The sequence below is a fragment of the Muntiacus reevesi genome, chromosome 5 (genome assembly GCF_963930625.1).
Source record: "Muntiacus reevesi chromosome 5, mMunRee1.1, whole genome shotgun sequence".
Classification (NCBI taxonomy): domain Eukaryota; kingdom Metazoa; phylum Chordata; class Mammalia; order Artiodactyla; family Cervidae; genus Muntiacus; species Muntiacus reevesi.
The window spans coordinates 102,754,243-102,826,331 of NC_089253.1; the positions used below are offsets into that span (position 1 = coordinate 102,754,243).

Consider the following 72,089-nt stretch of genomic DNA (forward strand, 5'->3'; position numbering starts at 1 on the left):
AATTTAAAAATTAAATATAGGCTGCTGAACTAAGGCTAAAAGTTAAATGAAAAATATAATTCAAATTAAATAATGAGCGAGCTAGCAGCTCAAAAAGAGCAAAATAATTTTTAATAGAAGGAAGGAGTTAATAAAGATAATTGAAAAATAATGAATTATTTAAAATAGACCTAATAAATTCTGGTTCCTTAAAAAAAGAAAACTTTTGACATAATGGTCAAGAAAGAAAAGAAAACTTAAATAAGGTTAAGTATATGACTGCAGCTATTTAGGAAATTTTGAAGATTACAACAGTTTATTATGTACAGTAAATTTGAAAGCCTAGGTCAAAATATTATTTGCTAAGAAAATATATAAACTACTAAAAAAACTTTTTTAAAGAGTGTAAACCCAGATTAGATCAATAGTCATGGAAGAAACAGAAAAATATTGTTGAAAAAAATCTCCCTTCTGAGAAAATCAATACAATCAGATCAATTTAAAGATGAATTCTACAAAATCTGAAGACAGTTTCTTTAATATTTGAATGCTTTAAGGGCTGTAAAAAGATATGATGCCATCCAGTTCACTTCATAAAGCAAGTATAGTTATGATACTAAAGGTGGACATGGTAGCCAAAAAAGGGAAATCTTAAACTATAAATAAATATGACTTTTAATAGAATTTTAATGAAATAAAGTAATAAAATATTTAACCCATTATATTCATACACAGTGCCAACTATGATTATGTTGGCTTTATTTGAAATCACAGCAATGGCTGAAACTGGAAATTTAGTAATGCAAATTATTGCATTAATAAAGAGTAGCACATGTCATTCTGATGGTAAAAGGCATAAATAATATTCCACACTCATTTTTTAACATAAATATTCTTTGAAAAGTGGAAATGTAAGTAAACTTCTTTGTTATATGAAGTATATCTACCAGAAATCTACACAAACATCAAACTTACTGGTAAATCTTTGTAGATTTCCCACTCAAGTCAAAAACAATATGAGTCTCATTAGTAATGTTCTTATTCAATACTTGATTGATAAAAATAACTTCCATTCTTACATCCTTGCCAGTGCAGTAAGAAAAAGATTTGAGTATAAACGCTGACTAACCTGACACTAAATTTTAATTACCCAAGGGTAATATGATTCTTTATCTAAAAAATCCAGAGGAATTAACTGAAAAGCTTTTATAGCTAGTAAAAAAGAAATTCAGTAAATTGGCCAGATAAAACTTATATCAAAAACTAAGGAGTATTAATCAGAACTCTTTCAACTTCCAGTTCCTACCACATCTACAAACTTCTTAAAACTTCCCTACCACACCTTCATTCTTCTAATAGCTCCTGTGTCTCTTCAGTCAGTTCAGTTCAGTCGCTCAGTTGTGTCCAACTCTTTGCAACCCCATGAATTGCAGCACGCCAGGCCTCCCTGTCCATCACCAGCTCCCGGAGTTGACTCAAACTCATGCCCATCGACTCGGTGATGCCATCCGGCCACCTCATCCTCTGTCGTCCCCTCCTCCTCCTGCCCCCAATCCCTCCCAGCATCAGGGTCTTTTCCAATGAGTCAACTGTTGGTATGAGGTGGCCAAAGTACTGGAGTTTCAGCTTCAGCATCAGTCCTTCCAATGAACACCCAGGACTGATCTCCTTTAGGATGGACTGGTTGGATCTCCTTGCAGTCCAAGGGACTCTCAAGAGTCTTATCCAACACCACTCCTGTGTCTCCTATATTTACTTAATTGCCTCAGAAACTTTGAAATCTCCTTAAATTACTTCTTCCAGTTTACTAGTCACCAGGCTCTGATTACTTGACTTACTAAGCACCTTTCTGAACCATCTCCTCCACTCCAACCCCACTACTACACCCCTGTTTCAAGCCTTCCCTGTATCTCCTATGGTTTTGTGATAGCATTTTGTCTGATCTCCCTGTATTTGATCTAACATAGTCAGTTTCTGGACAGAAATCTCTCAGTTGGTAATTATCATTTCCTTCTTCTTCCTATAACCAGAGATTGGTTCTCCCAAGTAAGTAGCACCAGTAATTGCTATTGTTAATCATTCAGTCATGTCCAACTCTTTGTGATCCCATGGACCACAGCCTGCCAGATTCCTCTGTTCACGGTATTCTCCAGGCAAGAATACTGAAGTGGGTTGCCATGCCCTCTTCCAGAGGATCTTTCTGACCCAGGGATTGAACCAAGGTCTCCCTTATTGCAGGCATATTCTTTACCGTCTCAGCCACCACAGAAGCCCAAGTAGCTCCAGCTCCACATTCAAAGTCACCATAAAAGAAAATAGCCACATGACAACTATGTACCCCAGGCAGTGCAATGTAATGAGAGTCTGGAAACAGAAACAAGAAGACTTAAAGCACTGCTGGTGCCAAAGAAGGTTGAAGCGTTACTTCTAGGCCAGAAAATGCACTTGGGAAAGTTCCCCGGACTGATATCTCTTTATTCTAGTTATCTTTTGCACTGGCAAACAATAATGGTAGCCATTCCCAATTAAATTCTTATTTCCCATGGACACTTTGGGATTCAATGACACTAATTCAGTAGATCCTTGATATCCAAGAAGCTAACATTATCACCAACCATTTGCCAGCAGACCCAAGGATTTTGACATGTGGAAATGTGTGATTTTGCAGAGGCATGAATCTCAACCTCACAGGCTATGAGGCTGCTGTTTGTGAGTGAATCATTTAGTAGTGACAGAGTCAGCCATCCCAGGGTTTGTTGAGTCATACAGTCAAGAATGGAAACCAAGGGCCAAAGCTCTGGATTTGTAGGAAATGGTTTGGGGCAAAGGGGACCTGGATATTTGTCATTCTGGAGGCAAAAAGGAGGGAGAAAGCTGAGATGCGCTTCACAACGAACCTCAGCAGGGGAAGAACCCCAGGAACAGAGTGGCTAATGGTAGAAAGCTGAGTTCCTGGGAGCTTTGACAAAGAGAAAAGTATGAGACAAGTTGGTCTGAGCCTAAGATGGAGACCCAGAGCTGGACTGAGTCCAACAAGGGGCGTATGCAGCTTACAACAAGAACCAACCTAAAGAGACAAGCTAACATTCTTTCTTCCCCATCAGCATGAAGAGTCATCACTTTTATTATCGTAAGTAGAAATGACTTAGAGCACAGCGTGTCAGCCAGGATGTGATAGCTGGAAGGGGCTGGTATGTAAGACACAAGTAGGAGTGACACAGAATCCTCAGCTACCTTGCCCAGAAGGGCAATCCTTCAAAAAAATGAGTCTTACTTGGGCAAAGATGTCAGACTCCAGTACCCATTTATATGACTTGTTTCTGCTCCATCTTGCACTCAGAGATGTCTGGATAACTCTACCCAGTGATTAATAAGACCATCTTATCTCCTTAGGGGATTCTGTACCTTTGGGGGATACATCATCCTGGAAATCAAATTAAATGCCCTTTCGTATTGAGCTCATCTTGCTTGTCTCTGAGGGTCAGGTACATCAGCCCAGGGAAACAATGTTGCCAGGACCCGTCCTTGGAAGGAAATGGGTTTAAGCATCTAGTTTAGTTTGGAAATCGTCCATCTTGATGAGGAAATGAAATCAGATGATCTTTTCCTTTGCTTCTTTGAAGGCAACGAGACATTTCTCTACATCAGACAATGGGCTTGTAACCCTGAAGGACACTTGTTCTCTTTACTTTGCCTTGGCAGCTGTAAGCTCTGAGCAGCAGACGTGAGCATGAAGGAAAGGGGCTTCCTTAAGGTGCACAGTCAAAGATAGATAGTCTGAGCCAAGAGTGAGGTCAGGGATACAGGGAACCCCAAATGACAGCTAATTTTAATTTTAATTGGTCTTGGCATACCATAAATGACTTCCTGCACAATATATCCATCTTTTTAATTATTATCTTAATTAACCTGATTATTGGTTGAGCTAATATTTAAGCTAGTTGGTATTCTCAAAGTCATTCACAGTGCACAAGGGTGCATAACCATGCAGAACCAGGAGGACTGGGTTGAGACAGCACTGTTGGGTAATTGGAAATTGACAGGCACTCCCACTGGGGATATCAGGCACACTGTTGACCCAGTGTAAATCAGTTATACAGTGTTCTGGGTCAGCCAGGCTCCCCAGACTTTCTAGTCATCCTTCAGGGTTATTTCTCACAATGGTGTTGACATTACGTAGGGTGCTGAGAAGGGAAAAGTGGCCCCAAATCCCCATGCGGTGCTCACCTCCACGCCTTGATGCACCCCACCAGTAGTACCCTAACCTTAAATTTCCCTGGACTGACTCCTCCTCAAACTTTACAATCGAGCTCAACGACACTGCCTCCTGGCAGTCTTCTCAATGGGCTTCCTAATCACTGTTCCTGTATCAATAGCATCTAGCACATCGCCTTGTGGGGAAAGGCACTCAATAAATGTTTGATGAAGAAAGGAATCAATTACCCTGTGCTTACACTTTTTACACTCTACAGCTATTGCCTGTTTTCTTATTTATAGCTCCAAGTACTATGAACCCCTTGAGGACAAGAAACTTAACTTTATTCATTTGTATGTCCCCACTCCTAATAATTTATGGCACCAAAAAGGCACTTAACAAACAGGAAAAGAGCCCATCTTGGGAAGCTGACTTTTCTGTTTAGAGAGTATACTTCAATAAGCTAACTTTCACATAAACTTTCTGAATTATAAAATGTTTTCAATGTCTTATTAATGCTTGCCCTCATTAAGAATGGGGGCAGGGCAAACTATGAATTAAATACTTGTATCATTCCCACTGGACAGATGGGAAAACTAAGGCCATGAGGTCACATAGCTTGCCTGTGACCACACAGCTTGTTTATGAAGCAAGAACTCAAGCAGTTTGTCTGACTTGAGTCTATAGTCAGTTATTTTCTAATCAACAGCAAAAGTTTGTTCCCATCTCTTACCCACAAGTCCTGTCTCCCTGGAGCACCTTCCTCTCAAACTACAAATTAATCTTCATTCAGAGGTTAGCTTAATGCAGTTTAAGGGTTAAGATAAAAACATGTTCAGAGGTGTTTGCCTTTTAAGATGACACTCCTGAAAATTGATGTCCAGAAGAGAATGACTTTCAAGTGCAAGAATTTCAGACACGACACCAGACAAGTAGAAGGTGGTGAATAACTGTAGGCAGTAACCTGTGTGACCCAATAGTCATTTATTATGTGTGGTATGTAAAGTGATGATATTAGTCATTTATTGCTGCATAACAAATTGCTCCCAAACTTGGCAACTTGCAACAACAGTAAATATTTACTTTCACATACAATTTTTTAATGTCAGGAACCTGGAAGTGGCTTTACTCGATGGTTTTCGCTCAGGAGGCCCTGCAAGGTTGCTGTAAAGCTGTTAGGTGGAGCTACAGTCAATCGAAGGCTTGACTAGAGCTGGAGGATCCCCTTCCAAGTTGGTGTGCTCACATCATGCTCGTACTGGTAGGAGGCCTCAGATCATCCCCCACTGAGCTTCCATTTCCATGGGCTGCTTGGGTGTTCTTGGAATACAGGGGCTGGCTTCAATCAGAGTGAGGACTCCAAGAGCAAGCAAGACAGAAGTCACGATGTCTTCACCACCCAGCTTTGGCAGTCAGGCTTCCTCCTCTGCGTAGTGCCCACTGTTAGCACGGTCTGTCCTACTCAAAGTAGGAGGGTCAGTAGGGGGTGAGGATCACTGGACCATCTTGGAGGTGACTGTCACCAACCAGTAGGTTGCTGTGGCCAGGATCTTTACTCTGGCCCCTAGGTTTGCTTCACTGATGGCTCCAGCATGAAATAAAAGGTTTTTAAAATTTTTATGTGTTTTAAACAGGCAGACCTTTAGTAATATATTTAATGAAAGAAAGCCAAAACCACAGAGTTGAGTCTCCTAACCTGATGAAGATGAGGTAGTCAAGATCAGCCAGGTAGTTTCCGGAAGAACTCAGAAGAGACAAGAGGGCAGGAGAGCTAGCTGGCCTCTACATTGACCATGCCCTAATATTAGACTTTTGACCTTCTCTCAAAGTTATGCACACAGTCCTAAAGATACACTGATGGAACTGAAGGAAGAAGATGTTCACCATTCAACCTTAGACTTGCTTTTGTGACCATATAACACTGCTTGTGGTGCAGGATTGACTGTGAATTCATATTTTTCTAGGTTTTTTGATTATTAAATTATATTGCATTAATTTTTTCTATAAAGAGCTATAACTTATAAAATATAATAAGCAGTTGAGATAGTCTACAATTTTTACAACTTTTACTTTTGTTTCTTTTACGTTAATATAAAAGGAGCCTCGAAAAATTGAAGTGCCCTAGGTCTTTCTTAACATCTGAGAGGCTCCGCTCTCAATACCCTCCATTCTTGTTCCATTTGAGAAAGCACAGGGGTCGAATAAATGATCACTAAGTTCCTTCTAGGTCTCGAAGTCCTTTAGGCCACTAGACCCACAGTTGTCAAAGTGTATCTGTCAGTGTCCCTGGATGATCATTTAGTAAAAAGGAGGAAGCAGGAAAGGAAATGCAAAGGATAAATTCTGGCCATCATACTGGTACTCTCTTCACAACGCAGTGAGCGAGGAGAGAAGTAAGCCTCTGAAGCGGGAGAAAAACATAGGGACCATTTTACAGGGTTTTTCCCTGATTCATAAAGTCACATTGAGATTGGGCTGTTGGTTTGAAATAAACTGGAGTCCAGGATATTCCACTGAGAGTTCATCTCTCCTCTGTGGTCTGGATTGGCCAGGGCCTCCGACTGCTCCTGCAGCAAACCTGGTCTGGAAGAGCAAAATCCGAGGAGGATACAAGCGTCTCCCCCTAACTTCCCATCATGCCTGATGCCAGGCAGAGCTATAGAGTCCAGTCCCCCAAGAACTTGCCATATCTCTGAACAGTTAAGGTGCAGACTGTAAATTCAGCTCTTCTTTTAAATCCCATTGCAGCTGAAGTCTTTTGCCCTGGGATGACTTCCCTCAAACTCTACGACAATTCTCTTCTGGCCCCTGCTTTTCCTTCCGTCTTTCCTTTTGGAAAAAGATACTTTGGAGGAGTATCTGCTTAAGAAAGAAAACCACCTGGTTTTCAGGAATGGAGATGTTTTCTTGTGGATTATCTATTGACACTGTGATGCCACCAGAAACCAGCTGGAGGTATGGGACTCAGTGGAGCTATTTAATGTTACTGTATGATTGGGGGGGAAAAAACCAGAACATCGCTGTAGAAACATGCAAAGATCTGCCACAAAGAAGAGGGGATTAGGCTCTTCATTAATTTCACAGGAAGGGCTAAGACCTTGGGAGAGGTGAGCGGGAGGCAGATTTTAGCCCCAAGTAGCCTATCCTGCCTCAAGACATGGCGAGCTCCATCACTGGGGGTGTTCAAGAAACAAACTTTCTAAAATATCAGACAAATTTCAAAATGAAAAATAAATTCGAGGTGACTCCAAATCCAATTGAGATTTTTTTTTTTAATGGAGTTGAAGGAATGGATGGATACGTGTGGAAATGGAGGGAGACTTGAGCACAGGGATTTCTTGTTATTTTTTCAGAGTTCCAAGTCTCTGTCTTCTGGTTCTTCCCAACTTTCAGAAAGCATGGGGCTCCAGAAGGAATAAGACAGTGTGCTCATGACAGGGCCCTGAAGGAAGATGAACTGAGGAAAGATTGGGGCCTCTTAAGCATCTGTGAATCTGTCAAGAAAAAAAAAGTCACCCAAGAGATAAAGAAAATACTCCAAATCATTCCCAGACTGAATATTTAACAAAATTGGGTTTTGATTTTTTTTAATAAGGCATCAGTGGCTCTTCTTAAGCAACAAAGAGACTGTTTTATGCAAATTTCCCCTCAGGGCTTTCATTAAGATGTTAACATCTTTCTTGTCACAATATCTACTTTATTACAATGAGTCATAGTGCCTCTCTATTCTTTTGCTGAGACATCCTTGTAAGATAAACTCTCTGGACTGTGAGCAAGGGTTTTTTGTTTTGTTTTTTTTTTCTTTTAAGTGACAAAGTTGAGAGTTCTAAGGAAAGGGTTGGGAGACAGGAGATTAAATTTAAGAAAAAAAATGCCCTCTAGTGTGGGCTACTGGGCACAAAAGCCGTTTTGTCCTCCATATATTATAGGCAAGACTCCAGCATCCATGACCTCCCCTGACTTCCAAAGGGCAGATTTGAATAGTTTCTAGTCAAGGAAGGAGCAGTCAAGAAACCCCAAGATTTAAAGGGACCAGAGCAGATCATCAAGATCAGGAAAGGAGATTGAGTGTGCTCTGCACACATCCTAATTTGTCAGCAACCCCACCCTTGAACTATTGCTATAAAAATAAACTTAGTGAAAGTGTCAGTCACTCAATCATGTAAGGCTCTTTGTGACCCCATGGACTGTAGCCCACCAGGCTCCTGTGTCCCTGGAATCAGAAAAGAATACTGGAGTGGGTAGCCATTCCCTTCTCCAGGGGATCCTCCCCACCCAGGGATTGAACTCAGGTCTCGTGCACTGCAGGCAGATTCTTAATCATCTCAGCCACCAGGGAGGCCCTCATCAAATCCTTCCAAGTGAGGACACAGAGTTTTTGAGGGTGGAAGTCAGCTGTGTCCCCCTTCACCTGGCAAAGCTATAATGTTTTTCTTTTATATTTCACCCAAAACTCTGTCTCTGAGATTCAATTCAGCACCAGTGCACAGAGGTGAAGCTTTTGACATCAAGACCAGTGGGGAAATCTGGACACACCAATCTGATGAAGAAAACAGGCTGGCTTGCACCGATGGTTATGGTTCAACTCCCACTGTACACCAAGCTCATGTCTCTTGGACTAGGAACATTTGAATCATTCTGCTTCTACCAGCAAGGCAACATCTAAGCTCTTTGAGGACAGCCTTCACCTCTCCACCCAAGTTCCCTCTCTGGGCCATGGGTAAGTGGCTGTTTGGTCACAGATATTATTTTTCCTCTTCAGGGACTCATTCCACGGCCCTGGAATTTAAAAAAAAAAAAAAAAAAACAGAGGTCACAGGAAAAAAAAAAAAGTCATATAGAGGATTTTCCTGGTTAAGATTCTGACTTCCAATGCAGGGGGTAGATATGGGTTCGATCCCTGGCCAGGATCTGAAATCCACCATGCCGTGGAGCAACTAAGCCCATGTACCACAACTAGAGAAGCCCCATATGCCACAACGAAGACCCAAGGCAGCCAAATAAATAAATAAATAAATAAATAAATAAATATTAAATATAAAAGCAATAAAGGGCTGTCCTGTATTATAAAAGTAAAAAAAAGAAAAAAGAAAAAAAAATAAATGCCATATATAACTCCATGGCTATGTGGATGGGAAGGCTTTTGAATCATAAGGTCCCAAAGAAGGAGAATGGGAGTGCTTTCCACTGAGACTTAGACAGGAGAGCCGAGACCAGGGGCACAAGCTCTCGGGCTCCTTCTGCCCTACAAAGGCAGAAGCTGAGCGGGCAGGTTAGGGTGTGGGGCGGCCTTCAAGAAGAACACACATTCCTATAGACTGGGAGCTGGCAAAAGTCTGAATGGACAGGGAGTAAACATCCTAAGATTTGAGGGCCATGTAGATCACATGGGCCCAGAGAGAGTGTGGCCATGTTCACAATTAGGCTTTATTTATGGATACTGAATTTGAATTTCATATTAGTTTCAGGTCACACACAAAAATATACTCATTTTACTTTTTTCCCCCAACTATTTAAAAACATGAACTTTGCTGGTAGCTCAGCTGGTAAAGAATCTGCCTGCAATGCAGGAAACCTGGGTTCAGTCCCTGGGGTGGGATGATCCCCTGGAGAAGGGAACAGCTACCTACTCCAGTATTCTGGCCTGGAGAATTCCATGGACTGAATAATTCATGGAGTCGCAAAGAGTAGGACACAACGGAGCAACTTTCACTTTCATTTAGAAACATAAAAGCTGTCTTAGCTCGCAGATTGTATAAAAACAGGAGGAAGGCCTTTATTTTTCAACCCCTAATGTCATCTGAACCCTTTCATGATGGAGCCTTCCCTGCACTTGCATGTGAGGCCCAGATGTGCTTCACAGCAGGACGGGAGCTCCCCAAACCATGGAGTGGGACAGCTGCCTCCCAGTTCATGCTTCCTTTGCCATCTGACCTCAAACATGATATTCCTGTGAGGAAACCTTGTCTATGGGTTCAAAAACACATCTATTCTGCCTGTTGGAATGTGATTAAAGCATGCAAGACGCAAGCAGGGAAGCCAAGGACCTTCCAGGAGACGTTTGGTTCAGACAGAGAGCCTGATTATAAAGAGTTCTTTTAGAATCATTTTAAAGAAGGTTGGTGCTAAATATCAGGAAAGAGGAGGTTGTGTGAAAGTGAGTTAGAAGAGAAGGCCATGGAGCCCAATCTTTTGGAAATAGCTTTGCTGGAAAATTGGGTTACAGGAAAGTAAAGCAACAGACAGTTCTAGGGAAAGGAGGCTGGGGACTTGTATATATGAAAGGAGGAGGGCAGGGCTGATATTCTATGTGGTCTAAGCCATATATATAAACCATAGGGCTGAGGGGGAGTTAGAAGAGCAGGTTCCCTGTGATGATTCTCCAGGCCTTTAGCTGAGGAAACCCCCACACCCACCCCACCCCCTTGGGCAAGTTACTTAACCTTGCACGGTGGATCCGGAAGGCATACCCACTGCAGATGAAGCATGGCCAGAATAAAGGGTCAATGAAAGCTGGTCCTTATTATCATCACAACCATCACCACTTCTTGGCGTCTCTCCCGTAGATTTCAGTAAATATATCTAATTTCAAATTTGTTATGCTCAGTGGATCTTATGTTCTGTACTTTGCCATTAAAATTTTTGTATATGCTTTTCCCATGTATCTCAATAACTTTCAATTTGTGGCCAATGGTTTCATAATATTTCTTTGAATTGATAAGTTTCCAGTCACTTAGCCTCTTGCCAGTTTGTAAGGATTTTGGTCTTCACTATTACAAGCAGTGAAAAAAAAGTGAAAGCGTTAGTCACTGAGCTGTCTCTGACTTTTTGTGACCCCATGGACTGTAGCCCACCAGGCTTCCCTGTCCATGGGATTCTCCAGGTAAGAGTACTGGAGTGGGTTGCCATGCCCTCCTCCAGGGGCAACTCTCCCAACTCAGAGGCTGAGCCACCAAGGAGGCAACGGTCCCATAAATAACAAGCTTGACTTTCTCAGAAGGTGAAACACAGCCTGAAGATGGACTCATACATGGGTTACTTATGGTCTGTCCTCCAGAATATTAAAATGACTCTGGTAATAGGAGAGAACCGCTGTCTTCAGAGAGCTGCACCAGCCTTGGGTTTTATTATTTTAGTTTATTTTTGCTAATAAAGTGGGAGCTCGCAATTGCTCACAATTGCTTTATCGTTCTTTTTAAAAAATGATTTACATATGAGATGAGTCACCTCCCTTGCTAACTTTATTAACTGCAATTGATATTTGTTTACATTCTCCAGCTACAGGGTCAATAGACATGTGGTTTTATCCCTTGTAGATGGGTGTAGGCTCTTTGTTTACGTTGAATGTAAAACTTTTTCACAGATTTTTTTTCCTACATTGTTATCTGTTACCCATTTCCTATTCCTTTCCTTCATATATAGTTTTTTATTGTTTTTCATGAAGCTTTAAATCTATATGGATCTTAACCTGTCATCCTTATTAATGAAAATGTTATGAGTCAAGCAAAGAAGAAATCAGCTGCCCTTCACAGTAAGAAAGGGTAAGATTCTCTTTTATTCTCTTTTTTTTTTTTTTGCAACATTGTGTCTCTAATCCACTCAGACATAAAAAGCTATACAGTATGAGTTATGGACTTGGATTTTTCTCCATGTTGCTTTTAGTGATCCCAACAAAATATACAATTATGTGTTTCCCCATGGTTCCTTATACTTCCCTTGTCACATATTTTTAAAATATTTCCGCTTTAGAGTCTATTTCTAGAATCTGTTATCGTCCAATGAAGTGACCTATATTCTGTTCTTAAGTCAGTGCTATAGCATCTTTATAATTGTCGCCGTGAAATAAAAAATACCTGTAAGAGCAAGTTTCTAGCAAACAGCATGACATACAGTAAAGCTCATTAAATGTTTATGGAAGACATGAACAAAGTTTTCCAAATTATTTTTATTGTTAAGCATCATAATTTGCAGTAGTTTCCATTTATTTCTATGAAGTATTTTCACTATTTAATAGGATCAAACCTGTAAGTTAACTTGGAGAATATTGTCATACTGTGCTTGTCTTGTCATTCAAGAGTAGCTTTGAGTGACGCTATATGAGATTGTAATTAAGAATCTCATCAGTTCAGTTCAGTCACTCAGTCATGTCCGACTTTGCGACCCCACGAATCACAGCACGCCAGGCCTCCCTGTCCATCACAAACTCCCGGAGTTTACTCAAACTCATGTCCCTTGACTCTGTGAGGCCATCCAGCCATCTCATCCTCTGTCATCCCCTTCTCCTCCTGCTCCTAATCCCTCCCAGCATCAGGGTTTTTTCCAATGAGTCAACTCTTCGCATGAGGTGGCCAAAGTATTGGAGTTTCAGCTTCAGTATCAGTCTTTCCAATGAACACCCAGGACTGATCTGGCTGGATCTCCTTGCAGTCCAAGGGACTCTCAAGAGTCTTCTCCAACACTACAGTTCAAAAGCACCAATTTTTCAGTGCTCAGCTTTCTTCACAGTCCAACTCTCACATCCATAAATGAACGCTGGATAAACCATAGCCTTGACTAGACAGACCTTTGTTGGCAAAGTAATATCTCTGCTTTTTAATGTGCTATCTAGGTTGGTCATAACTTTCCTTCCAAGGAGTAAGCATATTTTAATTTTATGGCTGCAATCACCATCTGCAGTGATTTTGGAGCCCAAAAAATAAGTCTGACACTGTTTCCACTGTTTCCCCATCCATTTCCCACGAAGTGATGGGACTGGATGCCATGATCTTAGTTTTCTGAATGTTAAGCTTTAAGCCAACTTTTTCACTCTCTTCTTTCACTTTCATCAAGAGGCTTTTTAGTTCCTCTTCACTTTCTGCCATAAGGGTGGTGTCATCTGCATATCTGAGGTTATTGATATTTCTTCTGGCAATCTTGATTCCAGCTTGTGCATCTTCCAGCCCAGCGTTTCTCATGATGTACTCTGCATATAAGTTAAATAAGCAGGGTGACAATATACAGTCTTGACGTACTCCTTTTCCTATTTGGAACCAGTCTGTTGTTCCATGTCCAGTTCTAACTGTTGCTTCCTGACCTGCACACAGGTTTCTCAGGAGGCAGGTCAGGCAGTCTGGTATTCCCATCTCTTTCAGAATTTTCCACAGTTTATTGTGATCCACACAGTCAAAAGCTTTGGCATAGTCAATAAAGCAGAAATAGATGTTTTTCTGGAACTCTCTTGCTTTTTCGATTGCCTTCCTATTTTCTATTGATGGGTGGAGCTGTGTTCCCTCCCTGCTATTTACCTGGGGCCAAATTGTGGTGGAGATAATGAAGATAATGGTGACCTCCTTCAAAAGATCCCAGGCATGTCCTGCTACACTCAGTGTCCCCAACCCAGCAGCAGGCCACCACTGACCCACGCCTCTGCTGGAGACTTCTGGACACTCACAGGCAAGTATGGGTCAGTCTCTTGTGGGGTCACTGCTCTTTTCTCCTGACTGATGCACAAGGTTCTGTTTGTGCCCTCCAAGAGTCTATTTCCCAGGCCTGTGCAAGTTCTGGCAGCTCTATAGTGGAGTTACTGGTGACCTCCTCCAAGAGGGCTTATGCCACACCCAGGTCTGCTGCACCCAGAGCCCCTGTCCCTGCGGCAGTCCACTGCTGACCCGTACCTCCACAGGAGACGCTGAAACACAGTCCTGCCTCTGTCTCCGTGAGGTCCCTGGGGCCTGGTGTGCACAAAGTTTGTTTGAGCCCTCTGAGCTTCTCTGGCGGGAATGGGGTTTGATTCTAAAGGCGAATTCACCCCTCATGTCATTTTGCTTCCCTGGTGGCTCAGACGGTAAAGCGTCTGTCTGCAACGCGGGAGACCCGGGTTCGGTCCCTGGGCTGGGAAGATCCCCTGGAGAAGGCAATGGCAACCCACTCCAGTACTCTTGCCTGGAAAATCCCATGGACTGAGGAGCCTGGTGGGCTACAGTCCATGGGGTCGCAAACAGTAGGACACGACTGAGCGACTTCACCTTCACCATTTTGCTGGGGTTTCTCCTTTGCGCTTGGACGTGGGGTATCTCCTCACAGCTGCTCCAGCACCTACGGTCTTACTGGGATTTCTCTGACCTTGCTCCTGACCTTGGACACACCCATCAAAGAAAAATTGGATTAAAGATTTACTGAGCACAGCCCCACCCATCAGAAAAAGACCAGGTTTCCCCCTCAGTCAGTCTCTCCCATCAGGAAGCTTCCATAAGCCTCTTATCTTTCTCCATCAGAGGACAGACAGACAGAAAACCACAATCACAGATAACTAACCAATCTAATCACACAGACCACAGCCTTGTCTAACTCAATAAAACTATGAGCCATGCCATGTAGGGCCACCCAAGACAAGGTCATGGTGGAGAGTTCTGATAAAATGTGGTCCACTGGAGAAGGAAATGGCATACCACTTCGGTAATCTTACTTTGAGAACCCCATGAACAGTAAGAAAAGGCAAAAAGAGATGACACTGAAGGATGAACTCCCCAGATCAGTAGGTGCCCAATATACTACTAGAGATCAGTGGGAAAATAACTCCAGAAAGAATGAAGGGATGGCACCAAAGCAAAAACCACACCCAGCTGTGGATGTGACTGGTGATGGACGCAAGGTCCGATGCTGTAAGAACAATATTGCGCTGGAACCTGGAATGTCAGGTCCATGAATCAAGGCAAATTGGAAATGGTCAAACAGGAGATGGCAAGAGTGAACATCGACATTCTAGGAATCAGCGAATTAAAATGGACTGGAATGGGTGAATTTAACTCAGATGACCATTATATCTACTACTGTGGGCAGGAATCCCTTAGAAGAAATGGAGTAGCTCTCATAGTCAACAAAAGAGTCCAAAATGCAGTACTTGGATGCAATCTCAAAAATGACAGAATGATCTCTGTTCATTTCCAAGGCAAACCATTCAATATCGTAGTAATCCAAGTCTATGCCCTGATCAGTGATGCTGAAGAACCTCAGGTTGAACAGTTCTATGAAGACCTACAAGACCTTTTAGAACTAACACCCAAAAAGGATGCCCTTTTAATTATAGGGGACTGGCATGCAAAAGTAGGAAGTCAAGAAATATCTGGAGTAACAGGAAAATTTGGCCTTGGAGTACAGAATGAAGCAGGTCAAAGCCTAGTAGAGTTTTTCCAAGAGAACACACTGATCATAGCAAACACCCTCTTCCAACAACACAAGAGAAGACTCTACACATGGACATCACCAGATGGTCAACACTGAAATCAGATTGATTATATTATTTGCAGCCAAAGGTGGAGAAGCTCTATACAGTCAGCAAAAACAAGACCAGGAACTGACTGTGGCTCAGATCATGAACTCCAATAAGGAGCCAAATTCAGACTTAAATTGAAGAAAGTTGGGAAAACCACTAGACCATTCAGGTACAAACTTAATCAAATCTCTTATGATTATACAGTGGAAGTGGGAAATAGATTTAAGGAACTAGATCTGATACACAGAGTTCCTGATGAACTATGAATGGAGGTTCATGACATTGTACACAAGACAGGGATCAAGACCACCCCCAAGAAAAAGAAATGGAAAAAAGCAAAATGGCTGTCTGAGGAGGCCTTACAAATAGCTGTGAAAAGAAGAGAAGTGAAAAGCAAAGGAGAAAAGTAAAGATATACCCATTTGATTGCAGAGTTTCAAAGAATAGCTAGGAGAGATAAGAAAGCCTTCCTTAATGATCAATGCAAAGAAATAGAGGAAAACAATAGAATGGGAAATACTAGATATCTCTTCAAGAAAGTCAGAGATACCAAGGAACATTTCATACAAAGATGGGCTCAATAAAGGACAGAAATGGTATGGACCTAACAAAAGCAGAAGATATTAAGAAGAGGTGGCAAGAATACACAGAAGAACTGTACAAAAAAGATCTTTGACCCAGATAATCACGATGGTGTGATCACTCACCTAGAGCCAGACATCCTAGAATGTGAAGTCAAGTGGACCTTAGAAAGCATCACTACAAACAAAGCTAGGGGTGGAGATGGAATTCCAGTTGAGCTATTTCAAATCTTAAAAGATGATGCTGTGAAAGTGCTGCACTCAATATGCCAGCAAATTTGGAAAACTCAGCAGTGGCCACAGGACTGGAAAAGGTCAGTTTTCATTCCAATCCCTAAGAAAGGCAATGTCAAAGAATGCTCAAACTACCCAACAATTACATTCATCTCACATGCTAAGTAAAGTAGCGCTCAATATTCTCCAAGCCAGGCTTCAGCAATATGTGAACCATGAGCTTCCAGATGCTCAAGCTGATTTTAGAAAAGGCAGAGGAACCAGAGATCAAATTGCCAACATGCGCTGGATCATCTAAAAAGCAAGACAGAAAAACATCTATTTCTGCTTTATTGACTATGCCAAAGCCTTTGACTGTGTGGATCACAATAAACTGGAAAATTCTGAAAGAGATGGGAATACTAGACCACCTGACCTGCCTCTTGAGAAACCTGTATGCAGGTCAGGAAGCAATAGTTAGGACTGGACATGGAACAGACTGGTTCCAAATAGGAAAAGGAGTAAGTCAAGGCTGTATATTGTCACCCTGCTTATTTAACTTATTTGCAGAGTACATCATGAGAAACTCTGGGCTGGAAGAAGCACAAGCTGGAATCAAGATTGCTGGAAGAAATATCAATAACCTCAGATATGCAGATGACACCACCCTTATGGCAGAAAGTGAAGAAGAACGAGAGAGCCTCTTGATGAAAGTGAAAGAGGAGAGTGAAAAAGTTGGCTTAAAGCTCAACATTCAGAAAACTAAAATCATGGCATCTGGTCCCACCACTTCATGGGAAATAGATGGGGAAACAATGGAAACAGTGTCAGACTTTATTTTTTGGGCTCCAAAATCACTGCAGATGGTGATTGCAGCCATGAAATTAAAATATGCTTACTCCTTGAAAGGAAAGTTATGACCAAACTAGATAGCATATTAAAAAGCAGAGACATTACTTTGCCAACAAAGGTCTGTCTAGTCAAGGCTATGGTTTTTCCAGTGGTCATGTATGGATGTGAGAGATGGACTATAAGGAAAGCTGAGTGCCAAAGGATTGATGCTTTTGAACTGTGGTGTTGGAGAAGACTCTTGAGAGTCACTTGGACTGCAAGGAGATCCAAACAGTCCATCCTAAAGGAGATCAGTCCTGGGTGTTCATTGGAAGGACTGATGCTGAAACTGGAACTCCAATACTTTGGCCACCTGATGCAAAGAGCTGACTCCTTTGAAAAGACCCTGATGCTGGGAAAGATTGAAGGTGGGAGGAGAAGGGGACAGCAGAGGACAAGATATTTGGATGTTTGGATGGCCTCACTGAGTCAAGGGACATGAGTGTGAGTAACCTCCGGGAGTTTGTGATGGACAGGGAGTCCTGGTGTGCTGCAGTCCATGGGGTGGCAAAGAGTCGGACACGACTGAGTGACTGAACTGAACTGCTGCCTTCCTAATTGCCTTATCTTCTATCATTTAGGTTGCAAGTTCCCAGAGATTTTCTATTCTGTTTCTCTCCTTTTTCTGTACTTGATGTATCCTTTATCTTTGAAGCTTTACAATGATATTTTCTGATCATCTTTTCTGGTAATTAATCCTCAAAGGGGCTCTGTACAGGCTAATTCCTTACTAAAACACTCTGGGAAACTCTCTACTATTATGTCTTTATTTACTGTTTCCTCATTTGTTAAACTTCCTTAATTCCTATCTTCTATAGAGTGGCTCTTCCTATACAGTTAGCCCTATTTTTTTTTTTTTATGTACTATAATTATTTATTTAATCATTCTATTTTTTGGTTTAATTTTCCAACTTATCCTGTATCTCACATTTTTGTCATCCAGAGTCAATTCTAGTATTTTTTTCATTTCTAAGAACATTCAATTTTTTGATATCTATTATGAAACTATAGTCTCCTCCTCCACACAAGGTGGAGACTATATTATTTATTTATTATAATTATTTATAATTATTATATTAAGCCTTAAATTTTCTTTTATTTATACTTTTTTCTAGGCATATTTTCCCCATTTCCTGATCCCTGGCTTGGGGGCATGTTAGTTTCATTAATGTTTTTTCCTGAGCTTTTACAGCTTTATTTATTTCTGCTGCAAAACTTGTATTAATAAGTTTGGTTGGGACTTCCCTGGTGGTCCAGTGGTTAGACTAGGTACCACAACTAGAGAGTCCATGCACCACAGTGAAAGATCCCCCATGCTGAAACTAGGGCCTAACACAGTCACATAAATAAATAAATATTTTTTAACATTATTCAAAAAAAAATAAGTTTGGGTTACTTTAGGAGGGAGTAGGACACAAGATCCTTTGAATAAGGTTGAAATACATCATTGCCCAGCTGAGGGAAGGTCCAAGCAATGAGAGTCGTAGGAGGAGAAAGGTTCTTTGACCGAGAGATGCTTGAAGAGGAGGAAACCAGTGGAATGATTCCAGCAGTAAATTGATGGGGCACCGGGGAGAGGGAGCATCTCCAGGTTGGGCAAGAGGAAGAGAGAAGAGCAGACTCACATGCTCTGTGCTTGTAGTTCAGGAAGTCAGGCTTCAAATAGACCTGCCAGACAAACAGGAAAATAATTGGTTCCAGAGAAAGGGGCAGAAATTGGAAAAGTTTCTGGAAGACTGATGAGCTGAATTTATGGTGCTATGTAAACATGAAAGCTTAATGGGGAGAGTTTAGTAGGAGGTCATGATCTCACACTACTGTACAGCCAATTAAAAGTTAGAATTGGAGCCTAACTGCTGCTTGTATCTGAGCCAATAAATCAGATAATTAGATTGGTTGCAGAATTTTAATGCAGAGAACAGCACTGCAGCTCTCAGATCTCATGGGCTCACCCCTCACCCGCCAATAGGAGGGAGCAGTTCACAGGAACAACCAAAGTCCTGGTGGATTGTTTTGTCCATCACAGAGAGCAAAGGATGGGAGACACTGGGTGTGGAATCCAGAAATCCAGGAGTTTAGAGTGTGCGATGTTTCATTAAAGTGTTTCCTTCACTCCCCAGATGACAAGTGCCCACACCCAGCAATAGGGGTGGCTCAGTCAAGTGACTGCTGTTAGAAAGTGACCCATCCACCCTCCCAACGTCTGTTATTTGATGCTTGACACATGGTTGCATGCATATTCTTCTCCCAAGTAGATCTGGTTCTGGGAGGAGAACTCACTGTCCATTAGGAGCTTTCCAATCTGCTGTGCGTTGTGTTTTACTTGTTTTTTGTGACCTCCAAACTGGAACTAACAATAATTGGGCAGAATCTGTTTGGAGACTGATTTGGGTATAGTTTTAGAAAGAAGCTCTCGAAGGATAGAGTGGGCAGCCAAGGAGGTGGTGAGAAGACTGCAGATGGGGTTGGAATTATGTATACTGTTGCAGGAGACCACCTTTAAGACCACCTTCCAGTCCTGAGTTTCTGTGAGGTTTAAGTACCATGAGGCAATCTCCAAGTCTTCTTCTGCAAGGAGAGACAAACCTCTTCTAAGTGGTGAGAAGAATCCTCAGAGGAAAGTCAAGGAGTGAAGTTGTATCTTGATCTGCCAACTCTAACAGGTTGCAGGACCTGACATAGATCCTCGAACTTTCACTTAAGACAAGGGTCTTAAACTTGTTTTATCCCCAGCCTTTAAGTCCTACTGACTGTGCCTTCAGAACAGACCTCGTGTACCCTCTGCATGCCTCGTGTACCCTCTGCATACTTCATGTACTCTCTGCATACCTAGTGCCTCGGCCTCTGCTGGACCCTATTCCTCTCTCAGCCAGACTCTTAACAGCGTTTTCTAATGAAGTCTCTGGGGTCCTCTGGTATCCCACTCCCAGTGTCTCCTCCTCTCGGCCTCCAGTGTGATCTTTCTAAAATGCAAATTGGATCACATCACTCCCCTACTTAAAACTGTTCAGAAGCTCCCTGGTGCCTTCATAATAAAGGTCAGCTTCCTTAGTATGGCTCCCCCAGGCTTCCCAGTCAGCCAGCTGTAGGGACCACATGCAGCTCATTCCAGCATCCCCAGGATCTAGATCCATGTCTGGCACATGAAAGAGCTCCACAAACATTAGTATATTATATGCATGCTCGGTCGTGTCCAACACTTTGTGACCCTATGGACTATAGCCCATCAGGCTCCTCTGTCCGTGGGATTATCCAGGCAAAAATGCTGGAGTGAGTTGCCATGCCTTCTCCAGCGCATCTTCCCAACCCAAGGATTGAAATCGGGTCTCCTGCATTGCAGGCAGATTCTTTACCATCTGAGCCACCAGGGAAGCCCAATCTTAGTAGAGTGAATGAATAAACAAATGTCCTGCCAACCCTGTTATTAATCCCCTACATCAGCCCCAACTGACAACGTCTCTAAAGTTCAAGCCTAGCACATCTCTGTGTTCTGAAGTTTTCACCACCACCTCCCCAGCCCCAGTCATTCCCCTATTTATCCCTCAATATCCCACCCTGCTTTTTCTAGAACCCTGCCTTTTCCGCTTTGCAACACAGCAGTAACCAGAATGAAGCTTGGCTTTTGAAAGTGCACGCTTTGACTGCGTGTGCAAAAAAGCCTCAGGATACCCCCAAGGAGACAAAGGTCACTACACCGATAGGAAGCAATTAACAGCCTACCCCTGCCCTGTAGTCTCAGAGCCCTAGGTCTTTGAGAAACAGTGGGAGGCCAGCCTCTCTTAGTGGGGAGGAATCAAACCTACCCAAGCCTCACTCTCCCCCTCCTCCACCCATCAGAAAGGAATACGTAGGGTGAAAAGGCTGAAAAGGGGGAAAGGGTGGGGCGGGCACATTATAAGCCAAGGTCAGGCCGAGGGGTTGGCTCTGCTCTTAATGAGCCAGGAAAGCCCCACCAGGGAGGCGGCGGGGAGAGGAAGCAGCATGAAGCTGGTAATTTTCAGCAGTCAGGGAAACCGCTGAATTTGACTCTGGCGAAGGGGAGATGTCAGCTGGACATCCGTTTCCCACACCTCAGCAACTAATTATTTCTCTGTGTTGCGGTCGGTCGGAGTGGAAGAGACCAGAGGCTGGCTGAGTCCTGTCAATAGACTGGAGTTTGACTGGCAAAATAAATCACTAAATAAATAAACACAACCCATGGCCACCAGAAACAATAACACGCAAGCAGCCTTCCTTGCCTGTAGGAGCAATTGACCCTTGTGCCTGGCGGGGCAGGCATGGGAAAGACTGAGGGCATCACATCCCCATCTCCCCACCATCATCTGGTGTTCTCGGGCTCTCTCTCCCTACATGGCCTCAAGGAGCTCTGGCCCCCATTTCTGAGCCTCTTATTCCATAGCTGCTGAAAATTTCATCCTCCGTCCGCCCACATCTTCCTTGTTATCACAATCTGGGTTACCAGAAGGACCAAGAACATTTTTTAAGAGGATTTTCCTATGCACTGTCTCCTATTGGATTAGACTTTGGCCAGGTTGGAAGTTTCTTTTTATTTCATTTACTTTTCTTTATTTTTTGGCCTTGCAGTGTAGTATGCGGGATCTTAGTTCCCTGACTAGGGATCAAACCCACATCCTCTACAAGGAAACAAGGATTCTTAACCACTGGACCACAGGGTTGCAAGCTTTTTTGGGAAGCTCTTCCTGCATCCTTTCCCTCTTTTGGCCCAATCTTGCCTCTCTCCACAGCTCTTACCTTCCCTTGGGTCTCTGACAAGAGAAATACCTGGCCAACTTATTCACACACCATTAACAATTTAACCTGTGTCACCTGGTTTTCATATCTTTTTCTCCAACCTGGACAAGAATTATTTCTGTAAACCTGATGCCCGGTGCATAGAGTCCAGTAAAAGTTTGAGGGAGAGAGGAAGGGAAAGCGAGACAGATGATGTTAGCAGGAATGAATGAATATTAGTAACAGTATGTTACCCCTGCTGGACTCCGTGAAAAGAAAAGAAAAAAAAAAACCTTCATTCCAAAATGCAAATTGGGGCAGGAAAATGAAGACCACACCTGCATCCTTGGAATTTTCCAGTACAGCGAAAGAAGTCAAAGCCCTGAAAAGACAGAAAGGGAGAGAGTGATGCCCAGTCTGAGAAGGAACAGGCAGAAATAACCATAATTGTCACTACTGAGTGCTTGGACCAAGGGTGGGGGTGATGATGTGGAGGGGTGGGGAAGGGGAGTAAAGGCAAATGCGTACAACAGGCTGAGGTTCTGGACCCCTGAGTCAACCATCTTGTTGTGGGCCCCAACAAGTGCCATCAGCTCTCTGAGACTCAGTTTTCTTATCTGTAAAATGGATATAGGAGAACCTCCATCAGGGGATGAATGTCGGTAAGAAAATTGAGCTTCTTTCACCCTACAACTGGAAACTTTTCCAAGACACACATTTGACGAGGCTGCTTCTGCTGAAATTCCTTCCATTCTACAACCCTTAGAAAAAAGACCAAGGTCCTGCAAAAGGCTCTCAGAGTCCCATGAGGTCTGTTCTGCCCATCTTTCCAGCCTCTCCTCCCTTCTCATTTTTGCCTAGGCAGCCAGATCTTCTTTCAGTGCCTCAACCTTGACTTTCTCCCCCACAGGGTATGCATATTTATGTCCTGGAATATTCTGTCCTTTTATCTTCACTTGAGGAAATGGCAACCCACTCCAGTATTCTTGCCTGGAGAATCCCGCAGACAGAGGAGCCTGGCGGGCTGCCATCTATAGTGTGGCAAAGAGTTGGACATGACTGAAGTGGCTTAGCATAGCACAGCACAGCTACGTCTACGCAGCACAAATGTTGCTTCTTCACCTCCCGAACCAGTTGGAACCCCTTTATGATAGAGGAAATTCCTAAACCCACAGCATCTTGCCTCCTCCCCGCCCACCACCAATCCAGCCCAAGCACCATCATTTCCCTCCGGGCTCCTGCAGCAGCCTCCTGCTGACCACCTCCCCACCACTGTTGCCTGCCTACGGTCTGTTTCCACTTGCAGCCAATGTCCTTCCAGCCTCTCTACCTGGAGCACTCTTCCTGCAGATCTCCGTGGGAGTCTTTGTCAGCTCTTCTGTTTCCCTGCTCGAGTCATCCTTTCAGAGGGGCTCCTCAGTACCATCCTGCCTAAAGCCACACTCTGACCTCTTCCTCTGCTTTGCTTATATTATGGCATTTACACGTCATCACACTAAACTTCCATTATAAGTTTATTTTTACATTTTATGTTCGGTAGTCTCCTGTTGCTATTGTTATTTAGTCGCTCAATCGTGTCCGACTCTTTGCGACCCCATGGACTGCAGGGCTCCAGGCTTCCCCGACCTTCACTGTCTCCCAGAGTTTGCTCAAGTTCATGTCACTGAGTCGGTGATGCTGTCCCAACCATCTCATCCCCCACTGCCCTCTTCTCCTTTTGCCTTCAATCTTTCCCAGCATCAAGGTCTTTTCCTAGGAGTCCACTCTTATCTTGTCTCATCCTCCACTGCCCTCTTCTCCTTTTGCCTTCAATCTTTCCCAGCATCAAGGTCTTTTCCAAGGAGTCCACTCTTGTGTCGTCTCCTGTACTAGGACATAAAATTAAAGAGGGCAGGATTTTACCCTGTTTATTGCCATTTTCTCAGCTCTTAGAACAGCTCCCGACACATAGAAAAGACCTCCACATACCATGAACTCTCGGTAGTGATCTCACAGTGGCTTTTGACTGCTTTAACGGCTGCCTCGTCCACTGATTTATAAGCTGCGTTAGGGCGGGGACAGCATCAGCGTTCCCTTGCCACAGACTCCAAAGTCTCAGTAGCCTGTCTGATACATAGTAGGCACTCAATAAACACTTACTGAATAAATGCATGCATAAGAGGAGGAGTGCAGGGAAATGGAAAATTATAAACACAAACATCAGGTCCTGTGATTAGCTTCAGTCATATCTCCTATTCATACTTGCTAATACTGGGAAGCAGTGAGGCAGAGAATTTAAGTCTGTACTCTCTTGGCTCAATTTCCTCTATTGCTTTTCTCAAGGGTTTTTGGAAGGAGGGGCAGGCTCCTGGGAACACATTCTCTGCCTCTCTGATTTCTCCTATATTTGAAAAAAGTTCAGGCCCACAAACTTAGTTACAAGATTTTCCAACTTGCTTCCATCACATTTTATGCCTTTCTCCAGTTCAGTACTCAGAGTAACCTCACATATATATCATCTTCTGCATCAATAACAATTGTGAAATCTCCATCTTCCTTGTGGGCAGTCTGCAAACTCAACTTATAGCAAATACTCTCTCTGTCTTATGCCCTCTGTTCTATGGGAGAGGCTGAGAAGGCAACAGAAAAGAGCTGTGGTTGCATATAGGTTGGTGGTGTGTGATGGCATGAACTTCATTGCTGCATATTTGTGGAGACAGAAATAAGTTGCTGTATCTCTGCCACTCAGATGAAACATAGTTATTCCCAACTCAGGAATATAAACTTTATAGCACCCAGCTCTCTCAGAGAATGATAACTCACATTCCAAGGGAATTCATCAAAATCAAGTTTATTTCAGTGCACATTTCATTGACCTGTTTTTTCTCGTATAAGTGAGCAGTGTTAATCTTATGTGTTATACAAATAATTGAAGGTCAATTAGCAGTAAAACTAAATAGAAATGCTGCCAGTCTCCTTCAGACAAATAAAAAATCCACTTTATTTCACAACAGCATTTAGTGTGGTGATTCAAATTACTATAAGCTCTGCAGAAATAGTCTAGCTATGATATAGCTCATGGAAATCAGGGATAGACATCAAGACAGACTAACAAAAATGTCAACAGTCATAGTTTCGAACTCTTTTCCTATTCTAAGACCTTGGTCAATATCTTTTGATCCATCTAAGGTCTGTCCCTTGGAAAGTACAGGAAAAGACTGATGGAAAATGTTGCAGTGTAAGCCTCTTAGAGTAAGATTGCTGTGATGTTTTTATAAATTCGCATTTTGTTTTAAAATGTTACCTGTGTTATTTGACCTCCCTCCTCAACATTTCCCAGCACTAACTAACCAGCACTGGTCTATGGTTTAATGAAAGGAGTGTGGAATTAGAAGACTATTGATTAACCCTGTGATATAGGGCAAGACATCTAATAATTCTGAGCCTCAATTTCCTCCTCTGTCATTCCTCCAAATCAAGATGACAAGTCCTGCCTCATAAAACTGTAATGAGAATTAAGTGAGGTCATCAAGGGGTCTTATGATGGATGCCCAGTAAATACTGGTTTCTCGTGAGGAACACCATCTCAATCCACTTTCCCCAGTATCAGACTCAGCCGAGTTGGTCAGCCCTGACTCTTGCTTCTGCTTTGAAAATTCCCTCCTATTTTTTTTTCCTTGTATTTGCTCTGACTTCAAACTAGATTATAAACTCTTTGGGGATAGGAACAGCCTCTTCTCTTGCCTTTGTAAATCACAGTTTCACAACATCTAACTGTCTTGACCTGTGTACAAGACAATGTTCTATTGACTGGGTGGATTTACAGGTGATGAGCAAGATAACATCAGAGAGAAGGAGGAGAGCTGAGAAAGGGCTGAGCCTTGAGCACTGGTCTTTTACACGTTGTAAGCAGCAGGAAGTTCCCATCAGAGAAGAGCAAATTCTCATTTCTCTCTCTGTGGTCCTGAAAAGGCAGCTGTTTTGTTTTGTTTTATTTATTAATTTGTTTTTTGATGACCTAATTATCATATGGAGGGGTGGCCAAAATCCCCATAGTAAAATCTGGTTCTGGATAGGGGTATAGAATGTCAGGAATAAGGTTGCCAGGTTTAGCAGCATAGAGACTTTCCTGATGGTCTGTGGCTAAGACTCCGCAATCCCAATGCAGAGGGCCTGGGTTGAATCCCTGGTCAGGGAACTAGATCCCACATGCTGCACTAAGACCCAGTGCAGCCAAATAAATAAATTTTTTTTTAATGCAGCATACCCAATTAGATTTAAATTTCAGCTAAGCAAAAAATTTTATAAGTACTTTTGATTCAATATTTGAGACATCCTTACCTTAAAAAACTATCTGTTATTTAGCTGAAATTCAAATTTAATGGGACATCCTGTATTTCACCTGACAACTCTAGTCAGGTAAAGGCAATCATAAAACATCTGGGTAGAGAAGGCTAAGAGGGAGAGAGGAAAAACAAAAAACCAAAAACTTCCCACTCAAAGTGAGCCTTCAAATCAAAATTCCAATATACATTTAGAAAGTAAAAGCTTATACATGTACAGCAACTATACTTTAATTTAAAAAGAAAAAAAGTTAATGCGGACAGCCAGATAAGCAGCACAAATCCACTGTAGATGAAATTATCATTTTTTAAATAAATAGCATTGGGGAGAACTGTAATATCAATATTTTATTCATTTCTATGTTTACTTCAAGCATACTAAAGATTAAAATAATTTGTATCTTTCTTCCTTTTTAAAACATAATGTATATGAAGTAAAATTTTCAAAATCCAGACCCAAAAATATTAATAGAAAGGAAATATAAATAAATTGTATCAAATTCTACCATGTGGAGATAATCACTGCTCTCACTTTGGCGTCTTTTTAATTAAAACATAAAGGATGAAAAAAGCCAGTCTTGTCAAGCACTGGGCAGAAAGAAAGGTACATGCAAAGGCCCTGAGGTAGGCAAGTCTTGTGTTTATGTAACTAAATATGGGTCTGTATGGCCAGAGTGAAGAGGATATCGCTGAGATATGCGGTTGTTTAGTAACCACTGGCCAGTTCATGCAAACCTTGCTTACGTGTATAATTTTTCATATGTGCAGCATAAAGTCATAGTTTTAAGCAAAAGTAGATGTTTATATTTAGTAATTATCCTTCTATTTGTATTTTTCCAATAGTATTTATTAGCTATGGTTTTTCTTTCCCTGGTACAGCTTTTTAAAAATTGAGATATAACTGACATATAGCATTGTACTAGTTTTAAGTGTACAATATGTTGATTTGATATATGTAGATATTTTGAAGTTATTATGACAGTAAGTCTTGTTAACATCCATCACCACACATGGTTACAATTTTTTATATTTTTACAAATAAGTTTATTGTACAAAATTAAGGCCTTCACAGTTCATAATTCATTAAGGCAGCTCAACTGGTAAAGAATCCACCTGCAATGCTGGAGACGTGGGTTCAGTCCCTGGGTTGTGAAGATCCCCTGGAGAAGGGAATGGCTACCCACTCCAGTATTCTGGCCTGGAAAACTCCATGAACTGTGTAGTTCATGGTGTCGCAAAGAATCAGACGTGACTGAGCAGCTTTCACTTTCACAAACACAGACTAGGTAATTTTTTAAAATCCTTCATGAAAATTTCACAAACACTTCTCCTCTCCTCCCAACTATTAAAGTGGCCTGACCAAACATTATTAAAGTGAAACTATAAATAACACCAAGTCTTTTAAAGACAGTTATCCTAGGGACTTTAGCTGGTGGTCCAGTGGTTAAGAATCTGCCTGCCAACGGAGCGAATGGGGATTCAATCCCTGGTCAGGGAACTATGATCCCACATGCAACAGGCAAATAAGACCCAACACAGCCAAATAAATAAATTTTTTAAAAAGACAGCTATCCTAAATATTACTTCTTTGCATAGGTGATCTTCATGAATAGGACAGTGTGATCTTAAGTCCCTATAAAGCATCCCCGGTAGCTTCAGCCTGTCCATCATTTTCAAATTCAACAAAAGCAATGTCATGCCTTCCAGGTACCAAACATACTTCTTTGAAACCTGGAAACTGATTAAACAACATAGTCAACATCATTTCACTAATCTCTTCCAGTAAATTATTAAGGAATAAAATATAGTTTGGAGGGTGATCAAGGACCTGTGGACTTGGTATTACATTTCCTTGGTATTAGCTTAATTTGGTGTTCCCTGACCAGGCTTTTGTTCATGATTATTGCCGTTTGTTCCACAGTTCTATCTTCTTTTCTTTTCTTTGTCAGCAAAAAGTGCCATGCATTTTAGATATTATATCACAATCTGTTCTTACATACTGAATTTTCTTCTTTTTTAACGCCATTCATATGGTTGATATAAATTGTATGATTTGGTCTGATATCCGTGTTCTGGGTTAAATTTTGTTCAGATAGATGGAGGCATCTGCCACATCTCCAACTTTTTGTGCTTTGAGTGTTTTAGATGAAATTAGTTTTGTATAATTGGACAAAGACTTTTAATTACAGTATCTTTAGTATGTTCTTAGAGAAAAGTGAAACTGTAACTTCCATACTGAAAAGAGTAAGATATCATTAAACAAAATCAGGCAGCAATAAAGTGAGGATAGTAAAATAAGAGAGAACTCATTAGAAATACTTGAAATTAAAGAAAAATGTCAGTAAATTTTACAAGTTTAATAGATGATAAAAATTTCATAGTCTAAATGATGGAACTGAGGAATTCACCCAGAAACACACACACACACACACACCATATAATGCAGTGAAGCAACAAGAAGGAACAACTGAGAGAGAACTCTTAACATTCATCTAATTCCAGAAAAAAGAGAGAATGAAAGGAATAACAGGGACGCAATATTTTAAGAGATTATTATTAACCATCTTTCCAAAACTGGATAAAGGCATGAGTCATTAAGCAGAAAGCACACTCTAAGAATCTAGTGAGATAAATACAAATAAATCCAGTCACAAATGCATTTAAAAAAATAATAAGGGCCATGGGGAAATCTTTAAAATGATCAGAAAAGAAGATAGAATAATTAGACTAACAGCAGATCTCTGATCCGAGGTAATAGATTGCTAAGTACAATAAAATATCACTCTCAAAGGTTGAGAGGAAAACAAACATCACCCTAAAATTGAATTTTGCTGTTAGCGTCAGAGACCTAAAAAGAGGCTTACACAAATTAAATGAAGGCTTCATTGTTTCCTATCAAAGGAACATGGAAGTGGTAGCCCAGGAGTGGCTGGAGCATCACAAAACCCAAATCCATTCCTGTGCTTCTCCTCTACTTTCCTAAGCTTGTGGCTTCTCTCTTCATTGTCCAAGGAAGGCTCCTGTGTTCCACAAAAAAAGGACAAGGATAAAAGTGTGCTCCTCTTGGCTAAGTCAGCTCTCTTTGGGAAACTCACCCCCAACTCAATGTTTTCTGCTTACATCTAATTAGCCTTTCATGGCTATGAGCGTCTAGAAAATATGGGCTTTCTGCTGAGCACACAGCAGCCCTAAATAAAATGTGCCCCAATTCTGTTTCCAAGGAAGGAGGAAGACAAGTTGTGGGCTGGGCAGCTAGCAGTCACTACCCCAGCTACTATTTAGGAGTTCAGGCAGGATAAAGATGCTTTACTAACCATAAAAAGTACTAAAGGAACTTAACACCCACAGCCTCTCACTAAAAGCACTATCAAAGCTGTACTTCATTTAGAAATAAAGGAAACCCAGAGGGAAGATCTGGATCACAAGAAGCAATGAGGAGCACAGAAATTTATAAAATATGTCAGTAAATGCAATTGCAATTTATTGGAAAAATAAATACTTTTTTTTGCTTTTTTAAAAAGGATAAAACTGCAAATGAAATTACAAGATGCTGGGGATATTTAAATGCTGTTGTTTCATCATTAAGTCATGGCCGATGCTTTGCAACTCCATGGACTGCAGCTTGCCAGGCTTCCCTGCCCTTCACTCAGTTCAGTTCAGTTCAGTCACTCAGTCATGTCCGACTCTTTGCGACCCCATGAATTGCAACACGCCAGACCTCTCCGTCCATCACCAACTCCTGGAGTTCACTCAAACTCATGTCCATCGAGTCGGTGATGCCATCCAGTCATCTCATCCTCTGTCATCCCCTTCTCCCCCTGCTCCCAATCCCTCCCAGCATCAGGGTCTTCTCCAATGAGTCAATTCTTCAAATGAGCTGGCCAAAGTATTGGGAGTTTCAGCTTCAACATCAGTCCTTCCAATGAACACCCAGGACTGATCTCCTTTAGGATGGACTGGTTGGATCTCCTTGCAGTCCAAGGGACTCTCAAGAGTCTTTTCCAACACCATAGTTCAAAAGCATCAATTCTTCAGCACTCAGCTTTCTTCACAGTCCAACTCTCACATCCATACATGACCACTGGAAAAACCATAGCCTTGACTAGACAGACCTTTGTTGGCAAAGTAATATCTCTGCTTTTTAATATGCTATCTAGGTTGGTCATAACTTTCCTTCCAAGGAGTAAGCGTCTTTTAATTTTATGGCTGCAATCACCATCTACAGCGATTTTGGAGCCCCCCAAAATAAAGTCTGACACTGTTTCCATTGTTTCCCCATCTATTTCCCATGAGGTGATGGGACCAGATGCCATGATCTTAGTTTTCTGAATGTTAAGCTTTAAGCCAACTTTTTCACTCTCCTCTTTCACTTTCATCGAGAGGCTTTTTAGTTCCTCTTCACTTTCTGCCATAAGGATGGTGCCATCTGCATATCTGAGGTTATTGATATTTCTTCCAGCAATCTTGATTCCAGCTTGTGCTTCTTCCAGCCTAGCATTTCTCGTGATGTACTCTGCATATAAATTAAATAAGCAGGGTGACAATATACAGCCTTGACGTACTCATTTTCCTATTTGGAACCAGTCTGTTGTTCCATGTCCAGTACTAACTGTTGCTTCCTGACCTGCATGCAGGTTTCTCAAGAGGCAAGTCAGGCGGTCTGGTATTCCCATCTCTTTCAGAATTTTCCACAGTTTATTGTGATCCACACAGTCAAAGGCTTTGGTATAGTCAATCAAGCAGAAACAGATGTTTTTCTGGAACCCTCTTCCTTTTTCAATGATCCAGCGGATGTTGGCAATTTGATCTCTGGTTCCTCTGCCTTTTCTAAAACCAGTTTGAACTTCACTATCTCCTCAATTTTGCTCATAATCATGTCCACTGGGTCAGTGATGCTATCTAACCACCTCATCCTCTGCCACACCCTTATCCTTTTGTCTTCAATCTTTTCCCAGCTTTGGGGTCTTTTCCAATGAGTCAGCTCTTCGCATCAGGTGGCCAAAGCATTGGAGCTTCAGCTTTAGCATCAGTCCTTCCAATGAACATTCAGAACTGATTTCCTTTAGGATGGACTGGTTTGATCTCCTTTGCTGTCTTGAGGAACTCTCAAGAGTCTTCACCAACACCACAGTTCAAAAGCATCAATCTTCAATGCTCAGCTTTCTTTATAGTCCAACTCTCATGTCCATACATGACTACTGGAAAAACCATAGCCTTGACTAGACGAACCTTTGTTGGCAAAGTAATGTCTCTGCTTTTTAATATGCTGTCTAGTTTGGCCATAACTTTCCTTCCAAGGACTAAGCATCTTTTAATATCATGGCTACAGTCACCATCTACAGTGATTTTGGAGCCCCCAAAAATTAAGTCTCTTACTGTTTCCACTGTTTCCCCATCTATTTGCCATAAAGTGATGGGACCAGATGCCATGATCTTCATTTTTTGAATGTTGAGTTTTTCACTCTCCTCTTTCACTATCATCAAGAGGTTCTTTAGTTCTTCTCTGCTTTCCTCCGTAACAGTGATATCATCTGAGTATATGAGGTTATTGATGTTTCTCCTGGCAATCTTGATTCCAGCTTGTGCTTCATCCAGCCCAGCATTTCACATGATGTACACTGTATATAAGTTAAATAAGCAGGGTGACAATATACAGCCTTGTTGTACTCCTTTCCCAATTTGAAACCTGTCCGCTGTTCCATGTCTGGTTCTAATTGTTGCTTCTTGACCTGAATACAGGTTTCTCAGGTGGCAGTTCAGGTGGTCTGGTTTTCCCATCTCTTTAAGAATTTTCCACAGGCCACCAGGATCCTCGATCCATAGGGATTTTCCAGGCAAGAATACTTGGTTGGGTCGCCATGTCCTCCTCCAGGGGATTTTCCCAACCCAGGGATCAAACCCAGGTGTCCCGCATTGCAGGTGGATTCTTTACAGTCTGTGCCACCAGGGAAGCCCAGGAATACTAGAATGGATAGCCTATCCCTTCTCCAGCGGATCTTCCGGACACAGGAATTGAACTGGTTCTCCTGCATTGCAGGTGGATTCTTTACCAGCTGAGCCACCAGGGAAGCCCACAACTGCTATATCAGTTGCCTAAGATATCAACAGCACTGTGGAAGCCTGAGAAATGATCATGCTGTTTTAAAGTTGCCCCATATGATAGCACATATCAACCCTTAGTTAAACTTTAAAAAACATAACAGGTTGAAAAACAGCTTAAAGGAGGCAAACACAGCATCTGCTGTATCAACTCAGAATAGTCCTAGCCTCACTCTCACACTTGCTAATTCCACAACTGCTTTTTTTTAACCTTAACATTTTTATCTAGCTGCAACCAGAGAGTGTGTACCTCTTTATAATTCTGCCGTTTTCATAAAGTACCATTTTCTCACATGTCTGCAGTCTCCCTAATTATCACTACAATGACCAACCACACAGCACAGCATGTTTTAGGCTGAGTTCAGATCCCCGCCTTAGCCAGCCTGCTGCGGGCGCTTGCAGGCCACCGCTCCTCTCCTGTCCCCTGACCACGTCTCCAAGTGCCCAGTCCTTATATCTGGTCCTTGTACTGGCCTGCAGCTCCTGCGCTCTTAGCCGTGCTGCATCCCTGCCACTTGGGGCAGAAATAGGATGTGACACCCTTTATGACACTGTCCATGGGGGACCCCAAGAAGCGCTACTTGAGTGTTACCTTTGCCAGTAACCACCATGGCTTATGGAGCCAGGCTACCAGGGGCCAGCCAGGGGCTGGGCACCTGGTTTACATTATTGCAGGCAATTCTCAAGGCAACCATGAGATAGCCACGCATAGCTCTACTTTACAGATGAGAAAAGTGGGGCTCAGGGAGGCTTAGCAGTGATTTTGGAACCCAAGAAAATAAACTCTGTCACTGTTTCCACTTTTCCCCTTCTATTTGCCATGAAGTGATGGGACTGAATGCCATGATCTTAGTTTTTTGAATGTTGAGTTTTAAATCAGCTTTTTCACTCTCCTCTTTCATTCTTATCAAGATGATCTTTAGTTCCTCTTCTCTTTCTGCCATTAGAGTGATATCATCTGCATATCTGAAGTTATTGATATTGCTCCCGGCAATGTTGATTCCAACTTGTGATTCATCCAGCCTGGCATTTCACATGATGTACTCTCATATAAGTTAAATAAACAGGTAACAACATACAGCCTTCAAGTACTCCTTTCCCAATTTTGAACAAGTCCACTTGTTCCATGTCTGGTTCTAACTGATGCTTCTTGAACCACACATAAGGTTTCTCAGGAGGGTGGTAAGGTGGTCTGATATTTCCATCTTTTTAAGAATTTCCCTCAGTTTGGCATAGTCAGTGAAGCAGAGGTAGATGTTCTTCTGAAATTCCCTTGCTTTCTCTATGATCCAAGGAGGCTTGGCAATTTGATCTCTGGTTCCTCTGTCTTTTCCAGCTTCCAGATGGAAGTTCTCAGTTCATGTATTACTGAAGCTGACTTAAAGGATTTTCAGCATAACCTTGCTATTGTGTGAAATGAGCACAATTGTATGGTTGTTTGAACACTTTTTGGCATTGCCCTTCTTTGGGATTGGAATTTAAATGTACCAAGATGTTAAGTACAAAACTGATGTTGAGTTATATAGATTGTACATTATCCTTTATATTTGTCTATGAGCTTGGAACATCTCATAATTTGAAAACTTGAGAGGCAATACATACATAGAATTTTAAAATATCTTTGCATCAAAAGACATCACAAAGTTAAAAGACAAGCCAGAGATGCTGGAGGGAAAATGCTTGCAATATATGCAACAACAACAAAAAAATCAATGTCTAGAAGATAAAGCATTACTTTGCATGGAGAAAAGCCAAAATCCAGTGGAAGAAGAGAGAGAGAACACAAAGGAGATTTTATAGAAGAAGAAATACAAATGGCTAATAAGTATATTAAAAGGATATTCAAACTTGTAATCAGGGAAATTCAATTTAAAACAATAGGGTATTCTTTTTCACCCACTAGAGAAATAAAAACTTAAAAAATTGAAAATACTCAGCTTTGATGAAAATATTAAGAATGACTACTCTAGGACCTTGTATGAACATGTCATTTGGCAAAACTCATTTGATTTAATTATTTGGTAGAACTTACATTTTTTAAATATTCATACCACTAGACCCAGAGTTACACCTCTAGAAATTCATTTTACAAAAACCACATGGTATAGTCAAGCTGCCTTCTCAGAGGTCCTGTATGTTCAGTGTTAAGTGATTTTAAAAATCACTGTTTCTAGATGGACCTGAAGTCTCTCATACTTCCCTGGGGGCTCAGCAGTAAAGAGTCCACTTGCCAGTGCAGGAGACCCAGGTTCGATCCCTGGGAAAGGAAGATCCCCTGGAGAAGGAGAGGGCAACCCACTCGAGTATTCTTTCCTGGAAAATTCCATACATAGAGGAGCCTGGTGCGCAACAGTCCATGGGCCACAAAAGAGTCAGACACGACTAAACAACAATAACAAGAGTCTGTCTTACAGAGTGCAGTCAGAAAGAGAAGAACAAATATCATATATTAATTCATGTATGTGGAATTTAGAAAAACGGTACAGATGAACCCATTTGCAGGGCAGGAATAAAGACGTAGATTAAAGAGTAGACTTGTGAACACTGGGAAAGAGGAGGGTGGGATAAACTGGGAGATTAGGATTGACATGCCTACACTACCACGTGTAAAACAGCTGCTGCTGCTGCTAAGTCACTTCAGTTGTGTCCGACTCTGTGCGACCCCACAGGCGGCAGCCCACCAGGCGCCCCCGCCCCTGGGATTCTCCAGGCAAGAAAAAGAGCTAGCTAGTGGGAACCTATTTTACAGCACAGGGAGCTCGGCTGGCTGCTCTGTGATGACCTATATGGGTGGGATGGGAGGAAGGTTCAAGATGGAGCGGGGATATATACATAGCTGATTCACTTCATTCTACAGCAGAAACACGACATTGCAAAGCAATTACACTCCAATATAAAATTAAAATAACCTGTTTTTGTACTAGCTTAAAGATGGATTTGAAAATGGTTTTGGATGCAGTTAAGTTATGCTACTTAGACTATAAACTCATCTTGACCTAAAAAAACAAACAAATGAAAAAACACATGAACACCAAAATGTATGAGTAAGAACAATCATTACAGCATTTACTATAATCATAAAAATTGGGACTAACCTAAATGACCAATTTAGGTTAGGACAGTAGGAGAGGGGATAAATAAGCGATAATACATCTATGCTATAGAATATCATGGAGCCATTTTAAAAATGGAGCAGAACTCTGGTCAATGATATATTTTGTGAGGTGTACAAGCCAAGAAATGACTACAGCATGATCATATGTGCACTCCTTAAAAATCATTCATGAGTATGCTCTGCACTTAGAAAAAAGGCTGAAATGATACTAAAATACCAATAGACATGAATTCCAAGGAAGAGTATGGGTAAGTTGATCAACTCAATTCTGTACTGTTTAAATCATTTAAAAGATTTGATGTTTAAAAGGCAAGACAGAGACATAGGAGAATGTTCTCAAAGTGGTTCAGGAAATATGATAGGCTTCATTTCTCTCACATATAAAGTGAGGATAATTGCATCTGAGCTTGCTCTTTCACTGGAGATTGTGAGGGTCAAACGAAGGGGCAATGAACACCTGCTTGGAAAAGAAAAGCAAGACCATATTCAAAAGTAATGAATTATCATTGAATAAGTGGGGTCAGGCATTTTACATAAGAAACAGATTTCAACATTTTAATTATCTTAATGATAAAACCAGTCTAGTGAGGGGCAAAGTGAGGGACTGAACCAAAGTGATTCTGCCTCCTTGCTTTCCCAGAACCCCAAAGTTCAGCATCTTTTGAGAAGCAGTGCCGGTCAAGGGTACGAACACAAACTGTTCTCCTCCCTGTGATTTTGGGCAAATTACTAAACTTCTCTGTTTCTCACTGTTGTCTTTTATTAAATAAGTATACAGAACCTACTACAGACAGTTATTAAATGAGTTAACACATGGTAACTGACACAGCAGATGGTCTGTAAGGGATGGCTATTGTTACTACTGGCTTGAATTGCCTGGTTAATCACTGGGAAAAAGAAGCATTTTCCCCTGTTTCTCTGGTTTGGGGTTGAAAGAAGAGTGAAAACTCAATAGGAACCTCCTTTCTACATTCAGAAATCTTTGTATGCAAGTAAAGAAAAATCTTTATTATATTCAAAGTCCCCCATTCTTGAGGACATCTCCACTCCTCTCTCCCTGCCACATGGCAACTCAAACCCTGACCAGGTCCAAGAATGGGACTTGCTCCTAGCGTGTTGTAGACTCCAGCTCCTCTCCTGGGGGCTCTTTTAGGTTGCCCCTGTCTGACTTAGCACTCTTGAATCCATCCTGCCCAAGCAAAGACCAACATGCAAAGTTTTTTTAAATCCATGGATGCATCAGAGATGTCAAAAACCACATATCCACTTCAAAGCCTCATTTTTAAAATTATTTTTAAACTTTTATTTTGTACTGGGTTTGCCGTGGAAATGAACAGAGATCATTCTGTCATTTTTGAGATTCCTTCCAAGTACTGCATTTTGGACTCTTTTGTTGACCATAATGTCTACTCCATTTCTTCTAAGGGATTCCTGCCCACAGTAGTAGATATAATGGTCATTTGAGTTAAATTCACCCATTCCAGTCCATTTTAGTTCGCTGATTCCTAGAATGTCAACATTCACTCTTGCCATCTCCTGTTTGAGCACTTCCAATTTGCCTTGATTCATGGACTTAACATTCCAGGTTCCTATGCAATATTGCTCTTTACAGCATTGGACCTTGCTTCTATCATCAGTAACAAAAAAGATCTTCACGACCCAGATAATCACGATGGTGTGATCACTCACCTAGAGCCAGACATCCTAGAATGTGAAGTCAAGTGGGCCTTAGAAAGCATCACTACGAACAAAGCTAGTGGAGGTGATGGAATTCCAGATGAGCTATTTCAAATCCTGAAAGATGATGCTGTGAAAGTGCTGCACTCAATATGCCACCAAATTTGGAAAACTCAGCAGTGGCCACAGGACTGGAAAAGGTCAGTTTTCATTCCAATCCCTAAGAAAGGCAATGCCAAAGAATGCTCAAACTACTGCACAATTGCACTCATGTCACACACTAGTAAAGTAATGCTCAAAATTCTCCAAGCCAGGCTTCAGCAATACATGAATGGTGAACTTCCAGATGTTCAAGCTGGTTTTAAAAAAGGCAGAGGAACCAGAGATCAAATTGCCAACATCCGCTGGATCATCGAAAAAGCAAGAGAGTTCAAAAAAAACATCTATTTCTGCTTTATTGACTATGCCAAAGCCTTCAACTGTGTGGATCACAATAAACTGTGGAAAATTCTGAAAGAGATGGGAATACCAGGGCACCTGACCTCCCTCTTGAGAAACCTGTATGCAGGTCAGGGAGCAACAGTTAGGACTGGACAGGGAACAACAGATTGGTTCCAAATAGGAAGAGGAGTACGTCAAGGCTGTATACTGTCACTCTGCTTATTTAACTTATATGCAGAGTACATCATGGGAAACACTGGGCTGGAAGAAGCACAAGTTGGAATCAAGATTGCCGGGAGAAATATCAATAACCTCAGATATGCAGATGACACCACCCTTACGGCAGAAAGTGAAGAACTAAAGATTCTCTTGATGAAAATGAAAGAAGAGAATGAAAAAGTGGACTTAAAGCTCAACATTCAGATCATGGCATCTGGTCCCATCATTTCATGGGAAATAGATGGAGAAACAGTGGAAACAGTGTCAGACTTTATTTTGGGGGGCTCCAAAATCACTGCAGATGGTGACTGAAGCCATGAAATTAAAAGACGCTTACTCCTTGGAAGGAAAGTTATGACCAACCTAGATAACATATTAAAAAGCAGAGACATTACTTTGCCAACAAAGGTCCATCTAGTCAAGGCTATAGTTTTTCCATTGGTCATGTATGGATGTAAGAGTTGGACTGTGAAGAAAGCTGAGCACTGAAAAACTGGTGCTTTTGAACTGTGGTGTTGGAGAAGACTCTTGAGAGTCCCTTGGACTGCAAGGAGATCCAACCAGTCCATCCTAAAGGAGATCAGTCCTGGGTGTTCATTGGAAGGACTGATGCTGAAGCTGAAACTCCAATATTTTGGCCAGCTCATTTGAAGAATTGACTCATTGGAAATAGACCCTGATGCTGGGGAGGGATTGGGAGCAGGAGGAGAAGGGGATGACAGAGGATGAGATGGCTGGATGGCATCACTGACTCGATGGACATGAGTTTGAGTAAACTCCAGAAGTTTGTGATGGACAGGGAGGCCTGCCATGCTGCGATTCATGGGATCGCAAAGAGGCAGACATGACTGAGCAACTGAACTGAACTGATACCTGATTATTAAACAATGCTGTGATAGTTTCAGGAGAACAGCGAAGGACTCAGCCATCCTGGACATGTACACACACACTGCCATATTTATTTATTTATTTATTTATTTATTTATTTATTTTTTTGTGTGTAATAAAGTTTTATTAAAGTATAAAGGAGATAGAGAAAGCTTCTGACATAGACATCAGAAGGGGGCAGAAACAGTACCCCACTGCCATATTTAAAATGGATAAGCAACAAGGATCTACTGTATAGCACAGGGAACTCTGTTCATAACTTCATTTTGAGAGAGATTAGAGAAATCTGGCATTTCCATCTTAAATCGTTCATATTTCCCGGAAAGTTTGCTCCTCTTTCTGCCACAAAGGACCAGGGTCCTGACTGATTCCAGCTTATCTTCCTGTGTCAGGCTACCTGCCATCCTACTGCCAACTTCTCATGGACTTCCAAGAAGTTCATACCTCTATTTCGACTCCTACATACACGTAGATGGGAGAAGTTGATTGAAGACAGGAAGCCAAGTCCTCTACTGTTGCCCGCAACGCTGGGGAATGAGGGCTGTGAAGCCCCAGAAGGAGCTCCAAGGAGGCGCTGGCTCTGCCCCCCTTCTACAAGGGACACATGGAGGCAGCGACTCTCACTGCCCTCTACTGCACATGCTCAGTCCAGGGCCCAGGGTTGCCAAGCAGTAGTCTCCCACTGGTAGGTAAAAGACTTTGGGAAGTGTTGAACGGCAGAAGGACTAAGGGCAAAGAGGAAGGAGAAGTAAAAAGGAAAGCGAGGGAGATGAAAAGAGCCCTCAGGAAATGGCAACTCCAAAAACAGCAAGATGTTTCAATCTTCAGGCCAAAGAAGAACATCATCTGATTCTTTACTTTTGTTTGTGAATCTTTGCCAACTGAAAATCATTTGGGAGCGTTCTCTTTCAGGATATGTGACTGTAGCCCATTCAACTTAAAGAGGTGGCTTTGAGCAAGTCTCTTAACTTTGCTCAGCAGCAGTCTCCCCCTTTGAAAGACAAGATAAGCATATCTACCAGGAGTAGATGGATTGCATTGATTTAAACAAGACAGAGGTTTATAATCCTCTCGTGTGACAAAAACCTAGAGGAGGACATTCCATGTTCTAATGGCAGTTTCATAGTCATTGGAGGCTCTGGGCTCTTTCTGTCTTCCTTTATCACCATCTATAGTTGGCATATGTCTTCCAACTCCAAGTTCACGTCATAGTCCAAGAAGGCTATCAGGGCACCATACATCATGTCTGAAATCTAGGTACAAATTAGAGGGAAGAAGGGATGGACACACTCCCAGCTGAGTCAGTCTCCTAAAGCAGGGGTCCCCAACCTCTGGGATGTAATACCTGATGATCTGAGGTGGAGCTGCTGCAACATTAACAGAAATACAGTGCACAATACATGTATAGCACTTGAATCATCCTGAAACCATCTCCCCACCCATCCCATTCATGGAAAAACTGTCTTCCCCAAAACTGGTCCCTTGGTGCCAAAAAGGATGGGGACCACTGTCCTAAAGAATTTTCCCAGGACCCTCACCCCCTGCAACAACTTTTGCTTACATTTCATTGTAAGCATCCGCAGCTATAAGGAAAGCTGGGGCATGTCTTTAACTGCGCACATGGCCCCCAGGAGTAAAAGGAGGGGAAGTAGATGAGCAGAGATACCGGGCAGGCAGTCTCTGCTGTAAAACCTCAGAGAGGTCTTAAAGAGCTGCAGGAAATAATGCACACAAGTAAGCACTTTGTAAGCTCAGATTAAGGGCTTGGCAGCTGTTCTCAATCATCTTCACTGCAACACTGTAAAGTGGAAACTGAGGTGCAGAGAGATCGCCAAGGTCAATAGCCATTAAACGATAGACCTGGGATTCCGAGGGAGGCCTGGCTGTGTCTTTCCTGTATCTCCCCTTCCCATAGGAGAGGGTTTATCTTAGAAGTCTGTTGTGAGTCTGTGGAGGGGGCTTGGCAGCCATGTGTACATGACTGAACTCCCATTCTGCTGAGTCTAGGTACTGAGGGTGGGGAGCAGTTCTCTTGCAAGCTGAGAGCCTGGGCTGCTGTCCATTAAGTGTGGAGCACCAGAGGACCCCAGTAATCTTCAGCCTCCATGAACTCTGGTCACGTTGTCTTCTTTGAGATAATGGATGCTTTTAATTTTGCCTTTTACCAAGGGCCTTGGGACCAGAGGCCTTCAGGCATGAGTGCCTATAAATTGCATCTTATTACATTATTAATTACCATGTTATCTGGAGTCAAATAACTGATTAATTCTTTGGCAGACAATGCTGTGAAATAGAAATTCTTCCTATTCCCTTCCTCCCTGCCCCTCCCCAGCTCTCAGGGAGGAGGTAAGGGATCAGACTTCTATCTGTTTTGAACTCTTTGAAAGAACCACCGGGGACCATGAGAGGCAGCTGTGCAGCCGGTGTCTGGAATACCGTGAAAAACAAGGAAGAAGTTAACCCACTGGAAACAGGATGATAAAAACAGACATTCTGGGACTTCCCTGGTGGCTCAGTGGTAGAGAACCCGTCTGCCAATGCAAGAGACACGAGTGCCATCTCTGGGAAGTTCTATCTCCGGGAGGATCTCACATGCCATGTAGCAACTAAGCCTGTGTGCCTCAACTACTGAAGCCCGAGAGCCCCAGAGCCCATCCTATGCAATAAGAGAAGCCACCACAAGGAGAAGCCTGCTCATCACAACTGGAGAGGAGACCCCACTCAGCACAACTAGAGAAACCCCATGTGCAGCAAAGAAGACCCAGCACAGCCAAAATTAAATCAGCAATTCAATAAATAATATTTTTAAAAAGAAATAGACGTCCTGAGACACCTGAGGAAATTTGTCCTGAGGCAAATTTCAATTCAAGATAACATGGGATTGGGACCAAGAGGAGATGAACCAGCCTGAAGTTTGGATGCAGCTAATGGAGGAGATGAAAGTAAAAAAGATGCATGTTAGTATATGGGGACAGAGAAGCTAAAGAAGGCAGCTGCTGGACCTAGTGTAGGCTGGGAACCTCCAGCAAAGAGAAAGGGGCACTCTGAAATACAGGATTTGCCTGACACGTCAGCAGGAAGGGCCTTGGCTTCCTTGAGAACCCTGAGAGGGAGCCCTTGCCGGTCCAGAGCATGAACCCTGGAGGTCACGGAGGGCTGACAATCATTAGTGCTGTCTAGTTCAGGGGTCTGCTGTGCAGAAAGGGACCTGTCTTTGCTTCTTGGTCCACCAGAGCATGGAACCTCTTAACTAGGGCCAGAATCCTCTGGTGTGGGGGCAACCTGGAAGTTTCTCACAAGCTTTTATGATATTCTAGGACAATAAAATAGGGCTACCAGTGGGTGGCAGATTTTTAAGAAGCTGTGACCTTCTGGGGTTTCCCAGGTGGCTCAGTGGGTAGAGAATCTGCCTGCCAATGCAGGAGACGCGGGTTCCATTCCTGGGTTGGGAAGATCCCCTAGAGAAGGAAATGGCAACCCACTCCCGTACTCCTGTGCCTGGGAAATCCCAAGGACAGAGGAACCTGGGAGGCTACAGTTAACAGGGTTGCAAAGAGTCGGACACAACTTAGGGACTGAGCACATACGCACGACCTTCCTAGGTTGCAGTTGATAGCCGATAGAAGCCTCCTCTTCTTGTCTCCCGCCATCTCACACGTGGTCAGATATGCTGCATCGGTGAGAGTCTTGATGAACTCTTTATGTGGGAGGCGAATTCTTGGCATCTTCCAGCTGCATCTGTGCAGTTGGCAAAACCCCTGCCTGCAGAACTGCTGTGAGGGTTAAGTCCCATCTGTCAAACCCTCACACCAGGCCTGATGCAGAATCGCTGCTGAACACATCTTAGCGACACATCACGGCACAGGGCCCTCCCCTAAGTACTGCAACTGAGAACACAAATAGGAGGGCCGGTGCAGGCAGGTCAGGGCTCTGGGGAGGAGGGCTTCTAATGTCCCAGAGGGTGGCTCCTGGAATAGGGTCACCACCCACAGTGAAAGTTCCCTCTGTCTTTCCAGCTTGGGAAACTGCAGACTTCAAAGGGATGCACCCATCACACAAGGCTTAGCCGGAGTCAAACTCAGGTTTGGTCCAGACTCTGCTATGTACTGGGCTTTCCTGGCAGCTCAAGTGGTAACATATCTGCCTGCAATGCAGGAGACCCAGGTTCAATCCCTGGATCAGGAAGATACCCTGGAGGACAGAATGGCAACCCACTTCAGTATTCTTGCCTGGGAAATACCATGGAGAGAGGAGCCTGGGGGGGCTACAGTCCTTGGGGTCACAAAGAGTCAAACAGGACTGAGTGATTAACACACACACACTGCTCTGTACTAGTTAGATGTTTTAGGCCAAGCTGCCTAACCTCTCTGAGACTTAGGAGACTCATCACACCTCCCTGAGAAGACCATCGATATCTGAGGAAACCATACCCATCCACTACCGCAGCTGGACCGGAAGATGTAGGCAGTCGGGGAGGCTGACCCAGCATACACACCCCCGTGGCCCCCACGAGGTGTGTCCCAGAGCCTCTGCCAGAGAAAGGTCAGAGCAGAAGCATCTGGAAGATTTCTCCTCCCTGGGAGAAAATGAGCCTGCAGAAGACCACCAGGATTACGACACCATCTGTGGGCCTTTCACCCTGATTCTGAGAAACATAGCTACCAGCATTAGACATGACCCCACCCAGCTTCCCAGCCCTCTGGAAGCAGAGAAAGGGGACAGGAAACTCAAGGACAGAGAAAGAGAGGCTGGAAGGGAATCGCAGGCCAAGGAAGAGTGAGAACTCAGGCTTCTCAATACCAGCACTCGGGGTGAATCCAGACTCAGCCCATGGCTTGCTCAGCCTCTCTCTGCTACACATATGTGCATGGATACCCACAAATTCAAACTTTCAAAACTGGACATACGCTTTAAAAACCGTGTAAAACGTGTGCATGAAGTCGATGGAAAATAGAGCCATTTCATAAAGGAAGTGAACACCTAACATCTTCCCCACTGCATCTGTGACAGGGGGCAAAGCCCATTTGTCCAATTGGTACGAGGATCAAGTCACGTACATAAACACTTTACCAGGTGTCTGACCCACGGTGGCTGCTTGACAGGTGTTAGCTTTATGTTACTGCCTTTGGACCCCTCCCAAGTCCACTCACACACCACCACTCAGGTTGTGCACTGCCCAACCCCTGGAGACACCGTTCCTGTAGACTACGGTGTGTGCAGGCCTTCCTGGATTTGGGCAGTGCACAACCTGCACCACTGTGCATGGTACGCCTGCTGAGGGCCCGCCCCGTCCTCAGAACAGACACACAGCCCCCTCGGACATCCCTGCTGACTTTGACTCTCGGCTGGCCTTCCTAGCCTTTCACTTGCTCTTTCCTCCGCTTTGAATCCCTCAGCTGATGGAGAACCAAAGTGGTGTGGCCACCAGGAAGCAGTGTGGGCAAAGCTGAGGGCAATCTGAGTTTCTTTCCTTCTTTTCTGAAGGTTTGCCTAGATCTTGAGTCTCTTACCTTTTAGGGCCAGTGGATGAATTTTGAGATTAAGTGTGCTGTGTCCCCTGACCCTAGGCCTGGCTCTCCAGCCTGGGTCCTGGGGGAGGGCGGCCTGGCTGGGCTACAGCCGTCACCCAGTAGAAAAAGGGTGTTGGGGGATCATGAGGTATTTTACTTACAGCAAACGTGGAGCAGCAAACCTGGGAGGCTGCAGCTGCTGCTGCTATTTCCATTTAACTGTTATTGAGTCCCAATCCCCAAGTCATTTATCCGGTGAACCAGCCAGGCAAGGACAGAGCCTGGCTCTCAAGGCCGGCCTGGTTCCCAATGCACTAATGACCCTTGACAGACACCAAATCCTAGCAATTTCCAAACAAAACCTTGGAGCTCCAACCCCAGGGCCCCCCGGGAAACACTCCATTGCTTCCCCAGGCTTTGCTCAGCTGGTCCTTACTGATTGCCAGCAATCCCCAGCTGAGAAGTCCCCTGCTCTCCAGCCCCTCCCTGCCCACTCCCCGTCCACCTCGCTGTCCCTGCTTTAGCAGGGGAAGCCGAGTTAAGCTCCAAGAGCCCTGAGAAGGTGGCCAGACAGTGCAGCAGGCCCTGATTTATGCTGCTTATAAGAGCATCACCTGTTTGCAAGAGCTTTATCCAGTGGCTGAAATGACGTTACCCATGGACCTGGCTGGGATGTTCAGATCCACCATATGAATATTGCAGAGTTCCAGGGCTACTGCAGATACTGTCTGCCAAATAGCAGATGCCAGAGCTTTTCACTCATTTTTGAGTGAAAAGACTTTACATAAGACACAAGACCAGATAGACGTTCAACCAGATTTGAATCCTTTTTTTACTCTGCTTCAGTTCTTGTTCTTAAAACACAGAGAATTTTTAAAATTGCATTATCATTTTAATGATGGAACAATTCACTTGAAAAAATATCAAATATGTCATAAGCAACCACTCCACATAAAGAAGAATATAAATGTGTTGAAAACTACACATGTAAACCTATCCCACCCTCTTGCCTCCTGCTCAGTTGTCACCATCCTAAATTAGGTCTTTACTATCTCCCTGTGCCTTTATATATTGCATTCCTTTTTTAACTTTGAGATACTTGTAGATTCACACGCAGTGGTTAACAGAGTCTGTATACTCTTCAACCATTCCCTTCTGTGGTGACACCTTAAAAAACTATAGCACAATATCACAACCAGCTAATTGACACTGAAACAACCCACTGACCCTATTCAGATTTCATCAGTGTGACATACACCTGTGTGTATGTGTGTGTAGCTATATATGTGTATGTGTGTGCATTTAGTTCTATCCAATTTTCCCCCCTGTGAGGATTCGCATGACCACAGCCTTGGTCAGATATAGAATAGTTCTATCACAAGGACACCTGTCACAACCAACTTCTCTCTTCCCCTCCCTAGCTCCTAGCAACTACCAATCTCTTCCCCACTTCTATTATTTTACCATTTATCATATAAATGGAGTTATACAGTATGTAATCATATATAAGATTGCCTTGTTTCCTCACTAAATGAAATGCCCTTAAAATCCATCCAGGTTGTTACATCTATCACTGATCTGTTCCTTGTTATTACTGAGTACTATTCCATTGAATGGACATAACATAGTGTTTAACCATTCGCCTTCTGAACGATATTTGGGTTACTTCAAGGAATGTTACAAATAAAGCTGCTGTGAGCATTTTTGTACAAACTTTAATGTAAACTTAAGTATTCATTCTTCTGATGCAAATGGCTAAGACTGTCCTTGCTGAGTTGTATGATAAGCACATACTATTATGTGGAACTGACTCCTGTCTTTTAAATACACATTGGTATCACACTTTGGGCTTATTTTTCTGTGACTCACTTTCCTCTCAACATATGTTCCCTCAAACGTATCCACGTTTATACATGTAGTTGTAGCCTATTTGTACTGATATATAGTATTCCATTGGCTTCCCTGGTGGCTTGGATGAAAAGAATCTGCCTGCAATGCAGGATAGCTGGGTTTGATCCCTGGGTTGGGAAGATCCCCTGGAGGAGGGCATGGCAACCCACTGCAGTATTCTAGCCTGGATTATCCGCATGGACAGAGGATCCTGGCGGGCTACAGTCCATGGGGTTGCAAAGAGTCCAACACAACTGAGTGATTAAGCACAGCACATAGCATTCCATAGTGTGAATATACTGCTATTTACTACCTTTTCTAACTCCAATTCTGGAAGGCATAAAATTGTTACAAGAGAATGGGTTTGGTATGTGTGAAGGTAATTTATCTTCCCAGTTTTAGAATGGGGTGATATGAAATAAGCCTTAACTAGCCAAGAAGACAAGCCTTGATGATTTAGCCTTGGTTCTGCCCACTAGATTATCTTGGTAAAGTCACTTGACCTTTCTGAGCTCAGTTTTGTCATCTGTAAAATGGGAATCTCAGTAATACCTGCCCTAATACTTGTGGGAATTAAATAAAAATATAATATATAAACCTAAATAAAGCATGCAGAATTAATGGTAATTACATTTATTAATAAATATAATTAAGTGCCTATTCTCACCAAAGGAACGATTAATCAAACTATGCATTCTAGATTTTTCATGGAAAATCCAGTTTCAAATCATCTCCTCTGCCATTCTTCTAAGTTGTCTTGTCAGGCCTGACCTGCTTTGGGGGTCCAAAGAGGCCATCAGTAGCAAGATGAGGGTGACCATGGAGATCCTAGTCCTGATCTCCCTTTAAGATTGTTATCCCATTTTATAGATGAGGAAACAGAGGCTCAGAGGTTGAGTAGCTGGCCTAGAATCACACACGAGCTGGATTCCACTGTCTTAGTTCTGAATTCAACTTCCTCACTGACCTGAAGGGTCTCTGGGAACCCCTGGGTTGCTCACACTGGGTGCCCAGACTGACAGTGGAGTGGGTGGGCAGAGGTGGCAGAGGCTCTCCCCTGTTCCTGGCAACCTGGAGAACCACCCACTCTCTCTCTCTCACACACACACACACACACACACACACACACGCCTCCAGAGGCCTGCCCATCCCCTCGCCTGCCCACACCCCCACCCCAGGCTTCTGGAGCGGGAGGCCTGAGATCAGCTGGGCCACCACAGGATGGGAGGAAGGGAGAAGGGAGGAGAGAATGCTGAGTCAGACCCAAAATCAAGTCTTTAAATATACACTGCTGAACTGCTGGACTGAGCTTCTGCCAGGGTGACGAGACAACACTCTCCAAATATTTAGAATGTGTGAGTCCTCAGGAAGGAGATGTTTTTTTTTTATGGAGGGGAATGAGGAGGGGAGGCCCTGGGGGAGGGGCTGCTGAGGGGCAATGGCCCAGGATTCAGAAGCCGAAGGAACTCGGATGTCGGGCCCAGAACCCTTTTCCCTGGCTCTGCCTCAGTTTCTCCCTCGTAAAGTGGGGGGAGGGGAGCTGAACATTCTCTGAGGTCAGCCCAACTCTGGAAAAACATTAAGACTTTTACATCTGACATCCAGGTGCCACCTGTCCCTCAGGGGAAGCAGAGAAAGAATGGTCCCTGAGGAATCCCCATTGCCCCGAGGGTTCCAGACCTCCGGTGGCACAGCCGCCACTGAAGTGCTTCCTGTTTTTCCTGGCTCACCTACCTCACAGGCTGTGTGAGCTGGAATGTTTCCTAGGACTGCAGGTGAGGGAACTCACCTAGAGAGGGAGCGGGTAGGATGGGGAGATGGTGGGAGCTTCCAGGAAGGGTTTCATCCTGGTTCCGGAAAGGCCATTGCCTAAGGCCCAGTTTTCCAAACTGAGACCCACTGATCGCAAGCCCGGGGCCCCAGCCTCTGCGACTGCCCGAGGAGGGAGGGCCTGAGGGCTCCTCTATCCTAATTCTGTTGTGTTTTCCTCACAGCCTCACACAGGGAGCTTCTCTATCACACCAGAGAGAGACCAAGAAGAGGCCTGCACAGGGCACCCTAGACGCAGACCAGCCACCCCAAGCTCTCGTTCAACATTCAGGGCCCCTGCAGCTCTTCCCAAGCCTCCTCTCCTACAGTCTAATCCTTCTTTCACAGGGGAGACAACCCATCCTGGGAGCCCCCTTCTTAAGAGTTTCTGGTAGAAAAATACCTAATATCACCATCCCAAGAAAAATTAGGAAGGAGCTCCCGCCTCTGCCCGCTGGTGATCCACTGAGCTCTGCTCTCCACCCATCATGTGCCCACGTGGCCCACCCCATCCTCTCATTCCCTGGCCAACCAGGCCTCCTTCAAAATGCTGACCTGCACGTCCCCGTCCCTGTGTGCCCAATGCCACCGCCTCATGCCCTCAGCGTGCTCTCGGGTACATCACAGGCCCGCACCCCTCATCCATCCCAAGCCCAAGGGACCTGATGTGCTTCAGAATTCAGGTTTCTGATTTTAAGGAGGTGACATGATGCTTATCCCCTCTGGTGTCTCACATCCCTGCAAGGTCTGAACCAACTCTCTGCATCAGACTCGTTAATACTTCTACCGGGAGACCCATGAATATTCACGCCAAGCGGGGATAAATAAAAGACTATAAATAGCTTCTGTTCAGGACAGCTTTTGCCTCCAAATGAGTTCCATGAAGACTCCTCTGTTTTCTGGCTTCTGTAGATAAGAGAGCAAGAGCCTGACTTTAACCTGAGCTGTTCCCCGCTCACCTCCTGATTGTTACCTCACTACTTTGTTCAGGTGGTCTCCTGTAGCCCCCCGGTCTTACGGATCTCCAATGGCCTCAGCCTGCAGTGGCTTGAAGAGCAATTTCACTTCCCCAGCCAGAGACCGAAATCAGGGCATGGCAGTGAGAACACGGAATCCTAGTCACTACGCCATCAGGGGCCAGTGGTCAGTAACAAGGCTCTGGTCCATCAGCTGTGTAGAAAAGAACTTCCAAAGAAAGATGGAGAGTAGTGAAAAAAGTAAAGTGTTTATCAGAGGAAAAGTGTCCATGTGAATATACACACAGGCAACTCCCTGATAGCTCAGTTGGTAAAGAATCTGCCTGCAGTGCAGGAGACCTGGGTTCGATCCCTGGGTTGGGAAGATCCCCTGGAGAAGAGACAGGCTACCGACTCCAGTATTCTGGCCTGGAGAATTCCATGGACTATACATCACTTTCACTTTTCTTCCATTTTTCCTTGAGCCAATCATCTTGCTTTGCCTGGTTCTGAGTCTGTGTTTGGTTTCTCAGGGTCCTCCCATGTGCGTGCACACATCTCTCAGCCAAGATGGATTCTAGCAAAGAGGCCTATGGGTAGGTTGACACTGCTCCCTTTGGGACCTTGAAGGAGCCTTTCTTCCCACGTACAACCAGGAAGGTCTCCTTGACCTCGAGAGTGAGAAATATGTGATCTCTCACCTAGGCAGGACTTAGCTCCTCCTCCTCTTCATTTGGAGAGTCTGTCCACAGAGGACAAGCTCCAGCTGTTCATCCTGGGCCCATCTACCTCCTGCCTCACCATCCTGCAGCTCATCTGCTCCAGACCTAACAGACTGCCCTTGAGAACAGGAGTCCCTTCCCCTCCCTGGGCTGCTCTTCCCCAGGTCAGCCCTAGGCTCACGGGCCTCCCTGCCCAGCAGAGCAGCCGCTTATTTCACAAGCTCCTCTGAGATGAAGCTGGGTGATTACTCGTCCTGTTGCACAAGGGGTTTATACTGAAGGTGCGAAGGGCATAATCGGGGTGCTGGTTAAGACGGACAAAACAGTAAAGGAGACAGAGTGGAGATGTTGGGGTGGTTGTTTGCCTGGGCACTGCCTGCTCAGTGGGCAAGGGTCTGCAGCCTTAGCCCGAAGCCTGAGGGTGGGTGCCGAAGGAATGACTTCCCCAATGGATGCTCTGAGCCAAGCCTGCCCTTATGATGCTTTTATGCAAATTATAAAAGGTTCCCCCTCTAGACAGGCACCACCAGAGGCTTACGGTTTAGCCCATCCCTTGGCTCAGCAACCAACTCTGTGCAGGTCACCAGGTGTATAATTGCACACAAGAGCCCCAAGGATTGGTCTTTTCAACTTTCACCTAGAACACTGTAGGGCTTTGAGGAGGGCAGGCTATGGACATGGCTGGAGGTGGGGGTTGGGGGGAGCAGTGAATGCAATTTCAGAGGTACCTCTCTCAAGCTAGACAGCAGGAGTCCTCCCTCCAGTAGCCTTGATGGGCAGCCAACCTTGGGGATCCTGGCGAACTGATGGCGAGCTTGCCAGATGCTCCCTAGAAGGACTGGTGGGTGTATTTTGCAGGGATGTGTCCTTTGATGTTATACAGATGAAGGGCAACACCCAGAACAGTGAACTCTTAATTGTCACTTCCTTCAACCCATGGACAGGGGACATCTGGGGTTTAAAGACTCCTTGGGGCCCTTGAGTAGTCAGAGTCTAGTTTTCTAGAACTGGCTGGCCACTGAGGAGTCAGAAATCTTCATGTTGCTCTAAAGAGAGGGACCACCATTTGAGGTCAGGAAGGAAAGAGGAGAGAGAAACCCCGGGGGGACTGCCTCCCACCTCCCTCCTGGATTCTGCAGTGGCCCTTCTTGCTCACTGGGTGGAACCCCAGACACACTAAGGAAGTGTGGGGGTCAGAGAGCAGTAAGCAGAAAAAAAAAGAATGACAAATAAAGACAAATTGAGAGGAACAAACTATGAGAAGCGTTCACTTCAGCTCACCTACCCCCTCCCCACTTTCCCTAGAAGATCAAATTATGACCTGAAATCACTGGATACATATTTTATTATGTGGATAATTTAAAAGATTAGAGTGAGACAAAGAATTCATAAGCTGTAGTCACATTAGAAGACAAATTGTTTCCATTAATCTCTGAAGAAGGGAGGGAAAGTGAGAAATGAGAAAATGTACGTGAGCCGGAGAAAGGCAGGGGGAGAAAGCAGACTTGGGGGGGGTGGGGGGGGACAATGAGGCTTCTTTTCTCCCTGTCTCTGGCAGCACCCTCCTAACACCCCCTCCCAAAACAGGCTGAGGCTCTGCTCCAGAGAAGGCTGATTTGCATTGCAGATTTGTCTCAGCTGCTTTTTGCTTCTGTTGCCAACCAGAGATGGTTTAAATAACATGTATTGTTCTGCGTGATTCCTTATGCAAATGTTTCTGGCCTGTTTGTTATTCCTGAATAATTTCCAACGCCTGCTGTCTGGGCAGAAGAAGCAACTCACTCTCCCAGCTGTGCTAGGAGTCGCCTGCTGGTGGCAGGGTTTTAATGGCCCCAGTCCCACTCCGGAAGTCCAGCAACGGTGTTCCAGGGAGCCCAGTAGGCAAGTCCCAGCCCTGGACTGGAGAATGTCATAGCTGGGAGAACTGCCAAGAATCTGGTCTAACTGCAGGATTTTATGTAGAAGAAACCGAGGTCCAGAGGAGGCAAGTCGCCTCCGTGACTGGGCCCACCCTGTCTCTCTCTGAGAAGGAGGCTTGCTGAGTGCTGGTGACATGGAGTTGTCCCCAAACACAGGCTGTGAAGTTGAGGACCCGCCTCCCATACACAAGCTTGTGAATAAAATGAATGATCTTCAATTTAATGAATGAATTGTGTGGGCACTTACTTCTTTTCCAGGAATGAGGTTTAGAAAAATAAGAATGTTATTGAATCAAACCTGGTCCACTCACCCAATGTGCAACAAAGCCTTCACATGGGTTGTAGTGAAGCAAAGTCCAGAGCACCACTCAAGGAGAATGGGCCACTCATCCTCAAGAGACCCAAACTCTTCAATGGCTTTTACTGTTGGGTTTTCTAGTATAAGGGAGAGGATTGTAGGGTATGGATCAGATTGGTTGGTGGAGAGTCCCTTGGACTGCAAGGAAATCAAACCAGTCAATCCTAAAGGAAATTAGTCCTGAATACTAATGGGAAGGACTGATGCTGAAGCTAAATTTCGAATGCTTTGGCCATCTGATGCGAAGAACTGACTCATTGGAAAAGACCCTGACGCTGGGAAAGATTGAAGGCAGGAGAAGAAGGGAACGACAGAGGATGAGATGGTTGGATGGCATCACTGACATGATGGACATGAGTTTGAGCAAGCTCCAGGAGTTGGTGATGGACAGGGAAGCCTGGTGTGCTGCAGTCCTTGGAGTTGCAAAGAGTCGGACATGACTGAATGACTGAACTGACTGACTGAAGGTAACAGCTTCGCTAGTGGCTCAGATGGTCAAGAATTCACCTGCAATACAGTAGACCTGGGTTCAATCCCTGGGTTGGGAAGATCCCCTGGAGAAGGGCATGGCAACCCACTCCAGTATTCTTGCCTGGAGAATCCCATGGACAGAGGAGCCTGGCAAGCTAGAGTCCATGAGACTGCAAAGAGTCGGACATGACTGAGTGACTAACACTTAAGAGAACGTAGTGATATTTCAGAAATCTCAATCATCAATCTTTCAGTTCCAATCAGTCTGGGATCTATGTGCTGGTGGTGAGCATGCAGTTAACTTCTTCCATCTGGTGAAGGTTTTAGTATCTGTAAAACAACTCAAGGATATGGGTCAGGATATGATCTAGAACCCTTGAGGACAAACTAAAGGACCTTGTGTTATGGCTACTCATTATTATTATTATTATTATTATTTTCTCTTGCTTGGCTGTTTTCTTTTGTTTCTTCAATTTCTCATTTCTCTGAAAACATTTTCTCTTTGTAACTTGGGGAAGACCTCTACAGAAAAGATGCAGGGGACATGGGGGCTATCCCTAGAAATAAGGATAGCTCAGTTTCAAAAATACAAAGAGATCCTTAAGAAACTCCAGGGCCCAGACTGGAGTTGGTACATGAAGCAACATCACCATCAAGGTTTACCTCCTTCTTGCTTCTACTGGATCACACTTTGCCAAGGTTGTCCTGGTCTTGTTTGGGAAAGAGAAGACCTGGAGGGTCTCTGAGAATTCTCTTCCAGAACCTGGAGGCTGCCCAGGGCCCAAGACCAGAGGCCAGGTGTCAGTACCAGACACCAGAGATGCTTTTCTACTCAAAGAGAGGAAAAATATTCAAATGTTTAGGGCTGTCTCATCAAGGAATGGGCAGCCTCAAGGGGTAAGAAACCAAGCAGAGGATGGAAGGATGGACTCTGCAGGATGATGGAGAAGGACTTCCAGAGCTGGCTGGGAGAGTGGACATTGCTCTGCAAAGTTCATTGACCTTATAGTTCCAGAATGTGTAGCACACACGACATAGAGGAAGAGAAAGGGAGAAAGGAGGAGTTTTCCAGGAGTAGGGGCCTCAGACAGGCCCTTGAAGGTAAGTGGAGTGTGGTCCTCAGAAAGGACAGATTATAGAACATTCTCACCAGGGAAGCTGAAGGACCAATTCCCTTTCTCATGGGTGGTCCTTCCACCCTAGCTTCCTGCTCCTGACTTCCCAGAAGCACCAAGACAGCACATGGAAGTCAGACATTCAAAGCCTCAAGAGGAGCTCCCAGGCCTGGAGAGGGGCAGGCCTCCAGCCACCCACAGTAGCAGCCCTGGCCACTCAGCTGCATATTCAGACTCCAAGGAGTCTGATGTCCCCCCAGGTCTGAGCTGGAGGGCATCATGTGCTTGGGATGGGGACAAGTGGACTGCAGCTCGGTTGAGTGGGGGTCACCTTAACCATCTAATCCCATTACCCAGTACGCAGGCGATGCTGTCAGGCAGGAACCGGTCGATCAGGAAGCGGTGAAAATCAGCTCTGCTGGATGTGACTGCCGTGCCCACATGCTGCTGGAGCCAGGAAATCAATGGATCTTAGTTGGGGCAGAAGGTCCACAGGTGGGCATCCCGGCTGGGCTTCTTACCATCTGTGGGGACACTGAGCAAGTGACCTCACCTCTCCAAGCCCTAACTTCTTCATCTACCTACAAAGAGAAAACACTTACGTCACAGGGTTGCCAGGAGGACTGCAGCAGATGGAGCAATATGTGTTCTCTTGGGACAGAGACGGTGTCCAGCACACAGGGCAAGAAAAGTGAAAGTGCTAGTAACTCAGTTGTGTCCGACTGTTTGCGACCCCATTGACTGTAGGCCCCCCAGGCTCCTCGGTCCACGGAATTCTCCAGGCAAGAATACTGAAGTGGGTTGACATTCCCTTCTTCAAGGGATCTTCCCAATCCAGGAATCGAACCCCAGTCTCCTGCATTGCAGGCAGATTCTTTACCATCTGAGCCACTAGGGAAGTGGGTGCTCAACAAATATCCATCCATTTGTTTTATATCCTCATTTTTTTCAACGATGACGGACAGGTAGTGGGATGCAGGTGTTTTATATACCTGAAAGTGCCCCATCTGGGACAAAGGGAGGATCTGTCACCCCTAGAAGCTGTGCTCCGTCAGGCCTGGTTTGTCCTCACTTTAGGGTAAAAGATGAAAGAGAAGAGCAGTCAGACAACAGAGCCTTGAAGCCCACTAGCTTTGGGGATAAGGATTCCAAGTGCACATCTGAAACATGTATTGTGATATTGTATTCTCCTCCCTTCCTCCCCAGGGTCCTAGGCTGAGTGGGGTGGTAGCACCTTAACTCCACCAATTCAGAGCACTTTCAAGCAGGCCTTAGTTTGAGCCTTAGTTTCTCCATTTGTAAAATGGGTGTTAGAACACCTACTCCACAGAAATAGTGCAAGGATTAGATGTCATAGTGGATGCAACACCCTGCACAGTGCTCGCAAACAACAACGAAATGTGAGTTGCCCTCCCCTTTCATCCCCTACTGCTGATTTTAGCCCTGGGCTAACACCACCTTCCTAATTAAGGCACTCACACCTATCAACCCTCAGTCTCCCTGACAGCAGACCATCATCCACCGATGACCGAGACTAGTGGCAGGACGAAGCCAAGAGGCAAGGGAGAAAGGAGAAGCAGCATTGAGAAAAGTGGTCAGCATTTATTACAAAATTCTTGGTGGATTTACAAGGAATTAGTGTACCTTGTCTCTTACCAGATGCCACACTGCTCTATCTTTAGAAGCCTCAGGGCAGGGAAGGTTCCAGGCCTGTGAGCATCCTGGCTCTCCAAGGATGGAGAGCTCTATAAATACCCACCGAACCAGACTCAGAAGCTCTGTTCTCTGATCCGGCAACATCCCCTCCTTGCAGCAGCCCTGGAAGCCAGCAGCCCAGAGCCCAGAGCAGCCCTGGACATGGAGCAGGGCCACCAGGCGCCCACCTCCCACTGTGTCACCAAGGCCATGCTGAGGCCAGGGAGGAAGGAGGCAAAGACAGAAGATAAGACGACTGGCCCTGAGATTGGGGGTGAGAAGGCGAGGGCGGAGCACACGGCAGGGAGGGCGGAGGATGCCAAGCGAGGGCTGATGCTCCTTCTCCCTGAAGAGTGCTCTGAGCTTCTGCTTCAGCAGGGCAGGGCACCAGGCCAGGAGGAACCCGGAGAGGACAGACTCAGGCCTCCCTCGGGGAGCTCAGAGTCCGCTAAACCCATGAAACAGGAAGCAGGCCATCACTCAAACCCTCTGCTTGAGTGAAGAATAGAAACCGAATACTCGAAAGCCTTGGGGAAATGAAGCCTAAGGAGAGAAGGGACTCAACTTAATACTCTGTAAAGGCCAATATGGGAAAAAAACCTAAATAGGAATGGAGGGGCATTCTTGGTGGTCCAGTGGCCAAGACTCCAAACGCTCCCAATGCCGGGGTCCTGGGGTCAGTCCCTGGTCAGGGAACTAGATCCGGTACGCTGTAGCTAAGACCCAGTGCAGCCAGATAAATAAAAGTACATAAGAAAAATAAAAAAGAGTGGATATATGTATACCTGATTCACTTTGCTGTATGCTTAAAACTAACACAAGATTGTAAATCAAGTGTATATATATATATATGATGTGTTAGTCACTCAGTCATATCTGACTCTGCGACCCCATGGACTGTAGCCCGCCAGTCTCCTTTATCCATGGAATTTCCCAGGCAATGAGAATACTGGAGTGGGTAGCCATCTCTTTCTCCATTGAATCTGGGAACCAGATCTCTTGCATTGCAGGCAAATTCTTTACCATGAAGCCCCATCAACTATACTTCAATAAAATTTAAAACTAAAAAAAATTTTTTTTTTTTAAAAGAGAGAGAAGTAAGGAGGAATCCACAGAAAAGCAAAGAAACCAATGTAGTTCTTCAGCTGTCTCCCCCAGGACCTTTGCACATGTGTATATAGATGGAACGTCCAGCATTTGCGTGAAGTGGATTTTGAAAATATTTATTATTGAAGTAAAGTTGATTTACAGTATTAATTTCAGGTTTACAGCAAAATGATTCGGTATTTTTGCAGGTCCTTTTCCATTTTAAGTCATTAGAAGCTACTGCATATAGCTTTCTGTGTTATGCAGTAAATCCTTGTTTCTCTTTATGTACAGTAGTTTGTATCTGTTACTTCCATTCTCCTAATTCATCCCTCCTCTTCTTCCCCTTTGGTAATCATAAGTTTGTTTTCTAGGTCTGTGAGTTTCTGTTTTGCATATACATCCATTTGTACTGTTTTTTAGATTCCACATATAAGTAATATCATGCAGTATTTGTCTTTGTCTGGCTTATTTCACTAAGCATAATATTCTCTAAGTCAATCCATGTTGCTGCAAATGGCAGGATTTCCTCTTCTTTAAGACTGAGTAATATTCCATTGTGTATGTATATATCATATCTTCTTAATTTAATCGCTTCAGTCTTGTTTTAAATGCACCAGTGGGTCCATGTTTAAGGTCACCCGCAAGAACTTGTCTGCAATGGAGCTAATTGTGCCCCCTGAACACAAATGCACACAAACACACTCGTGGAGGCATCACACTTTGTCTGCTTCATCCGTCTGAAAAATTCTCGGTGAGTTTCTAAAGTTGGCCTCCCCAGGCTTGGACGTCTTTGAAGAAGGGAGCCCCTCTCCTCAGCACATCCAAGGTGACTTCCGCCCGCTGCGTGCTGGCCATGGAGGTGTGTCTTCATACCTTTCTAACTGCTGTCAGGCAGGGCCTGGAGGGGGCAGCAGCTCGGGAAGGAGAGGAGGTGAGGGGGAAAGGAGAGGGGAGGGGAGGGGGAGGTCTGAGAGAAGGAGACAAGAATTGGGACCCAAGGGAGATGGAAGCGGAAGGAGGGAGGTAAGTGGTCCTCACCTCTCTTCCCTTCCATCTGCTTGCTCAGTCCCCTCTCCTCTCATCCTGCTCTTTACCCCAGAGCCCCACCTCTCTCTCTCTCTCTCTCTCTCACACACACACACACACACACACTCTACTCTTCATCGCCACATCCCAGAAAACGAGCTCCCCAACACAAATGTAAAAACAAAATTGGGTCATTTGTAGAGATATGGTTAGAGCTAGAGTGTCATACAGTGTGAAGTCAAAAAGAGAAAGACAAATATCATACATTAATGCATGTGTGGGAAAATCTAGACAACTGGTACAGATGACCCATGTTGCAGAGCAGGAATAGAGACTCAAAGCAGAGAACAGATGTATGGACACAGAGTGGAGTGGGATGAATTGGGAGACTGGGATTCACATATGTGCACTTGCTGTTGTTTAGTGGCTAAAGTCATGTCTGACTCTTTGTAACCCCATGGACCATAGCCCGCCAGGCTCCTCTGTCCATGGGATTTCCCAGGCAAGGAAATTGCGGTGGGTTGCCATTCCCTTCTATAGGGGATCTCTCCGACCCAGGGATCAATTCCATGTCTCCTGCATTGCAGACAGATTCTTTACCACTGAGCCACCAGGGAAGCCCTTCATATATCCACTACCATGTGTAAAACAGATAGCAGGTGGGAAGCCGCTGCACACCACAGGGAGCTCAGCTCGGTGCTCTGTGATGACCTAGAGGGGTGGGGTGGGGGCAGGGAGACCTAAGACGGAGGGGATATGTGTATAAATATAGCTGATCCGCTTTGTGGTACAGTAGAAACTAACACAATATTGTAAAAGCAACTATACCTCAATTAAAAAAAAAAAAAGTAAAACCAAAAATAATAAAAGCACATGGACCAGGCTCTGCAGTGGTCACAGGTGGGGTCTTATATCTCCAGTGAACTAACTCCTAGGCCTGGAGTCACAGGTGGATGGAGAACTACGTGGCCTCAGCCTAAGCCTGCCTTGACCTCAGTGTTGGCCTTGTTAGTGGGGCTCACAAGACAGCTCCACACCACTGTGAGCCTCGGGATTATGCTCTGATGGTACAGGGCAACCGTTCCATAAAGGGTGCTAAGCAATTGCACAGAATAACCCTGGAAACACCCTGGGTTTCATTTGCTCCTGGAAACTGGCATGGGGACATAGCTTCCATCACAGACTCATCTTTCCCGGAAAGACCTTCCAAGTGCCCAGTGCCAGATGGACATGGGGGTTATGAAGGTGATTCCTGTAGGGCCCGGGTCGCCCACACACCCACGGCTTCCTTCTCTAACTGGGTTTATTTTGTGACTGGCACCAGCAGACTGAGCCACTCTTTGGCAAGGTAGATGGTTTATTTTGAAACCCTTGTGTCACGCTGAAGCAGTCACAGGCTTGTTCCTGAGCCACTGCAAGTAGAATTCAATTGTCAGCAAGACTGCAGGGTTAAAAGTCAGGAAAGCAATTTTTTAAAAAACCGACCTCAACTCATTCTGTAATATTTCCTATTTACATTGAAGAAATGTCAATTCTTGGCTTTAGGCCTCACAAGAGACCAAGGATTTAAAAATACCTATGAGACAGATATAAATCTTTGATAAGACAATAACCGCAGAGAGAGATATGCCTGGAAATGTTAAGTGGGTTGGATTCGGTCACTGCTCTTTCCAGTTTCCTCGACTTGACTTACACACATCCGGGTGCTCCACTTACTCCCGTTTGCTGTATCTCATGCAAAGTGTGTGTGTGTAACTCGGGCACTTGGTACCTGGGCCTGTTGTTCACGGGGGTGGGGGGGGGGGAAGAGCAATTAGAAATGTGCTAATTATCCTTTTATTTGGACTGTGGTCCCCAAAGCTTAAATGTACAGCTTGCATCTATCTTGGTCTGATGGGGAAGCCGGCTGTCTAAGCTCCCCTGCCAGGAAGGCCAGGTGCAAATCAGAGCAGGTCGCCTGGCGAGTATCTGGGCGGAGTCTCGGAATCAGGGCAAGAGCCTGGAGCAGGAGCTGGACTTCAGGAAGGGTTCTGAAGCCTTAACAGGACTCTTTGTTTCTTTTTTTTTTTTTTTTAAATATGTCTTTTAAATTGTGTAAAAGTCACCTAATATAAAACACACCATTTTAACCATATTTAACTGTACAGTTCAGTGGCCCTGAGTACATTCACAGGGTCGTGCAACTCACCATCATCCACCTCCCAAATTTCTCACCTTCCTAAACTGAAACTCTGTCCCCATTAAACACGAACTCCCCATCTCCTCTTCTTACTCCATCCCAACCCCCTGGCCCCTGGCATCTACCAATGCACTTTCTGACTCTAGGAATTTGACTATTCTAGATATCTCACAGAAGTGTAATCAAACAATATTTGCTGGACTCTTTGTTTCTTGAATCACACATCAAGTTTCAAGAAATAGCGTGCCCAATATCCCAGAACTGTGATGGGCCGGGCAGGGTGGAAGCCCAGGCTGCCCTGCTCCTAAGGTTCATGCTTCCACTTTACTTGGCTACCCGGAGGCCTGCTCCAGGCTAACCTCCTCCACAGATGCCTGTAACCCTGCACCTCCCCAGCTCCCTGCCCAGCCTGGCCGCCTCTCCCAGACTCAGTTCACCTGGCAGTCTTGTACAGGTTGTCCCGCTTCACGCTTCGGTTGGATTCCCTTCCATCCTCCACCCAGAAGCTGCTGGCCTTGTCCATCTGGCTTTCCTGGCTCCTGCGGCAGCAGCACGCTCACCCCTGAGGTGTCTGGCAGTCCCTGCATCGTCTGTCACCAGGGGCCCCTCCCGCGGCTGCCCCTGACCTCTCGGCCCAGCAGCCGGCGTTGACAGACATGTGGGAGGTCATCCTGTCTATGCCCCGATCTCCCATTGGCAAGGCGCACACACAATTCTAGTCCCTGGCAGGCACCTGGCTGAGGTGAGCCTGAAGGGAAACTGCGATTCATCTCATTGATGCCACCTGGAAGCTCCCGTCTTCCTCAGGAAGCAGAGACTCCCACACTCACTGTCCAACCCAAGGCTTTCCTGCAAAGGAGGAACCTGGCCATTTTAGAATTCAGCCTGTGAGTCCTTCCTTCACAGCGACCTAAGCGGAGGTTCCTCGGGGACATCAGAGCCAATGGGTGTTTTCTCATCCAGGAGAACTGCTGCAGGCCATGTGGCCCACCTCGCAGAGAGCCTACTTGCCCACAGCAGGCATGAGGCACCTGCCCTCTGACCAAACAATGTACAGGTCCCCTCCCTCCTTCTGCCCCAACTCCCAGGAACAAGATGCTATAAGAACCCTGGGCTCAGCCAGACAACGGGGAGTTTCCTTTAGTCTCTCTGACTCCGCTACTAAGAGAAAAGAATGGGCGGGAAATGTCACTTCTGTGGTTGCTATTTTCTAGCTTACTGAAAGATCTGCTCCTTTATGCTGCTGTAGGAAAACCAGCGCTGTGTCTGGTGTGTCCCGGATGTGCAGCTGAAGTCATAAACATGTTTCTCACAGCTGCGCACACATTCCTTCTCAGCGGGTTGTGGGTGGAGGAGGGCCCAGCCCTCCCCACAGTCCAGCTAAATCTCTTGGGGGAGCTCTTGGAGTCTTACCCAGGAGAGAGAATACAGGATGGGGGGCCCCTCTGGGAAGGCTGGAGGGACCCTGATAATCGATAGCACAGCCCTCATCTATCTCAGATCCTCATTCGTCTGTGGCCTATTAAACGCTCCCGGTCTGTCGATAACCCAGTATTATTGCTCTCTCGCTGAGCCCGCCAAGGCCAGCTTCCACTTGGCCAGAGAAAAATAATGATTGTTTGTTTATTAGTTGGGAAAAAGTGTCCAGCCACAAACGTGCCTTTGGGCCAAAGCCAGAGTCCATCAAGCCCTCCCTGGGCCCAGTCTCCACCCTCTAGGTCTCCTGTGCGGGTGGATCTATGGGCTGGGGTCGTCTGTCATGTGTGGGTGGTCCGTCATGTGTGGGTGGCCCAGGGACCACAGGGGTCCCTGTGGCAGTCTCCACATAGCCAAGAACACTCTGAGGACCTTGGTTCATTCTTGGCTGCTGCATGGGAAGTGGGGGCCTGGCCAGGGAAGACTCTGATTAAGCCACAGGCTAATGTGACTCAGGAGTCCAGGCTGCTCCAGCCATGGATTTGAGCCCTCCTAGGAGAGCTTCAGGGTTTTTCAGCTGGAGGCTGCTGGCTGAAAGCTCAGACAACCGTTCTGAGCTGGGGCTACCAGGCCCTAAGGGGTCTGGGCAGCAGGAACCATTTCCTCCCATTCTGTCTCTCATCTCACCCTCCTTTGACCACCTCTCTTCAGCAGGATCTTTGGATCATAGTGACCTGGTTTCAAACCCCACCTCTGCCACTCATGAACTCTGAGATCCTGGTGAATTACTTAACTTCCCTGAGCCTCAAATGACTCCTATAATTATTGGGAATCTTCTGACTGTGTGAGATGAAATACAGTAAGTGGGTGATCCAAGTCCTATGGGTTTCAGGCCCTTAACACCAGCTCACTGAGTTGCTCCTCTCTCCTCCTGGAGAGCCTGCACCTTAGATGCACTTGGAGGCTGGAGCTGGTTGCCTATCCCCTAATCTGTCTCCCCAGAATTTCCTTTTCCCAGTGGACTGGGGGGCCCCAATCCCCAGCTTCCACCTTCCTTGCCCTTCAAATCAAATGACTTTCCCCTTTCTTTGGAAAGAATCTGCCTGAAATGAGAGAGATGTGGGTTCAATCCCTGGATTGCGAGGATGCCCTGGAGAAGGAAATGGCAACCCACTCCAGTATTCTTGCCTGGAGAATTCGACAGGACAGAGAAGCCCAGTGGGCCATAGTCCATGGGGTCGCAAAGAGTCGGACACGACTTGAGTGACTAACACTTACTGATTTCCTTTCTTTGGAAAAGTTTCACTGTTAATCATTAAAGGGAAACCAGAAAGATGCAACCAGAATAAGACTGATCAGACTCCAGCCCGAGTCCCAGCTCCAATAACCACTCACACAGTGTGACCTGAGCTGGGGCTCAGTAGACAAGCCATCCAGTCCCCTAGGTCCTCAGTCGTCTCACCTGTCAAACAAGAGAACAGTCCTAAACAAGCTAAGGTCTCCCCTACCTTAAAAATGCTGTTTCCTCTTAGAAACAAGAGAAACACCTTGCAACATCCTCCTAAGTGCTCTCTCTCATCTGTTTCCTGTGTTTGCTGACCTCACGCCCTCTTAGCACGTTGCTCCATTGATCCTGGGATGCTGGCGGCCCGCCCCACCCTCAGTGATCCCTGTCTGCCCCACAGTCTTTGGACACCCTGTTCTGGAAGATCAGTAGGAGTTCAAGTGACTCAGTGAGCCATTTACATCCCAGAGGAAGTCCTAGGCACTTCCCTTCCCTCCATGGCTCCCAAGTCCTCTCAAGCAACGTCAGAGTCAGTCAGTCCCTAGGTCATTGGCCTCCCTTTCCTCCTCCTTTCCTCAGGTAATCATTGTACTTAAGCTAAGTCCAGCAATGGCGACAAACGGCCCCAAATCTCAGTGGCTCAAGCAGCCCGGAATTCTTTCTTGTGCACGCTCGTTTTCCTGGGGGGATGTGCAGAGCTCAGCTCCCCACCCTGTCCCTGCCAGGGCCAGGGCTGATGCAGAGCAGCCCCAGCGGGCTGAGGAAGCAGCACTGATGGCGTGTGCAATGGCTCTCCAGGCTTCTGCTTTGACCTGGTCACCATGACTTCCATTAATATTTCGTGGGCTTACAGATGGCCAACAAACACATGAAAAGATGCTCAACATCGCTCATTATTAGAGAACTGCAAATCAAAACTACAATGAGATATCACCTCACACTGGTCAGAATGGCCATCATCAAAAAGTCTACAAGCAATAAATGTTGCAGAGGGTGTGGAGGAAAGGGAACCCTCTTGCACTGCTGGTAGGAATATAAATTGATAACAGCCACTGTGGAAGAGAGTATGGAGATTCCTTCAAAAATCAGGAATAAAACCACTATATGACCTGGCAATCCCACTCCTAGGCAAATACCCTGAGGAAACCAAAATTGAAAAATACACATGTACCCCAATGTTCGTTGCAGCTCTATTTACAATAACTAGAATGTGGAAGCAACGTAGATGTCCATTGACAGGTGACTAGATAAAGAAGCAGTAGTACATATACATAATGGAATATTACTCAGCCATGAAAAGGAATGCATTTGAGTCAGTTCCAATGAGTGGATGAACCTAGAGCCTACTATAAAGTGAAGTAAGTCAGAAAGAGAAATATCATATACTAATGCATATATTTGGAATCTAGAAAGATGGTACCAATGAACTTATTTGCAGGGCAACAATGGAGAAACAGACATAGAGAACAGACTTATGGACACAGGAGAGAGGGGAGGAGAGGGTGAGATATATGGAGAGAGTAACATGGAAACTTACATTACTATATATAAAATAGATAGTCAATGGGAATTTTCCGTATGACTCAGAGAACTCAAATAGTGGCTTTGTAACAACCTAGAGGGGTGGGCTGGGGAAGGAGGTGGGATGGAGGGGACAAGGGTTTACCTATGGCTGATTCATGTTGATGTTTAACAGAAAACAACAAAATTCCGTAAAGCAATTATCCTTTAATTAAAAGATATAATTTTATATATATATATATATATATTTCATGGGTTAAAGCAAGTCACATGGTCAAACCTGCCTCAGCAGGGGAGGAGTCATAATCTTTCTACAGGGTCAGACAGTGAGTATCATGACAAGAGCACAATCCTCATTGTAAAGCCTTACAGGGGTCCTCTAGCCCACTCCCCTCATTTTACAGGTGTGGGGAGGAAAGCTCAGAGACATGAGGTGATGTACCTGAGGACACACAACAGTCCATAGGTGAGGAGGAGTTAGAATCCAAGTGTGCTGATGACCTTTCAGTTCGGATGTGAATCGAACCCCACCTCCATATTTCTGGACAAGGTATTTCAGCTCTGAGCCTTTGAATCGAACCCCACCTCCGTATTTCTGGACAAGGTATTTCAGCTCTGAGCCTTGGCTTGCCTCTGTGGACTATGGGGAAAGGCTGTCAGTCTCCCTACAGGGAGGTTGGGAGCTTCGGTGAGGTTTAATAAAGCGTCACGTTCAGTGTCTGACACAAAGGAGCCTCTAAACACATGTTCGTTCTGGTCGCATTGTTTCCTGTCATCAGCCCCAAAACTCCTTCATCTCATTCCCCTCCGCTCTTTTTTTTTTTTTTTTTTTTTTTTAGTATTTATTTACTTACTTGGCTGCGTAGAGTATTAGCTGAGGCACACCGGATCTCGTTGCCCCATATGGGATCTTGCATTGCAGCGCACAGACTCTATAGTTGGGTGCGAGGGCTTAGTTGCCCTGCAGCATGTGGGAGCTTTGTTCCCTGAACAGGGATTGAACCTGCATTCCCTGAATTGCAAGGCAGATTCTTAACCGTTGGACCACCAAAGAAATCTTTCATTCCCCTCCACTCTTTCCTTACCTGCTTATAAGCCTACCTTTTTTTTGTCAAGAAGTTGAGCCAGAAAAGCCTCTGACTGCAAAACCTCCTGGTGTTGCCTCCAAGTTGAGGAAACAAAAGATCCTCACAGCAAAGTCCTTCTCAAGGATCTGATGACTCACGGCCCCTTTACACCCACTATTTCTCAAAGCCTCATCTTAGCCCTGGGCATCATTACACGGATGAGAAGACTGAGGCCCAAGGTGGTTAGGGATGAGCTCGCCTGCCCCGCAGGACCCAGGACTTTCAGTCACTGCTCTGCACGTCCACACTCTTCTACAGCGCCTGACATTGTCCCCGCCCCCACAATTGCCTCCCTCTCCTCCTCCCCCTCACCCCTGGCAGTGAGAAGAATGCTTCTGAGCTTCCACAAGAGCCATGGTGGCTTTGGGCACGAGAGAAATGTGGCTGGTGTTTAAAAAAAAGAGTCTTCAAGAACAATTGTCACCCATTCTGTTTGGCTTCGCCTTATAAAAATTCTGTTTTCAACAGTCATGAAATGAAGGTCCAGGGAAGTCTGTTCAAGCAGAGCCATTTCCTAAGAGCTCTGACAGTTAACATTTCAGGGATATGTGTATGTATGTGTGTGTGTGTATATATATATATATATTTCCAACATCCCTCCCAAAGATAGCTCTGGAGCCTGTTTGGAATACGTTTTTATGATTAGATGAGGGGCGCGCGCACGCGCGCGCGCGTGTGTGTGTGTGTGTGTGTGTGTGTAGGTTGCTTGCTGCTGTGTTTGTGTTTTTCTCCTCTCTCTGAAGGGCTGTTTCCTTTGTTCTGGGAATCTGGCTCTTCTCAGAATGTCTAACAACGGCACAGATGGTCCCAATTTATTGCCACCTAACCTGTCTGGGGAGACATCACGCCCTGTCCCGCCTGCCCACACCTGTCTCCCTGAGCGTCCCAGGAGGCCACTTTTGCAGCCAGCCTCAGCTTCCTCCCCCAGTCCACCCTCTCAAGAGCCCTCCCACTCAGACCTGGCAGCTCAGGCTACCCCTACCCTGGGGGGATGCCCCTACCCTGGGGGGGATGCCCTTACCCTGGGGGGATGCCCCTGCCCTGGGGCACAGACATCTCCGCTCTGGGCTCCAACTGAACTAGGAAAACCCCCTGGTCTCCCAAATCTCCAGCCTCCACCAACGGTGCAGGGCTGCCCCGCTTGGAGAGAGACCAGACTTGCAGGGTTTGCCCAAAGCAACAGGGCTCTTACAGAGAGCAAGACAGAGATGTTGTTTCACTGATTTCTAACTGACTGTGCTGGAAGGTGAGGATGAGATGCAAGGCTCAGGGTTTCAGAAGCAGCAGGTTGGGTCTTCCCTGTAGCAGGCGCCTCCCTCCCAGCACTGCAGGGACACTTATCGTTCCCTCATACACACACACACACACCCCACCACCACCACCACCACCACCCCCACCATCACCCCCTCGTACACTCACAAACACCACACCACCCCCCTCCCTGGCCCGGCTGGGTGGGGGAGGGGCTCAGTCACTCATTCATCCAGCATTTTCTGAACTCGTACCACATCCGGACACTCTTCTGAAAATCAGGGATAAGGCGGGGCGGGGGGGGAAGGAAATTCTTAACCAGTGTGGGGTGGGGGACGAGTTGGATGGATGGGAAAGAATGAAGTTATATATGGTATGGGACGTGTCCAGTGTTCTGAGGAAAAGTAAAGCAGACAGAGAGGATAGGGAGTCCTGGGACTGGAGTTTGTGTGAAAGTCTAAGTATGACTTGAAGGAGGCGAAAACTCAAGTGGTGCGGGAGTCTGGGGACAGAGCAATGCGGAAAGTGTGACCGGCAAGCGTGAAGCTGGAAGTGGGGTGTCTCAGGGGTAGTGGTGAGGAGAGAGTGTCCGAGGGGAGACAGGGCGAGGGGTGGGAGGTGAGGGGGGGAGGCGCTGGGAGACTGGACTGTAGCCGAGTGCCTGGCCATCATCTGAGTGCAGTGGGGGCCATGGGGTCATTCGAGGAGGCTCAGGATCTGACGTGTTTTGAACACTCACCTGCTGTGTGGACTATGGATGCAAGGAGGCAAGGATAGGAGCTGAGAGGTGAACTGGGAAACCACAGCAGGATCCTAGGGAGGACTGCCCTGGTTGCTCGGGCCGAGGTGGAGGCAGTGGCTCTTCTGAGTGCATTTTGAAGGTCGGGGCCAGTAGGATTTGTTAGTGGGTCAGCAAGGAGGTGAGAATTCCAGGGACTTGGCTTCAGCAACTAGAAAGTGGAACAAGTTTGGAGGCGACCTTTGGGGTTTAATTTTGGGTACATTATGTTAAGTTTCATATGCCTAGGACTTCCCTGGTGGTGCAGAGGCTAAGAGTCCATACTCCCAATGCAGGGGACCCAGGTTCAAACCCTGGCCAGGGAACTAGATCTCACATGCTGCAACTAAGAGTTTGCATGCTGCAACTAAGATCTGGCATAGCCAAATAAATAAATAAAAATAAATGTGTGTTTAAAAGATGCCTGTTAGATATAGAGGCCAGAGAGACACATTTGGGAGTGGATAATCTCTGTTCCCATTCACCGCGTCCTCTGGTCTTCACCAAAGCCTGTAGAGTTGGGGGGATACAAAGTACAATCCAGAAAGTTTCCTGAGCTCACACAGCCAGTCAGAAGGGCTAGAAGAGAACTCATCTTCTTGGAGGTCTTGACTCTTGACCCTGGGCATGTTACTCCCTGAACCCTCAGTGTTCCTCACCCATGATTGATCAGTCATCACACATCAATCAATAACATCCGCCGTCATTGTCCTCTCAGGATCACAAGAGGCGAGGGGCTGTAAAGAGATGCCTCTCCTCTCCTCTCCAGACTCCACCTCCTGGCTTTCTCCAGCGCCTGCCTTCCAGTTAAGATGCTCCCTAATCACCCAGGGCCCCGAGGCTGTGTGTTTATTTTGATGACTTTCTTACAGAGACTCATTTAAGATGCTTCAACATCACCCTGACTCTAAGAAACAAGCGGTTGGATTTTTCTCATCTCTTTAACCCGTTAACTTCTGGAACAGTGCTTTAGATTTTGTAGATGGCAACCAGATGGACTGAAGAGCCAGAGAATTTTTTTTGGAACCATTTTCCTTGCTTCCTCCCACCCACCCACTCATTCTTCTCTCCCTTTAGGTCAAGGCCGCTCCCCTGTGACCTTGCTTAGGGGGCAGAGAGATGGGATAAAGCCTATAACAGCACACCTTCCCCTCAGCCAGTCAACCTCCCAGGGGCCACAGGGTCTGAGCAGCACTGTCCAACATAAATATCCTGTGAGTCACTTACGCACTTTCTAGTAAAAAGATAAATAATGAAAACAAGTGAAAGCAATTTTAACAATATATTTTATTTAGCTCTATATAACTCAGGTGGTGCTAATGGTAAAGAACGTGCCTGACAATGCAGGAGACGTAAGAGACATGGGTTCAATCCCTGGGTAGGGAAGATCCCTTGGAGGAGGAAATGGCAACTCACTCCAGTATTCTTGCCTGGAGAATCCTGTGGACAGAGGAGCCTGGAGAGCTAGAGACTATAGGGTCGCAAAGAGTCAGACATGACTACAGTGACTTAGCACAGCACCACAACTTAAATATCATTCATTGCAACATATGATATAAAAGTAATAATGAAATAAGGTACTTTGTTTCATGCCAAATATTTTGAAATCTGGCGTGTATCTTACACTTAAAACACATAATCAATTCTAAAAAGCCACATTCCAAGGACTGGGTAACCACATGTTAGCTAGAGGCTACATGTAACCACAGGCTACTATGCTGGATCCTGAAGGTGTTAGGGTTGGATATCTTTCCTAGTTCATCAGGTGTTTCCAGGGCTTAGTTGGTCCTGATTCCCTGGGCATCTCACTTGGCCATCCATCTCCTGGGTCAGGAGGGAGTCTCCTCCAGGGCCCCTCTTTCTCCTTTCAAGTCCTCTCCCTCTTTTTAACCCTTTCTTTTCCTCTTCAAAGTCCCATCTGCCCCTGTCCAGCCCCTGGCACGTGGGGCAGTTCCTGTCTGCCGGCCTGGTTAGGTGGCTGCATTTGGGGAAGGAAAAACAGGGCATTTCCAATCCTGGGGGCCATGGAGGGCAGAACGGGAAGAAGGTGACATGCTGGTCTGAGTGCTGTGAGGGTATCTGAAAAGGCCGCAGGTGACCTTCTTACCCATGCAACTCGCACACCTGATTAGGCTCCAAAGAATGAGAACGCCCTTCCTGCTGCGAATACTCTGACAGTGGGCCCTCCAGGCCTTGTCTGTAGGAGGATCTGGGTTTCAAAAGGGATACGTGTGGAAAAAACCATCTCTGGCCACCTGTCTCTCGTTTCACTCTCCCTGGAACATTGTGACCCAACTTCAGATTGCTCCTCTCATCCCTGGTCAAGCTTATCTCAAGCAAATGCACTGATCTTGGAGTCTGATGAAGCCTGGGATATTCCCCACTATCACCCTTTACTACACGTACCAGACTTGAAACCTGGAAACTTCTGGGGAGCATTCAGACATCACCTCTCACCCAGTCTCTGCTCCCATCCATTGCTCCTTCCAAATATCTCTTCCCCGCCAACACCCAGACACCCACAGGCCTGGAAACACATCTTGCACCGTTGTTCTTGCTAGGCCTTCCCTGTCTTCCCCAGAGGACCCCCACTACGCTCCCTCTGCCCCCTCACCACTGAATGTCTTTGTGTAAAATGGAAATAATAACAGAATCCCCATCATAAGCGTTGCCATGAAGATGAAAGGGGTTGTGTTTGTAAGGCTCTTAGAATGCACAGCATGCTAGTGGGTTTGTTTCAGGATTCCCGTAACAAGAGCATGAGATAGGCATTTTCAGACCGTCATAGAGATGAAGAAACTGAGGCGGAGGAAGTGAAGTACGTCCCCAGGCTTCTAGACAGGAGTGGCAGAACCCAGACCCCAGTCTGGGACTCTTTTCCCCACTTTCAGAGTCCGTCACATCACGTTTCACAGTCTCAGTGAGAAGAAAATGAATGGAGCCTGCCCAGAGGAAATGTAACGCAGTCAAGGAGACGGTAAGTGCATGGAAAATTCCTGAGACTGTTTCATAACAGAGGAATCCGGAGGGGAGGAGACTGAGGGGCGCGAGGGGCTGTCTAGCTCTCTCAGAAGCTGCTGTCAGGAGTGTCCTGTATCTGTGCCCCCATCGCCCTCTCAGTGAGGATCCCAGCTCACCCCCTCCCACCCCCACCCCTCAGTGTGGGCCTCCAGCGTCTCCTCCTGGTTTGATTGACTGCTGGGAAATAAACAACCAGAAAGCCCAACTAGATTAGCAAGGCAGCATATGCTGCTCATGGGAACTTAAACAATTGCGCTTCTAAATAACAGCTCAACACGGGATAGAAGAGATGTTGCAAGGCAGAATATGATTAATTGCCAAATGAATTATTGAAATTATAATTGCAGAGGAGTTCAGAGGAGCATAAGATTGCTGTGGGTGGGTTGGGCAGGAGAGGACGGGGCAGAGGGCTGTGTGAGCTGGGCCTGCAGGAGGGTCATTGATGGGTGGGGCACAGCCCAAGCAGAGGGCATTCACTGTCCCCTCTCTGCCCTGTCTCGGGAATGAGAGGGGCACACACACGGGGCAGAGAGGGGACAGTCTGACTCTGGTGCCCGGAGTGCCCAGGGGCTGAACTGCAGACAGGCCTTCCCACCATGGGCATCCTCTCCCCAGTGACTCCATGCTCACCTTGACCTTCCCCCTGCTCTCTGGGCCTGTGGGGTCTGAGTGCTGGTCTTCAACTCCTCTCTGCTCCGTCAGCCTCCTGTGTCCGTATCTCAACAGTTCCATCTGTACAGTGGGTTGAGAGGCATGTCTTTCACACATCCTAAGAGGAAAAACACATGTCTCTAAGCCTGGAAGGGAGAGGTGCCAAGTCAGCAAAGTGTGCTGCAGCTCTGTTCTACTGAGGTTCGTTTTCACAAGTGCTCAAATATCCAGTGAGTTAGATCACGTCTCCTGGAAAATGCTCCATAGAACAGTGGCAGAGGCATAAACTCAGAAGTGATAGGACCTGCATTTCAAGCCCTGCTCTGTCTTGTAATGGCTGTGTCATCTTGGATAACTTGCTGAACCTTTCTGAGCCCCACTTTTCTCATCTGTAAAGTAGAGCTATGTGTGGTTATCTCATGGTTGCCTTGAGAATTGCCTGCAATAACGTAAACCAGGTGCCCAGCCCCTAGCTGACTCATGGTAGCCTTGCTCCATGAGCAATGGTGGTTATTGGCAAAGGTAACATCTCAAACAGCTGTTCTTGGGGTCCCCCATGGACAGTGTCATAAAGGCTGTGACACCCTATTGCTGCCCCAAGAGGCAGGGATGAAGCATGGTTAGGATCACAGGTGCCAGAAGACAGAAGAAGGGATGAGATATAAGGATCAGTCACATGGAGATGTGATCAGGGAACAGGAGAGGAGCAGTGGCTTGCAGGTGCCCGCAGCAGGCTGGCTAAGGTGGGGATTTGAACTCAGGCTAAAAGATGTTGTGCTGTGTGGTCATTGTGATGATAATTAGGAAGACTCTGCATAGATGTAAGAAAATGGTACTTTATGAAAATGGCAGAATCATAAAGCAGTACACACACAGTGGTTGCAATTAAATAAAATGTTAAGGTAAAAAAAGCAATTGTGGAATTAGCGAGTGTGAGAGTGAGGCTAGGACTATTCTGCGTTGATACAGCAGATGCTGTGTTTGCCTCCTTAAAGCTGTTTTTCAACCTTTTTTTTTTTTTTTAAGGCTTCACTAAGGGTTGATATGTGCTCATATGGGGCAATTTTAAGTCAGGATGATCATTTCCCAGACTTCCTTGGTGCTGTTGACATCTTAGGTAACTGATACAGCAGTTGTGATCAATAGGACATTTCATCTAGGAAAAAGAATTTTATTAGCTTTTCAACATAAAGGTGCTAATCAGAAGGGTGATGTCTGTACAGGGATCTCTGCTGCTTCTCCTGACCAGACCTTTTGGAGGGTAAGGCTCCCTTTTGGCGGCAGATGTATTTTACAGGGATGGAAACAAATGTGTCCAGTGAACAGACTCCCCTCCCAGCTGAAGAGTTGGCAGGGGAAGGGGTACTGGAAGGCGGTGCAGCCTGGCCCCCAAGAGTCGGGGTTGGGGCGGGGAAAGATGTGTGGGGCCAAGGTGTCAAAAAAAGGCCAAGAAGGGACTTTCCAGCATTCAGAACGTCCCATGAAGCAATGGATGGATGATCTGCAATCAGAGGGCTGGGACTGAGGAGGACTGGAAGGAGTTAGCAGGAGGTAGGCCTGAATCTCTGGCTTATCAGAATCATTAAGGAGCGAGGTTGGAAAACATAGATTCCTGGAGCTCTGCCCCAGGGCCAGTGAGCAAGAATCTCCCTCCAGCCTTGCATCAGAATCTGCAAGTTCTAAAAAATCCCCTTGGGA

At 45.1% G+C, this 72,089-nt stretch overlaps 1 non-coding gene across 1 annotated transcript; it reads left to right on the forward strand.

The window, feature by feature from the left end:
* The first annotated feature begins 24,679 nt into the window (after positions 1 to 24,679).
* Positions 24,680 to 24,808, forward strand: LOC136170134 (small nucleolar RNA SNORA19). The gene has a single exon (XR_010663575.1). It is a non-coding gene; the product is annotated as a small nucleolar RNA SNORA19 (small nucleolar RNA).
* The last annotated feature ends 47,281 nt before the right edge of the window (positions 24,809 to 72,089 follow it).